The sequence below is a fragment of the Neolamprologus multifasciatus genome, chromosome 3 (assembly GCF_963576455.1).
Source record: "Neolamprologus multifasciatus chromosome 3, fNeoMul1.2, whole genome shotgun sequence".
NCBI lineage: Eukaryota > Metazoa > Chordata > Actinopteri > Cichliformes > Cichlidae > Neolamprologus > Neolamprologus multifasciatus.
Window position 1 is genome coordinate 38,311,644 of NC_140441.1, and position 71,233 is coordinate 38,382,876.

The 71,233-nt window shown below is 38.6% G+C and overlaps 5 protein-coding genes and 1 long non-coding RNA gene across 10 annotated transcripts; 5 read left to right on the forward strand and 1 right to left on the reverse strand.

Annotated features, from left to right (window-relative positions):
- Positions 1 to 209: 209 nt before the first annotated feature.
- Positions 210 to 6,944, forward strand: LOC146523058 (Fc receptor-like protein 2). Its single transcript, XM_085154677.1, has 9 exons — positions 210 to 348; positions 643 to 687; positions 1,297 to 1,560; positions 1,642 to 1,902; positions 2,154 to 2,273; positions 2,467 to 2,538; positions 2,796 to 2,861; positions 3,494 to 3,582; positions 4,989 to 6,944. Exons 1-8 carry the CDS (start codon positions 318 to 320, stop codon positions 3,580 to 3,582), a joined length of 948 nt encoding a protein of 315 aa, XP_085010803.1. The 5' UTR covers positions 210 to 317; the 3' UTR covers positions 4,989 to 6,944.
- Positions 6,945 to 18,899: 11,955 nt separating this feature from the next.
- On the forward strand, positions 18,900 to 22,623 carry LOC146523059 (uncharacterized). 2 transcript variants are annotated; one of them, XM_085154698.1, is made up of 6 exons: positions 18,900 to 19,207; positions 19,497 to 19,553; positions 19,744 to 19,809; positions 19,990 to 20,040; positions 21,109 to 21,191; positions 22,239 to 22,623. In XM_085154698.1, the coding sequence occupies exons 1-5, from the start codon at positions 19,108 to 19,110 to the stop codon at positions 21,189 to 21,191; spliced, it is 357 nt and encodes a 118-aa protein (XP_085010824.1). In that variant the 5' UTR covers positions 18,900 to 19,107; the 3' UTR covers positions 22,239 to 22,623. The 2 variants fall into 2 exon arrangements, with proteins under 2 accessions (XP_085010824.1, XP_085010825.1); XM_085154699.1 differs by lacking the exon at positions 22,239 to 22,623 and having other exon boundaries at positions 21,109 to 21,276.
- A 649-nt stretch (positions 22,624 to 23,272) lies between these two features.
- Positions 23,273 to 30,704, reverse strand: LOC146523060 (uncharacterized). Its single transcript, XR_014873272.1, has 3 exons — positions 30,431 to 30,704; positions 30,286 to 30,348; positions 23,273 to 30,161 (listed from the first exon to the last, which is right to left on the reverse strand). It is a non-coding gene; the product is annotated as an uncharacterized LOC146523060 (long non-coding RNA).
- Positions 30,705 to 44,820: 14,116 nt separating this feature from the next.
- LOC146523061 (L-amino-acid oxidase-like) lies at positions 44,821 to 53,364 on the forward strand. Of its 4 annotated transcripts, none has more exons than XM_085154650.1 (8): positions 45,591 to 45,705; positions 47,487 to 47,535; positions 47,794 to 48,014; positions 48,293 to 48,405; positions 48,531 to 48,735; positions 50,251 to 50,319; positions 50,422 to 50,558; positions 51,796 to 53,357. In XM_085154650.1, the coding sequence occupies exons 2-8, from the start codon at positions 47,511 to 47,513 to the stop codon at positions 52,580 to 52,582; spliced, it is 1,557 nt and encodes a 518-aa protein (XP_085010776.1). In that variant the 5' UTR covers positions 45,591 to 45,705; positions 47,487 to 47,510; the 3' UTR covers positions 52,583 to 53,357. The 4 variants fall into 4 exon arrangements, with proteins under 4 accessions (XP_085010777.1, XP_085010776.1, XP_085010775.1 ...); XM_085154649.1 differs by lacking the exon at positions 45,591 to 45,705 and adding an exon at positions 46,871 to 46,932; XM_085154651.1 differs by lacking the exons at positions 47,487 to 47,535; positions 47,794 to 48,014 and adding an exon at positions 44,821 to 45,202 and having other exon boundaries at positions 45,485 to 45,705; positions 51,796 to 53,364.
- Positions 53,365 to 58,721: 5,357 nt separating this feature from the next.
- On the forward strand, positions 58,722 to 61,749 carry LOC146523062 (low affinity immunoglobulin gamma Fc region receptor II-like). Its single transcript, XM_085154684.1, has 5 exons — positions 58,722 to 59,796; positions 60,018 to 60,062; positions 60,176 to 60,415; positions 60,497 to 60,742; positions 61,349 to 61,749. The coding sequence occupies exons 1-5, from the start codon at positions 59,694 to 59,696 to the stop codon at positions 61,507 to 61,509; spliced, it is 795 nt and encodes a 264-aa protein (XP_085010810.1). The 5' UTR covers positions 58,722 to 59,693; the 3' UTR covers positions 61,510 to 61,749.
- A 6,538-nt stretch (positions 61,750 to 68,287) lies between these two features.
- Positions 68,288 to 70,429, forward strand: LOC146523063 (cell adhesion molecule CEACAM20-like). The gene is made up of 4 exons (XM_085148117.1): positions 68,288 to 68,491; positions 68,924 to 69,050; positions 69,492 to 69,776; positions 69,858 to 70,429. The coding sequence occupies exons 1-4, from the start codon at positions 68,288 to 68,290 to the stop codon at positions 70,121 to 70,123; spliced, it is 882 nt and encodes a 293-aa protein (XP_085004243.1). The 3' UTR covers positions 70,124 to 70,429.
- Positions 70,430 to 71,233: the final 804 nt, after the last annotated feature.

The window sequence follows — 71,233 nt, forward strand, 5'->3', positions numbered from 1 at the left end:
TGTACAACTACACAGTGCAAAATATTCATTTAGTCAGTGCTTTTGTATTAGTGAGGAATTTCAATGACTTAAAGCTACATGAGCTTTTTTAGTGCTACCATGGAAATTTAGTTATAAGCTGTGACTGGCCAGGCCGTCACTGGTATAATGAAAGCATAAAAAACGTTAAATGGCTACAAATAGATTTGAAAGCATCAGCATGTGCTCTGTCTCACCTACCACAGCAACAGCTCTGCTTCTCTGATAACTATTTTCACATAGTTGTTTCGCAAAGGTCATACAGGAAGCATCTATTGGTTGGTCTGCGGCAAGACATCATGGAGGTCAGAGCTCTGTGCATCAGACTGTGTAAGTACTGTCTCAGTTTATACATTAAAATTAAACTATAAAGAGTTTGTTAAGGTTAACAATGTTGTTAAAAGGCTGTGATGATTTATAGCTTTCATGTAGCAGAAACCTTTGGTGACACCTTAGAAATAACAAGTACAAAGTAATGTTTCTATTCAACAACTTAACAAGGAATATTATAACTACTAACTATTAACTAACTAACTAACTAACTATTAACTCTAAGAGTTGGCAAGTCTAAAGATGTCTGAAGATGTGGGTACATCTTATAGTAACTATTTTTGGTCTTTTTAGTGATGACCGTGCTGATTCTACTGTGTGCACATGCTCAGAAAGTTGGTGAGTAATATCTGTTTGCTTATTTATCATTTTGTAATTGGAGGAAAAGATGGTTTATTCAAGCACCAAAAAGAACATTTTGGTCAATCACCACCTTTACTGGGTTTGGTCACAAAAGTTGTTATGCACATTTTACATTTACAACTTAAATCCATGTCTTTGGACTGTGGGAGGAAGCCGTGGAGAACCCATGCATATACAGGGAGAACATGCAAACTCAACAAAGAAAGACCCTGGCCTGGTGGAACTGAACTCTTAACCTTCTTGCTCTGAGGCAACAGTGGTAATCACCATGCCACCATGCTGCCACCTGCACTTAGTGGGGATAGGTTAATTGGAAAGTCAAAATTGCCCATAGGTGTGAATGCAGGAGTGAATGTGAGTGCAAATGGTTGTCTGTGTCTATGCGTTACCTCTGTGACAGACTGGCGATCTGTCCAGGGTGTACCCCGCCTGTCGCCTTAAGACTGCTGGGATAGGTTCCAGCGCCCCTCGCAACCCTGAAAAAGGAAAGTGGAAGCGAATGGATGGACGAAACTTAAATCCAGCACTTTGCTAATTCAGCAATAACATTGAATCTTTTTTTGTATTTTGTCATTTTTTTCTCAGATGCAGTTTTTCTTCGTATTGTTCCAAACAAATCCCAGTTTTTTGAATATGAGTCAGTTAGTTTTTACTGTGAGGAGCCTTCTCATGGAGATGTGTTATATAAGATGAAGAAGGAAGTATGCAACAAAACCAGTAAGAAAACAACAGTAATAACAACAGGATCAAAGTGGACCATTCATCCTCTTTATGCAAGTGACAGTGGAGAATACTGGTGTGGGACAGCAGGAGGGAAGAGAAGCAACATTATCAACATCACTGTCACTGGTATGCTTTAGTGAAGGCAGTATTTTGTCACAAACAGACACAAGTTCAACATTTTATAACTTGAAATCACCTGTCATTCAGCTGGTTCTGTGATCCTGGAGAGTCCTGCTGTTCCTGTGATGGAGGGAGAAGCCGTGACTCTGCGCTGCAGAAACAAGACGTCTTCATCCAATATCGCAGCTGATTTCTACAAAAATGGAGTTCACAACAGGAGCAGCTCCTCAGGAAGCGTGACCATCCAAGGAGTTTTAAAGTCTGATGAAGGACTTTACAAGTGCAAAATCTCAGGAGCTGGAGAATCACCAGAGAGCTGGCTGTCTGTCTCTCTGCCATGTTTCACAGGTGAGAAACAGTACTGTTTCAAAAATAATTATACATATGTGTGATGCAAATATTTGCAAAGCTTTTCAGTATGTTTTTTTTTCTTTGTGGGGTTAATCATCAGTTATTGAAGAAGGTTCTTTGGACCTTTTAGAGGACTTTGGTATAGGATTTGTAACATTTTAAACATGCAAGTGTGAAATTATTAATAGTGGAATTTATACTTAATCTTTCTTCAAACTCGCTAAATGTACATTCAACAACTTATCTAGACAGTCACAACGAGAGGAGCCACTGTGCTGCTACTACACCTTGGATCGTTGTCACTATTTTACTGAGCACTCTGATTGCAGTGGTGGGACTCTATCACTTCCGCAAAGATTTGTACAGAGGTAAAAAATATAATTAAAAAAAAAAAAAAAAAAAAAAAAAAAATATATATATATATATATATATATATATATATATATATATATATATATGCTTTATTCTTCAGTTGCTAATGTTTCTTCAGTTTCTTTAACTGCTCTATTCATCTGTTTTGATTATCGGTTATTGCAGTTATTTTTCCTTTTTTTATTGCAGCTTTGGTCTATTGGTCAACAATGGCATGTGGTTCAGGCTCAACAGAAGATCAAACAGGACAGAACACAAACAGTAAGAAATGCCTTTACTATCAGCAATAACATCCCATTAGATTAGGTTTCTCATAAGAAATCTGTTTTTTAATTTAATTTAATTTCATTTCATTTTCTGTTACTGTATTTTATTTAATTTAATTTTTTACCTTATTTAATAATTACTGTGTTATCTGGTGTGATCCTATTATTGACGATGAGAGGCAGACATGGGTCGTAATTACTGATGTTGCTGTGGTTATCTGCTCCCTCACTCCCACTGTTTGTCTCCATCAGATGAAGCTGAATTGTGTCCTAATCCAGTTTATCATTATTTGGGCCAGGGTGGCACTCAACCTCTAGGTAAGATTCATTGTGATATTATAGTATAAGTCTGCACATAATATTTAGTAAAATCTGGTTAAAAAGTACAACTGCTCTACCCTCTAGAATTTTCCATAACCCCACAGCTGTGTCATCAGTACCACTCATCTTTCAACTCTTCATTATCTTCACAGCTTCACATTTCCTCCTTACTAATGCTCTGCACTTCCTGATTCACTAAGTTCCCTCGATCTGCCCTCCCCGCTCTCTTATTTGCTGATCCCTTCTTTTGTATGCTCACCTACACTTATTCATTCTGCCATCAAGTCTAATCACACTTTGACATTTTCCCTAACAGAACATGTTTCAGCACAGACATTTTGATCATTTCACAAGACCATTCTTCTACCTAATACGAAATAAGAAATGAACATTTTATTGCTAGCATAATATCACATTGTTGCCAAAATATACAATACTATGACTAACTGTTATTTTGTACTCCTTTAATAATTATGTTGATATTAAATTGTTCTCCCTGTTTATTGCATCTATTATCACAATTTAAACAATGTTATTGTTGAGATGTGATGAAAAGTTTTGTAAATAAGTGATTGAATTAGATTCTATTTTGTTAACCAACATATTCAATTTCATCTCTCTTCACACAGAAACAGTGAAAACCACAGTAGCATACATGGCTTCACCAGGTATCTACCAAGCTGTGGCAGAGGATGCTTGCTATTCTACAATACCGTAGGTAAGACTGAGAACAGTGATGCCTTATGCTCTGCATTCACTTAACATGTGATGAATGGTTGAGACCAGAGATGGGCAGTAACGCGTTACTGTAATCCGATTACTTTTTTCAAGTAACGAGTAAAGTAAGGGATTGCTATTGCAAAAACGGTAATTAGATTACCGTTACTTTCCCGTAGGAACGCTGCGTTACTAAAACCGTGATTTGTTTTGCGAGAATGTCTCATGACAGTGATGTAAGCAAGTGCCACGTTCTTGACAACAGCTGTGTGCAGATCAACAATGGATAATATATCGAGATGGGAGAGAGTATGAGCGTGCAGTGTTTAAAGCGTGGAAGTACTGACCTTACTTTAAGTTTGATTCCATAAAAAGTGACAAAAACGTTAGTGTCCGTTGTGGTGGGAAGAAAACTTCCCACCACAACGAAACACCCCCCCCTAAACTTCCACGCAAGCACTGAGTGCGCAACGACGTAATGGGAAACTCACAGAGAAACTCGCGGATTCTTCCACTGACCGCTGCGGCACACCTGCACCAGGGTAAACCTCCGCCTACCCAGCTCCTGCTTTACAGGTGAAAATAGAGCAAAAGGACCGCGAGTCTTTGACTTTATTTATTTTCTGCTGTGTTTTACTTGCATCTATTTGAAAGAGTGAGTGTAAACACACACACAAAAAAAAAAAATTATGTGCTGGAATGTGCAGAAAATAGGTTTAAATATTAAACAAATTTCTTCAAGTCAGAGAATGTTGCATATAATTAAATGTTTGCTTTATGCATAAAGTTAAAAGATTAAAACTAATAAAACAAGTTTTAAAAAGAGACGTTCCCATTTGATTACATTTTGTATAATGGATTGTAGAAAAAGTAGAATTGGGCTGAAAGATCTATTGCTTTATCACCTATTCAGGTTGTAAATCATGTTTTTAAAAAGTAACTAAGTAACTAAGTAATTAATTACTTTTGAAAATAAGTAATCAGTAAAGTAACTGGATTACTTTTTTGGGGATGATTACTTTTTTCAAGTAACTTGACCAACACTGGTTGAGACTAATGAATTACTGATGAATCACTGGTTGCAACACCATTGGCAATCACGTTTTTTTGATCATGTTGCTCTTTAACCTGCTTCTCTGGTTCTTTTTAAGTGATTTCTTGATTCAGTAAGAGTGGCAATATTCATGTCTGGGTATGACTAGTGAAGCTGAACTCACTGTTCCAAAAAAAATAACATTTAATAACAAACTTGTCTTACAATAGATATCAATGTTTCTTGGCATTAGTTCATGTGACATGAGTCTTTTGTAACATAACTGTATCATAGACACTAAAAATTCAAATATAAAACAAACAAAATGTTAAATTTATCTCATCCACTCATTCTTTTCTGTTCCTTGATTTCAGTGTTGCTGTTGGGTTGGAGTCGATCCTAGGAAAGGTATACCTTGGGCAGGTTGCCAGTCTATCATGGGTCTGTAGCATGTCCTCAACTTGTGGAGGCATCATGGGATATTTGTGAACATACCCATGTAAACCACTGATCTCCACCAACTCTGCCTTGAACAACACCCCAGGCCAAACCAGGACCAGGGTTTTGATAAATTGGATAAGTCTACCACAGCCCACTGTGTATGCCCTTGGCACCTTACCAGAATGCTGTATTTCCCTCCTGGACTGAAATCATCTTCATCAGTGGAGGTGGGCAGCTTCCTGCAAGTTGGAAGGACCACCCTTAGCCAATAACGAGTAAAATCAGATGAAAAAGGGCTGATTCATTAACATCTAGTGACCAGAAGGTTGGTGGTTCAATCCCTGGCGGCTCCAGTCTGCATGCCAAAGATCCTTGGGCAAGATGTTAACACCAAGTTGCTCTCTGATGCATCCATCAGAGTGTGAATGCTAAAAAAGCACTTAAGCATAGAAGAAAGTGTTTTTGTTAATGGATGAATAACGCATGTTGAAATCTCACTTTAAATTGTCAATCATAACTTGAAATTAAAAGTTGCTGTTTATCAACTGATGGCATACGGTTTTTATGTTTTTTTATACTGTTCAGAATTTTTTTCTGTACTTTGTCTTAAACTTTACAGAGAGAGCAAGAGAGACAGATACATGAAAGAAAAGCTTTGAAAAACATGCTCAGGTATGAGTGAGACTGAAAACATGGAAGTAACTCAGAATTATCCGGTTTTGTTTATCCTCTATTATTTGTCAGTTCAAACCAATTGTTGATCACATTACACCTTTGCAGAAAATTTTATGATTAAGCCTAATAAAAGTTAATATAAATTAAATATCTAATGCACACGTGGTGTACTGATCTACTGATGTTCAAAAATGAGAATCAGAATGGGCAAGGAAAATAATTCAAGTGACGCTGCTCACTGACAATATGGCCGGATACAGCATTAAAGTGGAGTCAATGAATCTTAACTATATATATTCAGTACCTGTAAGTATTTGAGCTAAAGTGTAGAAAAGGGTGATCTTAATGCTTAGATTTATTTATTTCATCCAAAATAATCATACATTTTTAGCTTAGTTCAAAAAACGATTCCAACAAATCCACCCAGTGAAATTGTGACTTAGTCATAACAAACATTATCACCAGTGTTGGGGAGTAATGGAATACATGTACCGCCGTTACGTATTTAAAATACAAAATATGAGTAACTGTTTCCGTTACAGTTACCATTTAAAAAGGTGGTATTTAGAATACAGTTACTTTGTTGAAATAAATGGATTACACAGCGGTACTTCCCTGTTTCATACTGTCGCATCAGGACTGTTTGGGTTTTGTTTGACAGCTACGTTCTGTTGTTTCAGGTGGCAGCGTTACGGTTGCCATGGTTACAGGGTGACGCTCTCTCTGCGTGTTTCCTGGGTGAGAGAGGCCTTTTTGTTGTTGTGCTAAGCTAATAAGCAGAATGCTACAGGTATAGCTCTAAAGAATGTAGCATCATAGGCAGTGTAGTCCGTGCTGCAGGGAGAATGGACTGCCATACTCGTTATGTGTCTGTGAGCGAGGGAGGGAGAAAAGGAAAAGTACGAGCTGTCATCAAGCAGAAACGGGAGCTGGAAGCATGTAAATATAATAATAACCACTGCAGCCAAGAAGAGTGCCTGACGAGCCCAGTTGTAAGTAAGCTATTAAGACTCGACTGTACACCGTGTTCGTGTTTTCCTCCGAAACAATAAGTCCCGTTGGAGCAGCCTTTCAACGCCTCTCTTTGTTTCTCGCAAGCAGAGTTGACCCAGACAACAAAGTAAAGCTAGTTTTTGGCTACGAGCCCGACATGAACCCACCGTATTAGCCAGAGGTCCCTTTACTACGGTTTGGAGCCGCGAACCTTCAGTAACAGTAATAAACCACAGCAATAGTACATTCATGTAGTTGTAAAAAGCATTATAATGTATTAAGTAATCCAAAGTATTCAGAATACGTTACTCTCATTGAGTAATACAGGAATACAGAATACATTTTGGGGCATGTATTCTGTAATGGAATACATTTTAAAAGTAACCTTCCCAACACTGATTATCACTGATGTTACTGTAGTTACCTGTCTCTGTAGCTTTCCAACATAAGATAAATGTGAACTGTCCTCTAGACTCATAGCCATGCGTGACACTCAACTGTGATTAAAAAATATTTTAATAGTAACATTTATATTAAGCAACATTAAAAACTTTGCCAAGTACTTTTGCAACAAAGGTGAGTGTTTTATTAAGCAAAAATGTGGCATCCAACTGATTTAATCCGCCTGTTGTTACAGCAGAACCAGGAACCATCGCAGAGATCCCCTCAGCGGGTCCCTACCAACCCATAGTAGAAAATCATTAATTGAGTCACAACAGACGCTCCAAAAACTAATGTTTAAATTCAAAAACACGTTGGTGTGTGATATGCTGAAAAGCAAATAGTTTAGTTTCTTTTTGTTCGGCACTTCCTTTATACCTTACAGTGAGCAGCAGTTTATCCAGCTTGTACTTGAACAAGCTGTACAGTACATTTTCAGATCAGGTTTGGTGTGCATGTCTATAAATTGATATAGCTTGTATGCATTCAGTTAGCTACAGATGCAAGCCAGACCCATGTGGTTCTTAGTATATATGAAGTTTGAATACTAACAAAAGAACATGTCTGTTATTTAGATGTTGACCTTTATTGATGGAACTTGTTCCACCTGCTTTGTTTTTTTACAAGTGTATAATTGCTGTTACAAGAAAAGAGCTGCATTAGCTCTCAAAGGCAGTTACTGTGGTTAACCCCTAATCTTAAGGTGTTTTTAAACTGTTTTTTTTCCCGAAACAGAAACACCAAGTTTGTGGTCAGCAGTCAAATATACCTGTGAAGCACGACTCTGTGCAAGTCTGTAACTGAAATGTGGTTGATGTGAAAAAGTGGTGTGTTGTTTAAAGCTAAAATAAAATAAGAAGCCTTTCTATATTTGTTTGGTCAGACTGTATGAAAACAGAAGACAGAAGCTGAGTGGGTGTTAGTGATGTTATAATACAGAAGACAAGTGAGGTGGTGCACAAATGGTGGTTATTTTTTGTGCAGAATATAAAATCTGATTTGAAGCAGAGTGATTACATCTTTAGGATGAATGCTGACTTGTTTCCTACACAGACACACACACACACACACCACTGATCACATCACATGCTCATAGAGACACACACATCAGATGTTCTCTGTTGCAGAAACACATGACACATGTTCACATGTGAGTGTTTTATCTGTTGCATGATTAATGAGATGTTTGTGTGACCACAGAGTTAATAAAAGGCTGTAGGGGAGGCTGGCTTTTGGGAGTTGTCTGGGATCAGGTGAGGAGCTTGCAGCTCCAAGACCCTGGTCCAATCAGCTTGTTAAAAGGGATGGAGCTCTGTCTTGCTTTGTTCATGGGAATAAGTCTAAACCAGCGGGGCCTGAGAAACACAGACCTAACAGCCAGCATTCGGATGATTCTCTCCCACTACACTTTCATTCAGAATTTAGTCTATCAGAAGTAGCAACAACAGCATGAACACCACACAGAGCTCTGCAATGCTAAAGCTTTTTTTTTTTTTTCGATGGTTTGGTGGTGACGGGTAATCTGTTAAAGATCACAGATCAGTAGTTGAGAAAAAACCTTTGCTCTGCTCCCATCTAATGGTTATTGTTGGTATTGCTATGCAAGGTGACCAGAAAAGTCATAACGGCATCTACAGTCTTATTAAATCTGCATACAAAACTGTGAAACTGCGAGTGTGTGTCTGTGGGCGTGTGGCAAAGTTTTATCTATTGACACTGTAATTTTCCAGCTCAAACTGTCCTCTACAGCAAAGATAGGACTTGAGGAATGAAAGGAAAAAAAGAACATGTGTACTGTCCCCTTTTCAGATTTGGTAACAGGGCAGAGGTCATATCATACTGGATGCTCTGTGACTGTTTTTATTTTTAAATGAGTAATGCATGTTACTCATTTTACTAATTCATGAAAACACTATTTACACTACAAGTCAATAATTTGGACACACTTTCTCATTTAATGGCTTTTCTTTAATTTTAATACTTTCAACATTGTAGATACAAACCTAACATGTTAAGCTCGGTGTATGGAATTATGTAGCAAAGAAAAAAATTACACAACTCATAATATAGATTCCTCAAAGTAGTCACTGTTTGCTTTGTTGATTGCATTAAAAACCCTTGGCCTTCTCTCAGTGAGCTTCATGATTTATTTACCTGCTTCACCGGTGTGCCTTTTCAGGGATCTTGTGTGGAATTTCTCGCCTTCTTAACCCTTTAAAACCGGTCGGAGCGGGCACGCTCTGTTTTGCGTAACTATTTTTAAATCCCGGTAGCACTGCAACCACGTGAGCTAGCGCAATACTTTTTTTGCATATGAAACCGGAGGAGTTGTACTTACTTACTTATGCCATCAGCTTGTCCTCGGTCACAGTTTCCTTCCACATATAGCTTTGGAAATACTGCATAAAAAGCTCTTGCAGCAACAAAAACATAATATTCCAGAAACACGCCTTGCCGATCCAATCAGCTGTTCGTAACACTTCCTACTGGTCAGAGCGAGCTATCGCATGTCCGCCATGACCTGCCCGAAACCGGAAGTGACATAATTTTCGCAGAAATGTAGTTTTTTTTACTACCAGGGCCTTATGATGTTTTTAAAAGTTATGTTTGACTTTATGACTTTCTGTGTCGTTTCTGGGATGCTTAGGACTCATATTGCACTGCTGGAAATAGTTTATTTTGATGCATATGCTGCTTTTTTGCAAATTTGCATTATAATATTTATTTTCGTTTTTCCTGCAGTATATAAAAATTGGTGTATTTCAAAAATAAAACTATGAAGACACTCAAAATAAATTTCCTGTGGTGGGAAACTATTTTTTGCAACTTTTTTGTATTTACAGTTTTGAGGGATAAGCCTCTTAAATTTCTCTAACTAGAAATATATGTTAAAAAAACAAAAACGATTTTACATTTTTTTTGTAGTTTATTGTACTTTTTTGCAATTTATGTAATTACTATGCACTTAATGCAGATATATTATTAAAATTTGGGCTGTAATGGTTGTATTGATGTATAGCAACTTGAAATGCTCCCAAAAATGGCTCCACAGCATGTAAAAATATAATATAAGCTCTGGTGGACTTGGTTCTATGGTAGGTCTTAAAGGGTTAATGGGCTGGGACCACCATGTTGTGCAGAAGCCAGGTTGGCACACAGCTGACAGCCCTGTATTTGTATAGCGCTTTACTAGTCCCTAAGGACCCCAAAGCGCTTTACACAACCGGTCATCCACCCATTCACACACATATTCAAACACTGGTGATGGCAGCTACATTGTAACCACAGCTGCCCTGGGGCGCACTGACAGAGGCGAGGCTGCCGGACACTGGCGCCACTAGGTCCTCTGACCACCACCAGTAGGCAACGGGTGAAGTGTCTTGCCCAAGGACACAACGACCGAGACTGTCGGAGCCGGGGCTCGAACCGGCAACCTTGTATAGTGACAATACAATGCATTCTATTCTATTCTATACAGCATACCTCATTTACCGATGTACACCAGGACTTTTTTTTACTATCCAACATTCACAGACATTAATACTCAAATTATTAGTATTAATTAGTATCTTGTCAGAATATTTGGCATGCAGACTGGAACAGCCAGGGATCTCACTAACCCGAGCTACAACCACCAGTTATACCAGCTATGATACTCCTATTACCGAATTTCCCAGAGGAACCCACCCGATGGATTAACAAAGTTTTATCTTATCTTACCCTATCCTATTGAGGCTGTTGCAATGTCACAAACTAAAACAGTGGATGATGAATCCGTCCAAGTAATGAGAATCCAAATGTCAGCTGATAATTGTCCAGTTACGTATTGTCAGATAGTATATCAGGTACAATTTATTCAAGTATTTAAGAAAACCTCCTTTTTTATCTGCAGAAACTCTGCTAAAGCTACACTTTACTTTTAGTTTTTTAAAATTTAAATGTTCCTTTTAGGATGATTTTGGCAACCTAAGTTGGCTGTGGTCACCTGGCTGTTTTTTTTTTTGTGTGTGTTTGTTTTAGGACCATTTTCAAATGCCTGTTAATATAATCTGTGGTGTGTTTGTGGACACACGTGTGACCTGTGACTTTGTGTTTCCAAATATATTTAACTTGCAATATGTATTTAAGAAAATCTGCAATGCTGGTTGATGGAGAGTTGACTCAAAGGTGCTCAGTGTCAACCTCCTGTATATTGTCTTTAGGGTTAGGGTTATCATTTAGTGCGTTTGGCTGTTAACAAAAAGGATGGTGGTTTGAGCCCAACCAGGAATGATGTCATTACATTTCACTGCATGTTGTCCTTGCATGTATGTAAAATGAAAAGTCTTGAATCTTGAGACTGTTGCAAATGTATTTGGGGAGTTCCTTTCTCCAGGCTCAAAATACAGGGAGGAGAATATTTAAACCTTCTGTTATGTTCATTTCTCAGGTGCATTTCTTATGAAGTATAATAATAGCATCTAGGTTGTCTCTCTCCCATCTGACAGTGCTCATCTCTTTACAATTTTTCGGCAGTCCTTGCCAAAGTGGGTTAAAATGATCCAAAAAGCCATCTAAATCCATGCAAATAGATTTTATTCAGCTTGTTCCATTCTTCTCCCAAAATATGTAAAATGCCTTTTTAAATGAGTCTTTTTGAGAATGATTTTGTGTATTGAGTTGGACATGACCAGCTCAAAAGCTGACTTGATGTCACATGTGTCACTGTGAAAATATAAAATATTTTCATTTTATTACACTTGCACTTGAAGTTTCATAATAAAACAAAACAAAATGGGTCACTTTAACCTACAACAGTACAAGGAGGTTAAATCCAAAATGCAAATTATTTACTAACAACTGCCACATGCAATTTAGTAATAATTGCACTGATATTTAATGCAAGTAATTTGCTTCATATTAAAATGAACTGACTATACCTGTTTTGAAAACAGGACAAATTTTGTTAATAACCTGTAAAACCAAGCACACCAACCAGCACTTTTTGGGGATTGTGCTCACTTTCGTTTTAGCTTTTTTAGTCTGTGTCATTTCTGTTAAAAAAAAATAATAAATGTGACTTTAGGCTGTATTGCTGTCAGCAGGAGTCAAGAGTACCGTATTTTTCGGCCTATAAGGCACACTGAAAATATGTACATTTTCTCAAAAATTGACAGTGCACCTTATGTATGAATTTTGGTTCTGACCTCAGAATGATTTTATGTGGTAAACGGCGCTCAAATCTGTTAAAAAAAGGTTTTAGTATGACTTTGGTAAGCTACAAAGACGCTTGATGGATTGTCGGAGCATACGGCTACTGTAGTCAGGAGCCTCGCGGAGTAAAACTTCCTGTAAATGATGTTGATTGTGTGTGTATAAGGACCCCAAATGGCACCTGTTAAGAGACATGTTTATGAACTGGATTTCAAACTCAAGGCTATCAGTCACGCAGTTGAAGGAACAGAGCAGCTGCAAGAGAATTCAACATTAATGAATCAATGGTACAGAAGTGGAGGAAGCAAGAAGAATTATTTGAATAAAATTTGACTTATCTGACTATTTTGTTTTGCTTAATGTGCCTTATAATAATAATAATGGATTGGATTTATATAGCGCTTTTCAAGGCACCCAAAGCACTTTACAATGCCACTATTCATTCACACACTGGTGGAGGCAAGCTATGGTTGTAGCCACAGCTGCCCTGGGGCAGACTGACAGAAGCGAGGCTGCCATATCGCGCCATCGGCCCCTCTGGCCAACACCAGTAGGGTAAAGTGTCTTGCCCAAGGACACAACGACCAGGACAGAGAGCCCGGGGATCGAACCAGCGACCTTCCGGTTACAGATGCGCTTCCCAACCCCCTGAACCACGGTCGCCCCATAAACGGGTGTGCCTTATGGTCCGGAAAATAAGGCAAATACAGAGTTTTCTTTGCGCTTGTACATTTTACATTTTATTGTTTAAATCAGTGAAATAGACACTTAAATGTTAAAATATTTACTACTCTGATTACTACAGAATTCATGCTAAAATGTATATCTGTTTTTTTTTTTTAAAGGTACTATGAAGTGACTGGTGGGTCAGACCTTCTCACCAAAGCTTTAAAGGAAAGCCTTAATGCCACTATTCTTCTTAATTCTACAGTCAAGTGTATTAGCCATTCAGATGAAGTTACTGTATCATATCAACGAGGCCAGCAGTCTAACTTTACTGATCTTAAAGCTGACTTTGTCCAGGTAACAACAACAGCCAAAGCGGCTCTTTTCATAGATTTCGATCCCCCTCTCTCCATTAAAAAGATTGAAACTTCTTTTTATATAAAAGGTAGGGTACACTGTTTATTTACTTCTTTTTTTTTATTATTTTCCATTGGTGCTTGTTTGTAATTTTATTACAACTTAGTTAGTTAAACTTGGTGATCATTACTAAGATTAATTACTAAGAAATGAAATTTAACCTTTTTTGTCTCTATGACTTCAGTCACAGCCTCTTAGAATATTTTATTTTAGTTTTTTTCATGTATTACAAAGTCATAATTTACCTATTACTTATATATTAAGTATTACTTACATTTTTTACATTGAATTTCTCATGCTTGCATCTCATTGATCACTTTGTTCTGACTGACTATTATTTTTGGATTTTGTTGTTTTGTATAATGCAAATTTATCAGAGATTTTCTTTAACTTCTTTTTTTTACCTTTAATGGTTATTTTTTGTGTTGTAAAATAAAATGGGAAATAAAATGTAAGGTAGAAACATGGGTTGACCTTGCAGTTTTTGCCCCCTGGAGATATGTAAATTGTAAATAAATATTTAGAATGAATTTCACATGTAAATGTATAATTACATTCTTCTATATTGTTCTTCTATATTTCATATATATTGTATATTTTTGTACTCAAATATGTACTCAAAAGTCTTTAAATTAAAGTCTAAATTATCCTCTATCTGGTCTTAAGAGGCTGCATTTGTCATGGACCCAGCTCTGGAGGACTCGGGGTCCGTGAGAAGTGTGGACTATTATCATTGTTGTTGTTGTTGTTGTTGTTGTTGTTATTGTTATTAGTTGGTGTGTGCATGTGTCTGTAGCTGTTTTCTGTGGCCAAGTTACAGGCACCTTCAGACCTGGTGGGTGTGGCCCTGCTAGGGGACTGGCCACACCCGAAGCCTTGCCACACACCTGCTGCTGATCTGGGCTTGTCGGGGGAGCTATTTAGGAGAGCGATGGAGCTTCCTCTGGCGTGGGATCATTACGTGTGACTCCACGGTAGTCTTCTGGTTGAGCTTAGTTAGTGTGTGTATCCCCTCGGTTGTATGTGTCCTGACGGCTGCTTCTATTGTATCCCCAGGTGAGGTGTGGAGTGCCAGACAGCAGCCAGCACGAGGAGTGCTGAGACACGGGAGCGGAGAGCACAAAGACACGGACTTGTCAGGGAAGACACGACGCGGGAGTCAGGGGAGAGCACGGGCATTTATTGTTATTTTCCATTCACTGTAAATAAATGCACTACTGATATTCAGAGCTCTGCGCCTGAGTCCTCCTTCCTCCTTCCTCACTTCCCCGCGGTTGACCATTGTGAACTGTGACAGCATTACCCTAAACACTGTGACAATCATTTTTACAGAATAATTCTGGAACAAGAAATGTCTTGTTTTGATATGTACACATATCTACACAACTGTATGAGATTCATTTATACGATTCATTTATATTTGAAATAATGAAGACACTGAAGTTTCATTGGATAAGCGTATCGCTTTTAGTGCCAATAAAATATCAGGCATATGTACTCAGTGTAAACTGTCTTTAACTTTATTTTATAGCCAGAAAGAAGAAAAAACAAACAAACAAAACATAAAAAAGAAAAATAAACAAAATAAAACACAGTGTAATGTTTTATGACACAGATTAGGAAGCAGAGTAGGACTGTTGTGAAACGTGCTGCCATTACTATAAATCTATTCAATTTTAAACCAGAGGCATGTGGCAACTTTTATGGAAAGGTAAGCAGAGATTATTTGTGCATATAGTTGTTACGGATTCAAATATTGAGGATGGATACAGGAGGAAAACCAAAAATAACCACACTGGTCCGGCCGGGTCAAGTCAAACGATGATTTAATGAACACACGCGTGGGAGATGGACAACATACAGCAGACAGCATCAAATCTCGTCTCAGACACCACACAACCATTGTTTTATGAAAATCAGGGTATTAGAACGCCCCCTCATGCGTACAGGTGGTACAATACAGTCAATATTGACAACTTTTGACACAGCAAAGGAACATTCTCTTCTTCTCGAGGACAGACACTGGCTCCCACTCATCTCCTTAGAGCCAACTGTCCCTTATGGAGACACAACACTACAGCTGTAAGGTTTTGCAAATTATCAAGTTGACCTGTGTATAATACGCTGAATCAGGCATGCAATCTTAAATGAATGTTGGTTTAATTAACTACCACTACTTAAAAACATAATGAAAAGATAACTAGATAAAAAATCACAAAGAATCACATGATATCAGTGTTATGTAAGCGCGTGCAACCTCCTGGGCCCAAAGTCATCCCACACCATGGATCAGCCAGTCATAACGCCGACTGCAGTTTTTGACCTTTATTAACTCGGGCACAACTCTATAATGAGCAATAAACTGCAATGTATAGAAGATGATCATGTTTACACCTGCAATGAGAGATCATATGATTATTCTGACACCTGTAAGTAGAAGATTAACACCAGGTTATAGCAATCACTGTAATACAAATGTTAATATACTGTCAATAGCTTCAATCAATGTTTAATGCAATGCTTGTTAAATGATTCTGATATAATAATGATGCTAATGCTAAAATAAAAAAGTAAAACACCCCCTTTTCACCCGACATAGTGAATACACTTTAGAGGGAGGGGGCGCTCTAAAGACTTTTTCTTTTGACTTCTGTGCAGCTATGCTGTCATGCCTAGAGGCCTTGAGCAGATCTGAAGTGAGACTGGTATGTAGGTAATACAGCTGATGTTTTGCTTTTAAAAGAAAAAAAATATAATGGAATTGGCTGTTTGTGGGCAATTTGATCAGAGACAGTAACCAAGACCCAAGTTAAGATGTTTGCTGACTGAGGACAAATGCGTTGCATGCAGAGCTGTAATCAGAGAAAAGGATTCTCATATATGTTTGTTTATGATCAAACGTGCTATATCAGGGATATGCTGATATTATCTTTTGTGGATTTATTTCTGCAATCACACAGGTCCTGGGTATAAAAATAGGCATATTTTTCAAATAGCTTCATGCCACATATATAAATGCTGTTTTATTCAGAACTGGAAATTCTTAGTTGTTATGGGTTTTTAGAAACAGTGATATCAACACACCTCCATTGTTGTATTACAAAACAGGCTTGTGTCTTATCCTGGTAACCTCAGCGTTATCCCTGGGTTTTCTTTACTTCAAAGGTTGTCCACTTCTTACCAGGGGTATATCCTTATGCTAACTTATCCTGCAATCCTAAGCTACTCTGGAGCAGGTTGTGTTTGCCATTAGCGATCAACAGATATCCAATTACCACCTACTGACCAATCATTTCTCTGGAAAACATCATAGCTCTGTGCATGGATAGTACGAGGGACTGAATTTTATAATAACATCTGAAGACTTTGTTTGTTACCAATGAGCATCAATAATAACTATGTAGATTCCTGAATCTTATTGTTTTATAAAAAATTATTACATCTCAGAACAGAATAGCCTATGTTTGTATGTTCTTTTTATATATTTTTTTTACTCTCGGAGCAGTCTTTATGATACACTTCTTATTTTGGTACGTCTGTTAACTTACAGTGGACAGCTGGCTTTTATGGCAGATTTTCTTCCCATTTTCAAATAGGCAAAACATATTCATAAGCAACTCTTCCCCAGTCTTACTGACTTTTAAAGTGCACGTACATTTATATAGTATATTTAAGACTGAACTAAAGTAAACTAAACTGAACTTAACCTTTGCTCTTACAGAACACACACTCACACAACTGCTTTGTCTGCAGCGGCTGTGTTACTTTTGTTTTTTATTATGTGTTTAACCTCTTCAGCTTTTTGTAACATTGTGGTTTTATCTTCCTTTGTAAATTCACCAACAGTGCTGCTGGGACAGTTTTTCATGTGAACCTGTCTGGTTATTAGCTTGCCAAGTTAACCTTGCTTTATGTCACTGCTTCTCATTAATGCAGATGTTAGGGTAAGTAAATCTAATTATTATTATATTATTATTATTATTATTATTATTATTACTTCAAATTTGGTGATGGCATTTCTACTACTCAAATCTTAAGTGGCTTATTAGTTTTGGTACAAATGAATGTATGTTAGCATGCTAATACATAAAGGTATAAAGTAAACATCATTAAAAAATAAATGAATATTAAATGATTAAAAGTATTGAACGCAGCATTATTCTGTCTTTGTTGCCTCTTTCATAGTGAAGTGAAACACTGCTGGTAACGTGAAGGCAACAACTTCTTTGAAAGTTATTTTTAAAGGTTTAGCATTGCTTTACGTGCAGAAAGAAGCCACACAGGAAAACGCCCCTGCTCATTGCTTTTACATTTGTCACGTGCCGACACAGTCAGCAGCACGGCATCATGGAAGTCAGAGCTATGTGCATCAAATTGTGTGAGTATTACGTCTATTTCCACATAAAAACTAAACTACAGTAGTTATGAGATGCTATGATACCTTTGCCAGCAGCTGTGGGAACCAACAAGAGTTTTTTGTAATCTCCAACTATTTTTTTTTGTCTCTTCAGTGACCCTGCTGTGTACACATTACCAGGAAGTTGGTGTGTATCATGCATTTGCTTGTTGATATGAACGATGTTTACTATTTTCTGCTTGGGGGAGCAGACAATGTATAAAAAGTATGGAAAGAATATGTTCTGTGGTGTTTCTAGTGAACCTGCTCATTTGCTACATGTAATCAGTCTGAGTCATGAGTCACTTCTTCAGTTAATTTGCTTTCATTTACTCAAATGTTATTTTTTTTTATTGTTTAACCACAGCAGTTTTAGTACAAGTCTAAACTGTACCTTTCTTTTTTTCTTTTTCTCAGTTGCAGTTTCTCTTCGTATCGCTCCAAACAGATTGCAGTTCTTTGAATATGAATCAGTGATATTTTACTGTGAGGATGCTGTTTATTGGGAAGTTGTGCATAATTCCAAAGGGAAAATAAACTCATGTAGTCAAACCAACCAGGGAAAAGCAGGATCATTGTGCATAATAAAAAGTGTGTATCCAGATGACAGTGGAGAGCGCTGGTGTGAGACTAAAGGAGCAAACAGAAGCGACAGCATCAACATTACTGTTACTGGTAAGTTTGCACCGGGACAACATTTTTTTTCAAAATTAGTTTAAATAAATTTCACAGCAACTAAATCTTAGTTTCTTGTCATTCAGCTGGTTCTGTGATCCTGGAGAGTCCTGCTGTTCCTGTGATGGAGGGTGAAGCTGTGACTCTTCGCTGCAGAAACAAAACTGCTTCCTTCAACTTCACCTCTAATTTTTATAAAGATGGAGCTCATGTTCACAGCAGCTCCACAGGAGACATGACCATCCAAAAAGTTTCAAAGACAGATGAAGGACTTTACACGTGCAACATCTCAGGAGGTGGACAGTCACCAGAGAGCTGGCTCAGTGTCACAGGTAAGACCCTGAAGGGGTCATATCTTTTTTTCTTTCTTTTTTAATGGCAGTACTATTACAACTTCATCACTTTGTAATTCTGAGCTAAGTCATGTGCCAGGAGGAACCGTGTATGGTATCTTTTGTGTTACATTTTAATATAAGGTTGGTGCAGACGTGTGATGTAATTGAAATGTAGACACATTTTCAATCATTGATTTTTAAGCAAAGCCGTTGAATCTATTCGTGTTTTCAGAAAGAATTCATTCAGAAAGTCACAACGAGATGACATGTGCCACATCTTGGATCATTGCCACTATTTCATTGAGTGCTCTGTTGTTGGTGGTGGGACTGCATCACTTTGGTAAATGTCGCCAGGGCGGAGGTAAAAAAACAACAAAAAAAACCTTTCACATAATTTTGTGTTCATGTTTTTTGGTTTGCTACAAGTAATACAGTTCTGTTCATTCAGAAGTATATTATTTTAAGCACTAGAAAGACGGAATCACTGCAGTGTAACAATTGTTACATAGAAAATGTGCTAATTTAAAGTTTATTCAAAAAAAGAAAAAAGAAAATATCACTTTCTCTTTCTCCTAGCCATGTACTGATGAATTTGGGGGCGCGGGGGGATTGTTTGTTTTTTTTGTTTGTTTTTCCCTCTTCTACTGCAGTGTCACTCTGTCAGTCAACAAAGGTAGATGATTCTCACTCATTCGAGGATCAAACAGGTAAGAAAACAAACACCGTTTCAATATTATTGTAATAGTAATAGTAACACACTGGTTTAATATCTAGAATAAAACAGAAATTTCCTATTAGACGTTTGTATTAAGGAATTAAAGTGACTTGAGCTAAATTAAAATGGGGCAACCTAAATGATTTAGAAATAGTCGTTGCATGTTCTTTTTTTTCCCCCAGTTTCAACAGAAGCCAGTACAGTGAATGCAGTGAAAGAAACATATGCTGTTGTAAGAAAAAACAAAGGTAATTTATGCTGTATCTTTTTGTTTGTTTTCTTTTCTCTGCTTGTGTTTTCTCTCTTAATATTTATTTTCTTGTGTGGTAATGTCTGGATCTAATTTATTTATTAATTCATTATGGACAATATCTATTTTTATGGCTATATAATGATACATTTTTGTTTACTTTCTTCTTCTGTTTCAGCATCGCTCTGTCAGTCAGCAAAGGAAGATAGTTTGATCAAGGATCAAACAGGTCAGAACACACAATGTTTTTAGTATTATTGTATAAAGAAATAAAAACTTACTCAGTGAAACCAATTCAGGGATTACAGCAACCTATTAAATGTAGAGTCACCTGAACAACAGAAGTACTGAACTCCCAGTGTACCCAGCTTCTCCTGAAATGCTGTAAAATCCCGCTTTCAGCAGGATTTTACAGCATCCTTTCCCACCAACTAATCCAACTCACCACCAGGTGGTGATCAGTTGTTTCTCATTACCCACGTTTCCAGACAATACAGACCCAAATCTGATCATATGACTGAAAAATTGATCATGAGTCTCGACCCGGATCTGCAAATTATAAAATCCCTTATGCTAGAGCATGGTGTTTTTTTTTATGGGCAAACTGTGATTTGCACAGAAGTTCATGAACAAAACACCACTCTGGTTCAGAGTGAGTCACAGTCATGCCTCTCCAGATCTCACTGCCCACACAAGATCTGATGTCTCTCAGTAGGACAATAGAATTGCCAGGTGGAGAATCAACTTCAAGAAGGCATGGTACTCTGCACCTACACATTGAGTGACAGTTGAAACAACAAGAAACCCTGTGATAATCAGTAAGGCAGAAGGATAAAAAGAATACTCTGCTCTCCACACTGCCTTTCACTGAAGACAACTACATAGTGGAACAGAGGAACAGAGGAACAGAGCCAAGCACATCTTTCAGGAGACTGGTTACAAACCCCAAACTGTGCATTGACACACTAGTTCAGGCTCTTTCACCACCAGAGAGTTGAAATTCCATGGCCCCTTAGCCAGGGACCACCAGGGGCACTGCCCTTTACCGCCTCCCAACATAAATTACACCCAATCCCTAAGACATCTCCTACAGGTGGTGTGCCATTTGGGCTAATGAATTTTCTTCTCATCAAAGTGGAACTGCCAGGCAAATAGAAAGCAGAAACGCCATTAGAGATTCACCTTTTTTGTTAGCAGAGGGCCCTGTTAGCAGCACCTTGCATATAGCGAAATAAATGTTTTATGAAATAAACATTTTGGCTAACAACTGATTTAATTCCATCTGTTGCTGAAGCAGAACCGGGACCCATCACAAGGATGCCCTCAGCATGTATCAACCAACCTGTATCAGCAGATCCCTTCTATTCTATGATATCATAGGTAAGATTGGCAATAATAGTTGCTGATTTGTCACATTCAGATAATGCGCAATGGTCAGTAAATACTAATAAACATAGATAACGAATATATCTATCTATATATATCTAAAAAAAAAAAAAAAACACCCAGCACGCCCCTGCGGGCGGTTTATCCTTCAAGCTCGGGTCCTCTACCAGAGGCCTGGGAGCTTGAGGGTCCTGCGCAGTATCTTAGCTGTTCCCAGGACTGCACTCTTCTGGACAGAGATCTCCGATGTTATTCCCGGGATCTGCTGGAGCAACTCGCCTAGCTTGGGAGTCACCGCACCTAGTGCTCCGATTACCACGGGGACCACCGATACCTTCACCCTCCACATCTTCTCGAGCTCTTCTCTGAGCCCTTGGTATTTCTCCAGCTTCTCGTGTTCCTTCTTCCTGATATTGCTGTCATTCGGAACCGCTACATCGATCACTACGGCCGTCTTCTTCTGTTTGTCTACTACCACTATGTCCGGTTGGTTAGCCACCACCATTTTGTCCGTCTGTATCTGGAAGTCCCACAGGATCTTAGCTCTCTCTATATATATAGATAGATATATATCTATCTATATCTATCTATCTATATATATATATATATACACACACACACACACACACACACACACAGTGGAACCCCGACTTATGAAATGAATTAGTTCCCGAGGGTCTTTCCTAAGTTTTCGTAATGGGCAGAAATATTGCCGTTAAGTACCTTCGTAACTTGAATTTTTTGATAAATGGGAAATTCGTAAGTCGGGATTCCACTGTATATCTTTGTGAGGTTTCATCCTTTCAGAAGTCATGTGTAAGATGAACCTATCATAATACAAATGCAGAATTAATGCTTGACCCACCAGAGACAATAAGAACGCTAATGTTTCAGGTCAAATATATTCATTCTGTTTTTAACCCTAAAGTTAAACATTGGTGTGTAATTTGCACCAAAGCAATTTATTTCCATCATTAAAAAGTAAAGAAAGAAAATAAATGTATAAAATATTCTTTTTTGTAATTTATGTGTGTCCTACAGGTTGCTGAGAGAGCTGAAAAAAAGACATAATTTCAACTAACAGAGAGTGAAAACAACCCAGAATTATACTGTATTGTTTTTTGTAACTGAAGAAGTTGTACACTGAGTTTGGTTTGCATGTCTATAAACTGTTATAGCTTGTGTGCATTCAGTTAAATAGACCCATGTGGTTCAAAGTACGTAGAACGTTCAGTTACCAAGACAGACACTGTTCTGCTTTTCTCTACGTTTACATCTAATTAAAGCTAATTTGTGGCTTCTGCTTTGTCTTTTCACATATGTATGAACACTGTTACAAGAAAAGACTGGTTGCTGCTCACAGGCACTCACTGTGGTGAACTGCTAATCTGAGTGTTGCGTTGCCTTTTTTGAAACAGCTGCGTGGTCAAGAGTAAAATATGATTTTGTAGTTTGATATAAAGCATATCTTTAATTAAAGTGTGGTTTAGTACACAGAATAAGTTGTAGCTTGTTTTGTCTTCCAGAACTGAGATAACCTCAGCTGTTCAATAAAGCCAAAGGTGAGACTATCTGCATGGCCAGTGTTAGACTGTGTCTGAAAACAAAATTTAGAAGCTGAAAGAGAGTTAATGAAAGAATGAAAAGCCAAGAAAGGAATTTGATTTTGATGGTGGAAGGTGGTGATCAGTTCCTCTGGGCCTGATCTTAAGTAATTACAGTAAACATTTGACAATCTGTTACTGTTAATTTACTTTTAGTTACTCTTAATTATTATATCACAATTTTCCACCCCCACATCATGATTGATTTTCACATGAAAAAAAGGAAATAGCTCACAAAAGACCAGAGTGGGTCATAATGAAAAAGCTTATATTTGACATATTGATGCTGTAGACAAGGGGAATTAACAGAACACAAAGTGACATTACAGAGATGCATTTCTTTAAAGTAGCAGCAGAAAATGAGAATATGTAAGTGAATTTAAAGGGTATCCAAAATGTGCCTGAGTAAATTTGCAGACGCAAGGCATATATTTATACCAGCAAGGCATATTTATACCTAAATTTGTCATCATAAGCGTCTCACCAAGCGTCAGACTTGCGCACAGCAAGGCATTGCACCATGCAAACGCAGAATACACTATAGACAGAGTATTTTTAAAGACTTTCTCCATACCTGCTGGGGCAAGAATATCAACTAATGACAATTTATTTATACCTAAATTTGTCATCATTGCATTCATTGATAATGAAGCTTACACATGCAGCCTCACCTGTAATCCATTTAATTTTGAAAACTGTGATATAGAATTAATTTCTTTATATGCTGATGGTCAGGCTTATCCTGCTAAACCGTTCCAGCCAAATTTCCAGAGAAAACGGTATACCAGAGAATTTTACCAGCTGATACAAACCACTGGAAGACATTTAAAGGACAGACCACTTGCCATGACTTGCGACGACTTTGGTAACGGGTAAACTTTATTCTGTTTCAATCTGGAAGCTGACGAAGGACATTCAGGTAATGTATCGTTAATTAAAACTGGGAACGTGAGGCTTGAAACCCATTTCAGAAACCCACTACCCCGCACAATGAACATCTTGTGCTATTCCGTATTTGATTCAGTCATTGAAATATCTAACATGAGACAGGTGCTCTTGGATTACTATTGAGACAACAAAGACTGTCATGAACACTATAGAACTAACATCTGTGATCAGCAGGATTATCAATAAAAACACATTTTCTAGGGGTGTTAGCCTGCGATCAGCTACCCATTGCACAGCTTCAAAGACTCCCGGCTATGGCTATTGTAAACACTCACCCTTCTACAATGGCCGGGGAACACTGGCTTGCTGTTTATATTTCGAGAGACAGACGTGGCTATTTTTTGATAGTTCTGGAAACTCACTAGACAGTTTTCCACCAGCGATAAAGATGTTTCTTCTAAAAAACTGTTCCACTATTTTATATTCAGGAAAACAAGTGCAGAATGACTTCTCCATCACATGCGGTCAACATTGTGTATTTTTTTTTTTTTTTTATTTATTTCATATACAAAATGGTGTATCTTATTCACATATGCTTAACATGTATTCTACTAATTTAACTTGTGGTGTGTCGCTTTGTCAACAACATAAAACCTGTGGAAGTATGCAGCGATTATGTGTGTGTGCAACAAGGATACTGATATGTACTAGTGGCTATAATAAAAGACAATATGAGAGCATGATTTAATCGAGTCAATGGTATTTATCAAAAATTGTTGCATATATTATACAGTCACATCATACAGGCTTCAAGAGTAATAAAGAAATCAAACATTATACATTAATGATAATAGAAAAACATATTTAACAGTAATAAAAGCAAAACAATCTAGCCGCAGCAGTTAGTGAAAAAAAAATTACAGTAGGAAAACACCAGTCAATATTTTGGCAGAAAAAACAAACAAACAACATTACAGCTGTGATAAGAAATAGCCTGAATTCAAAAATCCAACCACTCAACAGGACCACCATTTAATTTATTTTTTTTTTATTCTTTATTTTTTTTCTTTAAATGTACTATCACGCAGTGGGACGCCCGGTGTGTTCTTCTGACCAGGGTCAGTCAGTGTGTGATCTGTTTTATACAAGGCAATGGTCTTACGTATGCCGATAATGGTATGTTTAAATCTGAAACAGCCTTTAAAAACTCTGTCCAGCCTATAGGTCTGTGTGTGGTTGTGACAGCTTTAATCAGGTCGTAAATGTGCGAACCCAGGATGGTGTGTTTATCAACAATTATTTTGCCTTTGTCATTGTAAGAAATCAAGTCTGGCGAACGGTTCAGAGCTGATAGAAGAGTTCTGCATTCCTCCTACTCCTTTTAGGTATGTGTGTCAAAACATTTTCTGCAATAAAATCCTTCACCCCAACATCACCATAAGCAGGAGGGACTTGCACTTCTGTGGTAAACTGTTCTGGTAGGGATAAAGACAATACACTCTTTTCACGGACCCCTTGTCTCACAAGTGTTAGGTATCTTTGGAGAATATCGCCATATTTTTTAGCTTTCTCATACACATCTATGTCTGATTCTTGTAACTTAGGTAGTTAGTGTTCAAGGAAATAGTTCTACTGGATTTTCCTTGAATAAACAAATTCTGAACCAGATATATACAACTCAAATTCCTATGATGCACATACTAGTGGCTGCCAGCATGAGTATATATACACAATGTTATCAATGTTGTGTGAAATAATCCTGGAAGCATTTTCAATGACATTTTTGACAAAAAAAAAAAAAAAAAGTCTTGCCGCAGTTACTGGGACCGCTGACCACCATGCTTGTTGTAGACGACTTTAAACTTCTTCACAACAGTTTCATTCTTCAAATGAAGCTTCTTTTTATCACGTTTGATATTATCAGACACAGCCACTAGGTGTGCATCTGATGTCTGATTGGCTACAAACTTGTGGACTAAACCTTTCAAGGATTTGTGGGTGACAACTTTGGAGTTTGGTGCGTTCAGTATTACGCCTTTACATTTGACCTGTGTTTTGCCCAGCGATGTGTGATACGCGTAGCATTTTGGCCCACCGGAAACAAATTCTATTATGTGATCCTCCACACCTCCCCCTCCGGAGTCTAATTCGCTGGTGAGATCCCCCAGAAAAGGGCCTAGAAGAGGCATTCGGTCACCAGGGCGTGCTGTGAAAATGATGCTGTCTGTATCACAATACAGCACACGCTGCTGCAAGTTGTCTAACAAATCATACAGCACGAGTCTGGCGTGTGCAGTCTTCATGGCCCCCACAAGGACATTAACGTCCTTCACGCGGGATGCTCTACCATCAGCATGGTGCCACTGCACCATGGCGACGTCGTCAGAAATGAAACAAAAGTGCCACACGTCGTACTGGTCACTGAACATTAGCTGGCTAAACCTGGACGGGTCTGTGATGAGCTCAGATGATGCCATATTTGACCTCATACTGAAACGACCCCATAGTGAGTTTAGCAACAGCTTGTTACAGTTTCGAACAGCTTTATTTACACATATCTTGGATGGATCTAGCATTATTCCCTCCTTCTCATAATACTCGTCTATGTACTTCTGCTGTTCGTCAGGTGTTTTCACATGTTCTGGATTACACAGGAGGCCTCCTGTGTAAGTTTTAGAAAAGCTTTCACATAATCTTTAAACAATGTGTCAGTCTTGTTGGGGAAGTGCCACACCTCATCAATAGAAACAATCCGGTATCCTTTCTCAACAGCTTTTTCAAGCTCAAATGAGACCCATGTGCCTTTCAACACCCGCTCACTGTCACTGTGCCCGCATGCTGTGTGCTGGTTCTGGTCTTCAGCACACATGCTGCAGAGCGGAAACATCAGTTTAGAGTGGCACCTGTAGGGAAGGACAGGGTGAAAAAGACCTCTTGGTGGCAGTACTGTGCATTTAACAAAACCAAAATAATTTTCTAGCCTGTCAAAGTTGCTGTAAATGATTTGAGGGTGTCCTATAGGATAATCTTTTTTAGATTGCACTGTGGGATAGAGACTGGTGAAGTCGTAGTAAAATATTTTTTCATCACATGCAACCTTGTGGTACAGTTTTAGAGCATATGTGCAACCGCCAAAAAGGACGTCTCGGGGATTCAGACGTTCCGGCTTTCTGTATGTGTGCATGAAAGCCGCAACCGCAGGGTCTGTCTGCTTCAAGGCAGCCCATTCACATTCCCCACATCACGACAATGCTCAAACTGTTGTGATCTCAGTGCATCCACTTTGTCACAAAACATACGATGCAGCAGTCCATAGGATGCTTTGCTGACAGGATTAACTTCACTCTCGGGGTAGCATTTAACACAGCCGTGGTGAAAACATCCTGCAAATTCATAAGCCGTGTTACTTGTGGGGTCAAAGCAGTCCACAAAATACGGCCCAACCCTCTGTTCGCCTCCTCTGAGAGCATGTTTTATCACTGTGTTGGTAGTGTGGGACAACCATTCAATAGAGACGTTTGAAAACGTCTTATTCTGCTCAACGTATGCACCATCATACATGAGAGCGGGCGTGTCTCTAGGCAGAAACAGTGTTTTATACACACCCATACTGAATGCAGCCAGGGTGGTATACGTGAATGGATCAACTTGTGTACAACCCAGTAGAGTGTCACGGTATATGGTGCATGCTTTACGCAGGACATCAACATCGTTAACACAGTAACGCCTGAGTTCAGCCTGAAAATCAAAGGGGTTCTGTGAGGCGGTCTGGTACCATTCCATGAAAGTTGCCTTACCACTTTCAGACATGCGCTCATAGCCATAGAAGGATGGGGCTGGGTACGGACCAACATAATACTCATTATCCCTCCGGTTGAATCTGTGTGGGAAATGGCCCTTCTGCAGGTCATGAAAACGTAAAGAGAGTGTATTTTGGCAAGACCCATGGGCAAAAAGCTGAACGAATCAATCCACTGCTGGTCATAGTCCCTGTCATGCATCAGAATCACACGACTCCCTCTCATTGTGACGGTGTTATGCCCTGCTTGACAAAGTACTCCAGAATGTATGTATGTAGTTATCAAAGCCAGATGCATTATGTGCTATGAATGTGTACCCACAAAACCTCGGGCATCTGTAATGCTGCACAAATGCCTCCACACATTTTAATGTATTATATGTGAACTTCTTACCCTTCAGATCAGACGCACACACAAAGTTGGCCTCTTGTCTGCGTTGTGATACAGTGTCTCAAAATCATATAAAATATATTTATCACAAGGGTTCTGTTTTTCAACAGGCTGTATGAAACACTGATGCTCAGAGTTCCCAGCTAATTTTAGGCTCGTGGCAGTGCTCACATTTAGGCTGGACACATCTGTGTGGTGATTTCTTTGATTCTTTATATGTGACACCACAACTCATGCAATGCTTCATATTGTCACCTGGGGCCATGCTGTGTTTTATTTCTGGTAATTTGTGTTGTTGGTAACAGTGTTGTGATTTGCAGATGTGGTTACAGTCACTGCATTTCACGGTGGCATCGCTGTGGTGGTGACAGAGTGTGAAACATATGTTGCATCTATATTTACAGCTGTGATAGAGCGGTGCTTCCTGAAATTACACCCATAGGATGCCCCGAGAAAACCTGATGGCTTTTCAATCAGGTGATGATGTTCATTGTGCAGGTACATCATTACAGTGTTGGGTTTGGCTCATCATGTGTGAAAAAACTATGCAGACGTTTACGGCCTGCTGCGTGATAATAGATTACCATCTTAATGTTTAGGTGTTTCTCAAATTTGCCGACATCAGAGAATGACACTGGCTGTAGTGCATAGACCTACTTGAGCATTTAACTCTTTAGCAGTAGCAAGTTTTTCATGCTCAGGGGATGTTGGGTTTAACGAATGTGCTATGCAAAGGGAGAAGCACAAATTGTTGTGTGTGTTGTTTGGTGTGTACAAATGTTTACCCTTCTTTGAGAGAATCTCATCATAAGGGATGTTTGCCAGTTTTAAGCGAGCACCACCGCTACAGTTTTGCACAACCGTGACAAACTAATTCATAATCACCGATAGATTCGTCATTACTTTGCATAACTTGAGCTATTTGGTCGAGCAACAGGTCAGGGTCAGCTTGAACATCAGAGGCCAACGAGGGTTCACGCAGGACCACATTTAGAACACAGCCCTGCTGAGATCCAGCCACAGCTCTATCACATTGGCTAAGCAGCTGCTAAGTCTTTCTGGCACTTGTTCTGGATCATCAAGACTTATGTCCCTAAAATCAAGGCGCTCACGCAATTCTCGGGCGTTATCTCTCTAATGCTAAGTTGACTGTGACTGCCAGACCCAAACTGAACAATGGGCTCAACTACTGCAGCACCTGTATGTGAATGGTTAACACTTAAGGAATTTCCATTGTTTGAGGGGTTGTGTGGTGATGCGTCAGCAGCAGCAGCACCCAGATACGTATGTACGCTAGGTGCACACCCCCGATCAGGTGTGACAGAAGCCTCAGTAATAAGACAATCAGCGGTAGCCTGAGTAACAACAGTCCCTGCAGCAGCGGCAGCAGCAGCCGTGGCAACAGGCAAATCCGGATGTGAATCGGTTGCATGATCAGCAGCATCAATATAAACAGCATCAGGTTCAGAATGAGTTGGGCAAGGACGTGCGTTCGACACAAGACTGTCTGCTACAGCGAAACTACTAATTCTTGCCTGCAAAATTTCACATTTGTTTATTATTTGCACAGCCCACTGGTTAAAAGCCTCAAAGTCAAACCATTTAGCTCGAGTGGAGGTACCATCATTGTGTTTGAATAATTTACGGGGTGGGTCCATGGTGTGGATTTTAAAAGTCAGCAATTTAAAAATCTGCTACTAATGAGATCTAATAAACCCCAGGTATTGTGTATTGCCTGGGTGATACCAGTTAGAGCACCTGCTATTTCTTGCAAGTCCCCCTGTGCTGCTTCTTGTTGTTGGTTGAGTTTAGCTGCTATTTCTTGCAGGTCCCTCTGTACTACTTGTTGATTTTGGCGAGCATCGATCAAAGATAGTATATCGTTTTTTGAAGCAGAATGACTCTGTTCAGAAGTAGAGGTGCTTGCAGCATTTAAGTATGAGTCATATGCCTGTGATATTTGAGAGTCTGTTATGCAGCCTTCTTCAAAACCTATGTCTGAATCACTGTTGTTTCTGAGACATTCTGGCGTATTGGGTATGTCAACTATATTGAAATCTGATAGACTGTACTCAAAAACATCGCTGAAATCACAAGGCAGACACTCACTCGGGGGTATGTACGGGCCGGTGATGAAGAATGGCTCTGAGTCTCCTCTGTTGCACAAAGCTTGTGGTTTTTCTTGTTGTTGTTGTTGTTCTGGGAGTTGAATATCACGTAAATATTCCAAAAGCATCAAGGGGTCTTCATGTTCCACCTCATGGGAAGGGGTTGTGTGATTGCTGTGGAGATAGACGTGTGTTAAAAACATTATGAATATATATGCATATACAAACACACACACAGTGTATCATTTCAAAAACAGGATATGCTTGGGTCTTTTGATTTATTTATGACTATACCCACACTTTGGTCTGTGTTATTCCGGATGGTCCCAGTTCTCGACACGCACTGTATTCTGTCTCAGGCCTGGTGTATTAGAACATTTGTAATTATTTAAACCTTTTTCCTTTAAATTGGTTGACATGTATACTGAGACTTGTATACATACCCAACGTAAGGTTTGGTCTTATCGCCCCCGCTTCTGTAGGTTTTTCTGGACAGCTTATTGACCCTGTGCCCGGGGGAAAAGCACAGTTAATACACGGTTTAAACAAAACATACTTATATTTAGAATGTGTGTAACACTGTATATACCTTGTGTTTTTTTAGAGGTGTAGTTTGACCTATACAGGCCTGTGATCCTGTAGAAAAGACAGAAATGTACATTTTAAATGTTACTATATGAAAAACAGGTAAGATTGTTTCTAAAACAATGAGACATAGTAGAAATAAACCGTTTTGTGTGAGCGGGTGACTATTAAAAAAAAACAAACAAAAAAAACCCGCAAACCTTGTGTATGTGAAACGTATGCTGTCCCATTGTGACGAGCTCCTAAAAATCAGGCTTTTGTTTTAGAAAAGAAAACAGATTGAATAGCCTATGATATGCTATGATATAAATTTAAAAATACAATAATAGTATTGTTTTACTTACCATATATGAAGTCCATGTTAAAAAAAAAACAAAAAAAACAAAAAAAAACACTCTTAGCTTTGCTGACAGTCCTGCTGAACGAAGTGTTGTGCTCGCGAGGGCTGTTTTGTAGTAGTGAGGAAAAATACAGTGTCTGATTAGGGTGTTTTTAACATAGGTGCGGCTGGTTTCAGTTGACCTCTGAGATGCAGAGATAAAAGAGTAGGATGTAAAGAAAAAAGGTGGAAAAACCTTTGGATGTTCAGTTGGACATGGTTTCAGTTGACCTCTGACATGGAGAGATAAAGGAACTGTTTGTAATGCGCCTTGAGGCGACTTTTGTTGTGATTTGGCGCTATATAAATAAAATTGAATTGAATTGAATTGAATTAATGAAAAAAGGTGTAAAGGAGGTACAGTTGGGATGTGTGTGCTGGGATGCTCTTGATAAGGAAGCCTCTTTTATTGTTTTATGACTTGTTTTGCTGACTGTTGGGGTGTGACAAAGTGGAGGAGCAGTTGTAATGCTCTCCATTTGTCCCATATGTGTTTACCTTTTTTTTTGCACATTGTACACATTATTCTGTTTCTATGTATTTGCTATGATTTGCTATTTGTCAAGTAACATTGCTTCACTCACTATCCCGGGTTTGTTTGTGTAAGCGTTCTGTTGCCGGCAAATCAAACATTCTGCAAATTAAGGCAAATACTCAGTTACATGTTTCTTTATATTTTATTATGTTACAGATTAAGTCATTTGTTCATACTTACTTTGTTTGTCTCTTCAGTCCTCATGAGGGTCAGGTGTGGGAAAACACCCGCCTGGCATTTCCTCAATTTTAAAGTCCTGATGATGTCACATATGACATCATCAGGTGAAACCAAGTGGAGGGTTTTTTTTTTCCATAGAGATGCTTCCTTTTGTTGGTGTTAAGGTTTAAAGGAATTTGTTGAATGTTTTTCCTTTCGTTAATACTGCCATTTAGTTGTGTAAATGTGCATATTAGAAGTGTGTAGAGGTTTTGTGTTTTTAGATCATCTGTGTAGAGTTTTAGATCCCTCAGTTTGAGTGAGTGGTACTGGCTGGGCAATTGGAGGGAAATTGATGGCCCTATTTAAAGCCAGTCTCTACCAGATTCAAGAGAGAGGAGAGGTGAGCTTCACATGGGGCCCTACCTGTAACCCCCTATGTGTAATTGAGTCTTACTGTTAGAGTGTGGCTACTAGATAATTATAGGGGGTTGATATGGTGTTAGTGTGGCTAGGTGTTAATATGTGGTTTTAGAAGTATCACAAGAAAAGTTTATTTCTAAAGGAATACATGTTGTTTGTGGTACTCTGTTTAAAAACTATTAGCCTCTGTGTCTTTCGGAGCGCTAAGGAAAGTGAAATGCTCCTAAACTAGTTAAATTAAATCATCTATGTCTAAATAACAGAGTACTGAGACCTATACAATCCTTAAAAACAGTTTAATTAAAACACATAATGGTTTCATTAAATAAAACACAATTAAACACTTATGATCTCACATGACCCCTGAACTCACATGCACGTGCAAAGCCAGTACACGCGTACTCACATGGACACGCAGGGTGGTGGGGAGGGGCTGAGGGTTGTGGGGGGCAAAAACAGTGCAGGTATATTACTACTCACCTCACTACTTGTGGGCCTTAACAGCAGTAGAGCTTGCTGCAGCTAGCGACGGGGTGGGCCTGTGGGCGTTCGAAAGTGCATCTTAGTTTGTTTTTTTCTTTGTTGTTGTGACCATTTTCCTTTTTTGTCTTATTGATAAAGCATTGTTGCGGTCTCTTTGTGTTAAGATTATTTCAAATAAAACCTTAATATGGGCTAAACACCTCTGTTTGGTTTCCTCTTCATTTTTTCCTGTTTGTTATTGCTCCCCACACCTTCCCTTAGACCTCATTTGTGGGGACGTAACACCAATAAACGCCAAACAATATTTTCTAGTCATTAAAATTGTTTAATTATGTGACCTAAATCATGATAAATCCATAAAAGTGTCATCCACATGTGTACAGTGACAAACTGCATGTAACATGTTTCTTGTTTTTTTTTTCTCAACTGAAAAAAGAAAAAAAAACAATGTTTCATGATGCACTCTAGAGTGGGGCTGAAATTAAGACATGATTCAATTACTGCAAAGTTAGGGGGGCAAAATAGTGCACCCTCTGTTACATTCCTCAGAGATTTTGGTCCATTTTGACGTGAAAAGCATCTCACTGTTCCCCAACCATCCAACTGTAGCTGCAGAAATCAATAATCATCAAACGAAATTATGACCTTTCTTTTTCCAGTCAAGGCTGGGATGGTTTGGACATATTCAGAGGAAGGGTAGTGGATATATTGCATGGAGCTGCCCGGGGAAAAAAGGATGATCAAAGGGAAGATTTGTGGATGTAGTACATATGCCCACAAAGAGTTGTGAAAGGCTCCTTGTTGCTTTTATTATCTTTAGTTTAAAACATGTATGAGTAACTCACATCGTGGCACATTATTATATGTGAGGGGGCAAACTCCTCAAGATGGGTGGTGACCATGGTGGCCATTTAGAAGTCGGCCATCTTGGATACAACTTTTGTTTTTTTCAATAGGAAGAGGGCCATGTGACACATCAAACTTATTGGTAATGTCACAAGAAAAACAATGGTGTGCTTGGTTTCAACGTAACTTTATTCTATCCCTTCACTTCCACTGTCCCTCCCCATCAGAAGATGATGGTTTATTGCCCTCTAGACCTGTTCACTACATCTACGCCATAAGGGACACTCAACCACAAGGTGAGACTGATTCTAATTCAAAGCCATTTTAATCAGTGGACTGAGATATTAAAAACATCACTCAGTAATTTGTCTTAGTCAGGGATGTCAAACTCATTTTGCATTGAGGGCCACATACAGCTCACTTTGATTTTAAGTGGGCCAGATGAGTGAAACTTTCTGGTAAATTAAAGATGTTTAATCCCTGAGATATCTTAATATAATATAAAGAAGTCCAATTTTAACAGCACATCTCAATTTACATAATAAATATGTAAAATTACATAAAAAATTCTGGTAGATCACTGTCCAGACTGTACCTTATTTACAAAACATAGTTTTTGTGGCTTTAAAAAAAAAAGGGGGGGGGGGGGGGGTAAATTGTCAATTTAATACTTAACTCTTTTGGTGTGGAATGAATGGCTGTGGGTGAGGTCTTTATCAGAAAGAAAAGCTATAAAATTCTTTAAAAAAATATTAAAAGTCCAAAAATGTATTCCTTCCTTCATATTTTCCAAAGCTGTTCAGTGACACTGGATTCTTTTGCTGGGCCAATTCTGGCCTGCTGGCTATTTGTTTGAGACTACTGGTCTGAGTGATATAACTGTTTATTCAAGTTATTTAAGTAACTGAATTAAAAGCTTGGGTTAATGACATATCTAATTTCACCTGTTAAAGAATCAGATGCAGGAACCAAAACAAAGATGCCTTCAGCAGGAATCTACCAGCCTATAGCAGAGGATCCCTTCTATTCTACGATACAGTTGGTAAGACTGTGGGCTGTGATGCCTGATGTGCAGCATTCAGACAATAAGCAATGTGTGTGTAGTGTTGGACCCAATAAACATATGCTGGAGCAACTATTTTGACAGCAGAACCTTTATTTGAAGTTGTGGTTTTTTCACAGACACTCCCGCTCTCTTTGTGCTGTCACGTCCGCTCCCACTCCGACTGTCACTGCCAATATAAAAAGACACACAATCAATATCAGATCCCAGCACACCTGTTCATCCCGCCCCTGCGCCGCCCCCGGGAGCTCACTGTGTCACCCCTCCTCTGCAGCTGGCCAGAGACCACACCCACGCCACAGTGTGATTAAGATTGATGAATTTGGGTTTGATAATATAGATGCTCCCATGTTATTACATGCCAGTGGATTATCTATAGTTTATCATCTCATGAGCTATACTCACTCCCAAGCTTTTGTGTTAGATAATGCTGACATAAAATGCTGATATAACGTGTAGTATTAAACCCTGATTTTACTACATACACACACACACAATATCTTGCATCAAAAAGGCCACCTGAAGCTCAATGTGTAATATGCAGTAAAACACACTGTTTCCTTATTTAAAAATATTGTTCATTTAGAATAATGTTTTTTTATACTGTGTAATGTCTTACAGGTGGCAGACATGTTGCAGGTTGCACTGATAAGTGCTAGTTTATATTTTGTTGCAGTTTGTGTATTTAATCATCTGCTTTGAGTTGCACTTGCTTTGCCTTTTTACACATATATGAATGTTGCTACAAGAAAAAAAGCTCCTGCAGCTTTAAAATGGACTCAGCGTGGTCAACCGGTACTCTGTTACTTGTTTTCCAAAACAGATGAACCATATTTGTGGTCAGCAGTGAAATAAACCTGCAAAGTTGTAAACTGAGCATGTCTCTGACCGAAATGTGGTCCAAAAGCTAAAGTCAGAAGCTGAGTGAGCTCTGGTGACATTATGATAGTAAAAAACAGGATATTATTTAGTTGCTCTGATGTGGTGCTCAGCTCCTCTGTGCTTGGCTTCAGTGAGGCACAGTTAGTTGTATTTTGAGAGACTACATAAAGGCAATAAATGCTCATTTCAGCATAATTTCCACCTCTAATTCCCAGTGTTTCAGAACATTTGACAAAGTCATCCTTGTCTTTTCGGTGGGTTTAATTAAGAACCCATTTTTTTCCCCCATTTTATGCTATAAACATTATGCGTATTTGTAACAACATCAAATCAGGGTTAAAGAGACAAAGCAAAATCTTTTCTCTCTTTAACTCACTATATGTGAGATAGAGGCATCTGACTCTCCTATTACATAGCAGCATCTTGAAGTGATCTTACATCTAGTTAAACGATTTAACTACCAGATATGTTATTTAAATATAGACGTGGTATACACAGAAAGGTCAGACAGGTCAGTTTATTTAATATTGATTTCTAGTATCAGCTGATGTTTGCTGGAGCCACAGCTGTAAAAGCTGCTGGTCAAGAGTTTTTATCTGATGTAAAATGTATAGAAAATCCTACATATACCAACAAGACAGTGTAGATCACTGTCACATCAGTGTTTGTTTTCATTCAAAGGCTTTATGGCTTCTCCTATAATACCTGGTGGGCTGGTATCTAATCTAAATGGCCGGGCCAATTTTTTGTCCCAGTTCAGCCCTGGGCACGACACGCAGTGAATTAATCTGAGAAGGTGCATTAAAAAAAAATGGCCGAGCCAGCAGTGCACATCGCAAATTAGTTCGCAAAGACACATTAGTTGTGTCGCTTCTTAATGACGGTATCTTAGCTAACAACCCCAACTACCACATTCAACTTGTAATTGGCTAAAAATAACTTAGCCTACATGTTAGAGGGACGTTGCTTGCTGGCCGTTTTTTCAAGCGATGTTGAAATTTCCACATTCCGACACTTCAAATGCTTCAGGAGCTGTGAGCTCAGCACAGCATCTGATCAAACCAGAAAGCTTTAATGAGCAGCTGGATTTGTCTCGCATTAACTGGCTGGACATCGAAATGCAGCTGATTGAACTAAAAAGCTTGACTCTGTGGGGGTCAGAGTTTACAGAACTACGAACGCAGCTGCGCGTGTTCATGGAGCTTTCATTTTCACCTGCTGGACATCACTACCTGACAAGGTTAACTGTCTTCAGAACATTGCAGAGGCCTTATTGACAGTATTTGGCTCTACATATCTGTGTGAGCAGATTTTCTCTCATATGAGTCCTCAGGTAGCCGTCTGAATGCTGGACACTCAGAGACCTGTGTCTCTGAGTGGGAGATCAGAGATCACATTAACAGGTTGTTATGTTGTTATGTGCTGGATGCCACGTGTTAGATTCTGGCCATCATTTGACCCCATTTGACGTTATTATAAAAAGCCATTTTTTGCTGCTCCCTTGGGTAGCGTTTGTTGTGTCCACACATACTATTGCATTTGTTCTGTAGATGCATTTACCAGAAGCGCTAGAGGGCGCTAGTGAGTATGTTGTTCTGCTTGTGGTTTTTTGGAAGAAGAAAAAGAAAAATAAAGAAAGGAGTTATCTCCGGTAATCCTCTGTTCCTACCTGCATGTGTGTGTAATGCCTGCTGAACTAACACCACACAACAAGTGGCGACGAGAGTAGTGGTGATTCAGTTATGGCTCTGCTCTCTTTGCAACCCCCGGCTGTGTTCCTGGATTGTCCGGGCGAACCGAAAATTCCATTTGCTGCGTGGAAAAAGTTGTTCGATAACTACTTGCTGGTGATCGGGGGTAATGACTTTGCTACGGAGAGGAAGAGGGCCCTGCTCATTCACTGCTTGGGAACGGAGGGACAACGAATCTACAGCGCCTTACCACTCGCTACGGATGATTATGAGGGATCCGTAAAGGCTTTGGAAACGTACTTTCATCCTAAAGTCAATGTTGTCGCCGAGAGATACCGTTTCAGGCAACGAGCCCAAGCTGTCGGTGAGTCTACGGATCACTACGTTGCCGCACTGCGTGAGCTCGTGAAACAATGTAAGTTCGGGGCTATGGAGAATGAAATGTTGCGGGATCAACTTGTAGAGAAGACAAATAATGCTCGTATACGTGAAAGACTGCTAATGGAGGAGGATTTGACGCTCGATCGAGCTTTGGAAATTGCTAGGCGTACAGAGGCTGCAATAGCTGACGCAAAGGCCATTGCTGTTGGTGAAACAAAGCCTGTTGCCGCTGTTCAAGTACAAAAGAAGATGCGCAAGCCAAAATACAAAGCAGCTAAAAAAACGGATACAGCTCCGACATGCTACCGTTGTGGTTCAGCTGATCACAAAGCCAATGATAAATCCTGCCCCGCCAAAGACTGCAAATGTAATACGTGTGGAAAAATCGGACATTTTTCGAGAGTGTGTAAATCTTCTCATAAGCCTGTTAATGAAGTGACTGTGCCTGAAATGTGTGTTTTAACTGTTGACAATTGTGTCAGTGGTGATCCGGCTAAACTGATGTGCACTGTTACTGTCACTGTACCAAATACTGCACAGGCATGTACTGTTAAGCTACTAGTAGACACAGGGTCTGGTGTTTCCATACTGCCTGAACATGTTTACAGCACAAATTTTGGCTCAGTTAAGTTAAGTAATCCAGCTGTTCAGCTTATTACATATTCAAAAGAGAAACTGGATGTATTAGGGTGTCTTAGAGCTGACATTACTTACAATGGCAAGAGTGCCTCCACAGATCTCTACATTGTGAGAACAGGAACACCCATACTGGGAATGGACTTAGTGACTGCCCTCCAGCTACACATAAAAGGGGGACAATTAGTTCTTGACAGTCCCAAGGTCTGTGCTACACTTCAGCAAACCTCTGCTCTGCCCACTCAATGTAAACAGGAATGTGAGTCTCCAGTTGCATTCGGATGTGCAAAGGACTTTGTACATAAAGTGAAGGTGCGACCTGAGGTGAAGCCAATACAGCAGAAACTTCGGCGCTTACCCCTGTCAGTCCGTGATGCTGTTTCCGCAGAACTCAAGAACCTTGAGGAACATGGCATCATAGAGAAAATCGATGCATCTGAATGGGTCTCCCCGATTGTAGTCACTAGAAGGAAGACTGGTGGCATACGCATGTGCGTTGATTTGAGAGAGCCTAACAAAGCGGTGGTTGTTGACAGTCATCCCTTGCCACTGATAGAGGACATACTGTCTGAGCTGCGTGGGGCTGTCATGTTCTCCACCCTGGATCTTAAAACTACATGAAGAGAGTAGAGGGCTCACTGCTTTCATTACACATGAAGGACTGTACCAGTACAGCAGAGTTCCCTACGGGTTGAGTTCAGCACCTGCAGTGTTCCAAAAGATGATGACAGAAATCCTACGTGGCCAGAAAGGTGTCCAATGCTATCTTGATGATGTCATCATATACGGAACTTCAGAAGCCGAACATGAGGCCAACCTGCGTGCTGTGTTACACAGAATTAACAATGCAGGACTGAAACTCAATGTTGACAAATGTCAACTCCGTCAAACTACTCTGAGCTTTTTGGGTCAAAAGATCGGTCCAGAAGGTCTGCTGCCAGATGACTCTCATGTCACTGCTATCCTGCATGCGCCGCCCCCTACTGATCCTGCAACCCTGCGCTCATTTCTTGGCTTGAGTGCATGGTACAGCAAGTTTGTGCCAAATTACGCGACTGTTGTTGAACCTATGAGAGCTCTTCTGCGTAAGGATTGTTCATTCCACTGGAACGAAGCAGCTCAAGCAGCGTTTGACCAAGTCAAGCGGTTAATCGTGCACAGCCCTGCCCTGGTGATGTTCGACCCCAGTAAGCCAACCATAGTCTCGACAGATGCCTCAGACTACGGTGTAGGTGCTGTTTTGACTCAACTTGACAGTAATGATGCAGAACAGACTGTTGCATTTGCATCTCGAAGCTTGTCTGATGCAGAGAGGAAATACTCAATCGTTGAGAAGGAAGCCCTAGCTTGTGTCTGGGCTGCTGAAAAATGGCGCACATGGCTCTGGGGCAGAAAATTCCTCCTACGAACAGATCACCAAGCACTTACAACACTGCTGACTACTAAGGGCAATAACAGAGCTGGTCTACGCATAGCCAGATGGTCAGCTCGCCTGTTGGAGTTTGACTATGAAGTGGAATATAGAACTGGGTCATTGAACCATGTTGCTGATTGTCTTTCTAGGCTCCCACTTTCCGAGACAGACATGGCATGTGCAGAGGATGTGGAGTCAGTTGCATCCATCCTCACTGATCTTAGTGCTGTGTCTGAGGATGCTTTCCAGTCAGAGTGCAAAGCCTGTCCAGTGTTCACAAAGCTCCGTGTGCAGATACAGAAAGGCTGGCCTGCAAGGAAGACGTCACTGGAACCTGACTTACAGCCGTACTTCCCAATCCGCCATGAACTCGCGGTCTTGAATGAGTGCATCGTCAGAGGTACACATCGATTGCTAGTGCCTGAGTCGTTGCAGAAAAAACTCACTGATATAGCTCATGAAACTCACCAAGGCATTGTACGTACCAAACAACGCCTGAGGGAATTGTACTGGTGGCCCAAAATGGATTGTCACATAGAGACACTGATAAAGAACTGTGCAACGTGCAGACAGAATGATAAGTCCACTGTCACCCATGATGCTCCACTCCAACCCATTCCTTTACCAGCTGCTGCTTGGGAAAAGGTGTCTGTGGACATCATAGGCCCTTTTGAAATAGCCCCTTCTGACTGTAGATTTGCCATCACATTGGTAGATTACTTTAGTAAGTGGCCTGAAGTAGCTTTTGCTTCCCGAGCTGATGCAGCTACTATCATTCAGTTCCTTTCTGTAGTTTTCTCTCGTGAAGGGAATCCAAAGACATTGATAAGTGACAATGGCTCTCAATTTCTCTCTGCTGAGTTTGCTGACTTCCTTAAAAGCAGGGGAATCCAACACCTGAGATCTTCAGTGTATTACCCAAGAGCTAATGGGGAAGTTGAGAGATTCAATAGGTGCGTTAAAGACTGCCTACAGACTGCCTCGATTCAAGGACAACCCTGGAAATCATTCCTGAGAACTTACCTGATGGACTAGAGAGCAACCCCTCATTCAACAACTGGAGTTTCCCCTTCAGAACTGCTCCATGGACGACGAATGAGAACAAAGTTACAGGTAATGGATATGCCTGTTCCTCAGACAGAGAGGCGTACCATGTGCGAAAGAGTTAAGAATAAGCAAATGAAAATGAAAGAATACACTGATGCTCGCAGACACGCCAAACCATCCAACTTTCAGCCTGGTGACAAGGTACGGGTTAGGAAGCCGTGGAAGGTAAAGAAAGGCGAGTTAAAGTTTTCCAAACCAAGGACTGTCATGACAAGGAAAGGACCAAACACTTATTTGCTGGATGATGGACGGACCTGGAACGCCTCACACTTATCGGCTCTGTCAGAGCTGAACACAGGTACTGATTCTGACACAACAATGGACTGTCATAAACCAGGAACTGATCTAGCATCTAACTCTGAGCCTGATAGTAGGCTTAGGCCCACCAGGATGAGGAACCCACCTTGCTGGACCCAAGACTTTGTCATGGGAAAGTGAATGTTACTGAGTAATGTGAAATATGTTAAACATGTATTAGGTGACATACATCAGAATGATGAAGTCAGGTTCACATAAGAAATCCTTGTTCAAAGGGGGAGATGTTGTGTCCACACATACTATTGCATTTGTTCTGTAGATGCATTTACCAGAAGCGCTAGAGGGCGCTAGTGAGTATGTTGTTCTGCTTGTGGTTTTTTGGAAGAAGAAAAATAAAAATAAAGAAAGGAGTTATCTCCGGTAATCCTCTGTTCCTACCTGCGTGTGTGTGTAATGCCTGCTGAACTAACACCACACAACAGCGTTGCATGTTTGATTTACACTTAACACCAGAGGCCCTTCCTCTGGAACTGAACCAGTTGGAATTGAACCAGCAGTCTTTTATTTGCCAAACAAAATGATTAATAGCTTCATCGCTGGAAGCACAGAAATGTTTTATAATAATCCATGAAATATTTTCAATCAGTAACCCACATATAAAACAGATATATGACTGACATTCATGATGATTTTGTTTTTCCACCTAAACATTGCTGCTGCATAAACACATTCAAAATTTGGTAAACAACTGATTTAATCCTCGTATGGATTTCGGGTCAAATTGACCTGTTTCTGTTAAAAAACAAAAAATAAAACAGTACAAGTTTAAATTTTTCTGTGACAAAAATTTCCAAATTAAAAATAATAACTGAGCACATATGCTGCTACACCCAACGCGTTTACATTTACACTCTAACCTCCATCACCTGCAAACCAATTGCTTGTCTTTCCATATTTTCTAGCTCTATATACCTCACACCTGCACATCAAGGGGGTAGGACAGAAGAGATAAATACTTCTGCATCAGAGTAGTCTTTCATGCTTAATATAATCAAAGGATTTAGCTGTCAAAAGGACTTTAGACCTCATGTTTGAAGAGAGACAGGGACACAGCAAGAAAGAGAAGATGAAGAGAAGAAGTCTCACACTATGAGGACAATTTAGAAATCAGTCAATCAATAGAGGGCACGGGTGGTGCTAAATATGTCTGAAGACCTCAATGGCCACAATAGTTTTTACACATCATACAACCTGGGTCAGTACCTTCTCAAGACAAAGCTGACAATGGTTGAACACATATTAATGTTAATGAAGACATGTCTCAATCCATTTTTTCCAAGATAATGTTCAGGGTTGTGGATTTGTGAATTATAACCTTATGGCAAAAACAACTTTGTTTGGGTAGAGACTGATTGGAATCGTTAAACATATATGTTTTCTCTACTGTCTGATACTGAGATAATGACAACATATGTTGATGGTCTATAAAGTAAAATTTAATTTTACACTTCTTTTTAAAACTCCAAATATGTCCTGGATCAATGTACCCAAAGGGATACGAGAAAGTCCCAAACATGAAGACTATACAAGGATTTAATCGATCTATTTTCATTTGAAAATATCCAAAAGAAGATTATTTTGCATTCAAAATTCATTACTAGTCCCAAAGTGACTTAAAATACTTAAAAATGAAAATATTTTAAAATTTGTAGGTATTCTACAAAATCTTTGTGCATAGATGCTGTTCAGATGCAATGTAGATCCAGCGTGGCTCAAATCAAGGAAAATGGTGGCTTTAAACAATTTTGAAACTGTGAAATTGAACTTGTCATGTGTGCTTGTATTTCTATGGGATGGTGGTGAAAGCGGTTGAGGTGAAATGCTTGTCTTGGCACCTGCTTGTCTATGAATGATCATGAAGGAGATCTCTAGTAGAAAAACAGCAAAGGAGTGGTCATACACTATGTGTCACTAGGGATGGGTATTGATACGATTTTCATGATTCCGATTCCATTTTCGATTCTGTTTAACGATTCGATTCTTTATTGATTCTTTATCGATTCTTTTTTTTAAAAAGGAGAACACTAAGGTCGATTAGCTTAGTTCTCAACAAGAACCGGTTTTCGATACCCATCCCTATCCTTCACACTGACAAAACAAGAAGGGATGACCTCTCACCTTTATCATTATCACACTGAGACTATATCAGTTCCACTCCCAGTGACACATCCACACAGTCATTACCTGACCTAAATAACTTTATGATTGGTTTCTTTATTGTAACATGATTTAAGAGCCATTTATTATTAAAATATGTAACATGTTACACTATATATATACAGTGAGGCAAAAAAGTATTTAGTCAGCCACCGATTGTGCAAGTTCCCCCACTTAAAATGATGACAGAGGTCAGTAATTTGCACCAGAGGTACACTTCAACTGTGAGAGACAGAATGTGAAAAAAAAATCCATGAATTCACATGGTAGGATTTGTAAAGAATTTATTCGTAAATCAGGGTGGAAAATAAGTATTTGGTCAATAACAAAAATACAACTCAATACTTTGTAACATAACCTTTGTTGGCAATAACAGAGGTCAAACGTTTACTATAGGTCTTTACCAGGTTTGCACACACAGTAGCTGGTATTTTGGCCCATTCCTCCATGCAGATCTTCTCAAGAGCAGTGATGTTTTGGGGCTGTCGCCGAGCAACACGGACTTTCAACTCCCGCCACAGATTTTCTATGGGGTTGAGGTCTGGAGACTGGCTAGGCCACTCCAGGACTTTCAAATGCTTCTTACGGAGCCACTCCTTTGTTGCCCGGGCGGTGTGTTTTGGATCATTGTCATGTTGGAAGACCCAGCCTCGTTTCATCTTCAAAGTTCTCACTGATGGAAGGAGGTTTTGGCTCAAAATCTCACGATACTTGGCCCCATTCATTCTGTCCTTAACACGGATCAGTCGTCCTGTCCCCTTGGCAGAAAAACAGCCCCATAGCATGATGTTTCCACCCCCATGCTTCACAGTAGGTATGGTGTTCTTGGGATGCAACTCAGTATTCTTCTTCCTCCAAACACGACGAGTTGAGTTTATACCAAAAAGTTCTACTTTGGTTTCATCTGACCACATGACATTCTCCCAATCCTCTGCTGTATCATCCATGTGCTCTCTGGCAAACTTCAGACGGGCCTGGACATGCACTGGCTTCAGCAGCGGAACACGTCTGGCACTGCGGGATTTGATTCCCTGCCGTTGTAGTGTGTTACTGATGGTGACCTTTGTTACTTTGGTCCCAGCTCTCTGCAGGTCATTCACCAGGTCCCCCCGTGTGGTTCTGGGATCTTTGCTCACCGTTCTCATGATCATTTTGACCCCACGGGATGAGATCTTGCGTGGAGCCCCAGATCGAGGGAGATTATCAGTGGTCTTGTATGTCTTCCATTTTCTGATGATTGCTCCCACAGTTGATTTTTTCACACCAAGCTGCTTGCCTATTGTAGATTCACTCTTCCCAGTCTGGTGCAGGTCTACAATTCTTTTCCTGGTGTCCTTCGAAAGCTCTTTGGTCTTGGCCATGGCGGAGTTTGGAGTCTGACTGGTTGAGGCTGTGGACAGGTGTCTTTTATACAGATGATGAGGTCAAACAGGTGCCATTCATACAGGTAACGAGTGGGGGACAGAAAAGCTTCTTACAGAAGACGTTACAGGTCTGTGAGAGCCAGGGATTTTCCTTGTTTGAGGTGACCAAATACTTATTTTCCACCCTGATTTACGAATAAATTCTTTACAAATCCTACCATGTGAATTCATGGATTTTTTTTTCACATTCTGTCTCTCACAGTTGAAGTGTACCTCTGGTGCAAATTACTAACCTCTGTCATCATTTTAAGTGGGGGAACTTGCACAATCGGTAGCTGACTAAATACTTTTTTGCCCCACTGTATATATATATATATATATATATATATATATATATATATATATATATATATATGGCAGACAACAGTTAGTTAATTAAATAGTTTTGCAATGTTTAGCATTATAAATTAGAAAGTAGGGCGTTAAAGCCAGTTTTCCTAAGTAAAGCACAAAATATTAATTATTAATTATGTTTAATTATATCTCTCACTACTGTCCCAAATAACAAAGACTGAGGACATTTCTATCCCAGTGTTAGGATTTCTTAACCAGAACAGAGTAAGTTTATATGCTGTGCTATGTCACAAAAGGATGAGACAGCTAAAACTACAAACAGTTGCATTTTGTTCATTTATTTATTTTCATATGTGTTGAAGTGTACATTCCTTCTCATGTCACCTCAGAAGAAAAGCAGACAAACGTGAACAATGGATCCACTTGTAGTGAAATTATGTGAGTATGTGACATTTTGCACTGTTACTGAAGTAGTGTCAGCTTCCAGATGTAAACTGTTTAAAAACTAGTTGAAAAGAAACCAAAATGCTAATTTCATACTGATATGTTACAAATCCTACAAAATACTTTTTTATGAAAATCTGTTTTTGAAATTCAAAGTAGCTTCTTTAAATTCTCTCTACGTATTTACTTAGTTTTAAGCATAAAAATTGGTGATTTAAATTTATTGGAAGGCTTTGTTACATGCTGATGTACAACATGTCCTTTTTTTGTCTGCAGTTGCTGTCAGTGCTTTGTGGCTCACTCTGTGTCAAAGTCACACTACCAACAGGCTGAAGGATGTTCTAGCTGATTGTTTGAATGACACTGACTACAAGCAGCTTCGTCAGATAGCCACGAACGGTCTTCCAAAAACAAACACATCTCGTCATGTTGTCATTGTTGGAGCTGGCATGGCTGGATTGACAGCTGCCAGGCTACTTAAAAACACAGGCCATAAGGTCTGACATGAGATGTTTTTATTCTGGTTATTTAAAAATTTTGTTCTATTATCTGTGACAGACGAACCTTTGTTTTTCTTCAAGCCTGAATATATAATTACTAGAGGTACTGCAAGTCCTATTAGTAGTCCTGGTGTCTCTCATCATGGTCACCTAAATGCACAGTAATGGCAGGTTTTGTAATAAGGCAGATTGCGCTAACATAATATGAACTGTTAGTTGATTATTTACCTGCCGTATTAACGGGAGAGGACGTGCAAACGTTACCGCTGCTGCTGGGTTGAGATTCACGAGTCCGGAGCGGAATTAAAAACACGACATTCCTTTAAGGTCATCGCGTGTTTTGTGAGCAAATGCTTTTGCATATTCGTAGTGTTTCCTCCCTTAAATAAAATATCTACTTTTCAAGTATTACAAGTTGCCCTGTTGTCATCCGTTTTTGTAAAGTATAACCAAACTTTTGAGCGTTTGAGCCGCCATGTTTCCTGCCAGGTAAATGACACTCCGCAACGTGTTGACGTCATTCGGGGCGACTGGAATCTATAAGGGAATCATTTGCAAAAATGGCAAACAATTCCAAGGAATTGAAACAGTGGGAACCGGTTGTCAACAAGAACCGGTTTTCGATACCCATCCTTATCCTTCACACTGACAAAACAAGAAGGGATGACCTCTCACCTTTATCATTATCACACTGAGACTATATCAGTTCCACTCCCAGTGACACATCCACACAGTCATCACCTGACCTAAATAACTTTATGATTGGTTTCTTTATTGTAACATGATTTAAGAGCCATTTATTATTAAAATATGTAACATGTTACACGAGAACTGCCGCTGTTACTGTTTCTGCTGTGTTTAGTTTATCTGCAAAAGTTTCAACAGCTGGATGAAATTAACGGGAGAGGACGTGCAAACGTTACCGCTGCTGCTGGGTTGAGATTCACGAGTCCGGAGCGGAATTAAAAACACAACATTCATTTAAGGTCATCGTGTGTTTTGTGAGCAAATGCTTTTGCATATTCGTAGTGTTTCCTCCCTTAAATGAAATATCTACTTTGCAAGTATGTGACTATGTGTCACATAGTGACACATAGTCAGAAGAAAACTCTAAGAAAATTCAGAGGAACAAAACATAAACACCTTTCCAGATAATACCTAGTCTCTCGCTATATAAGGCCATTCATGATAGTTTCTGTCTCATTTCTGACAGAGCTTCACATGGTAAGAATTACTACTTGATTTAAATCGAAGAAATATAGCCAAGATCTACAGAAAGTAGTTTAAAAAAAGCATGAATGCATGTAGTAATATGATTATTATAACTGATTCTTTTAAAAGCCAGTTGTAAATGAAAACTTCCAAGCTTTTTTTTTGAGTGATGTAAAACTAATATATATATATATATATATATATATATATATATATATATATATATATATATATATATATATATGGCAGACAACAGTTAGTTAATTAAATAGTTTTGCAATGTTTAGCATTATAAATTAGAAAGTAGGGCGTTAAAGCCAGTTTTCCTAAGTAAAGCACATAATTATTAATTATGTTTAATTATATCTCTCACTACTGTCCCAAATAACAAAGACTGAGGACATTTCTATCCCAGTGTTAGGATTTCTTAACCAGAACAGAGTAAGTTTATATGCTGTGCTATGTCACAAAAGGATGAGACAGCTAAAACTACAAACAGTTGCATTTTGTTCATTTATTTATTTTCATATGTGTTGAAGTGTACATTCCTTCTCATGTCACCTCAGAAGAAAAGCAGACAAACGTGAACAATGGATCCACTTGTAGTGAAATTATGTGAGTATGTGACATTTTGCACTGTTACTGAAGTAGTGTCAGCTTCCAGATGTAAACTGTTTAAAAACTAGTTGAAAAGAAACCAAAATGCTAATTTCATACTGATATGTTACAAATCCTACAAAATACTTTTTTATGAAAATCTGTTTTTGAAATTCAAAGTAGCTTCTTAGTTTTAAGCATAAAAATTGGTGATTTAAATTTATTGGAAGGCTTTGTTACATGCTGATGTACAACATGTCCTTTTTTTGTCTGCAGTTGCTGTCAGTGCTTTGTGGCTCACTCTGTGTCAAAGTCACACTACCAACAGGCTGAAGGATGTTCTAGCTGATTGTTTGAATGACACTGACTACAAGCAGCTTCATCAGATAGCCACGAACGGTCTTCCAAAAACAAACACATCTCGTCATGTTGTCATTGTTGGAGCTGGCATGGCTGGATTGACAGCTGCCAGGCTACTTAAAAACGCAGGACATAAGGTCTGACATGAGATGTTTTTATTCTGGTTATTTAAAAATTTTGTTCTATTATCTGTGACAGACGAACCTTTGTTTTTCTTCAAGCCTTAATATGTAATTACTAGAGGTACTGCAAGTCCTGTTAGTAGTCCTGGTGTAGTGAAAAGAGTTGGAGATTTTGCATTTTTAATTATAACACTTTCCTTTTCAACGAGATTAGTGTGTGTAGATAAACAAAGCAAGCAATATTTCATACATATTAAATAATATATACTTGTGTTTGGTAATATTTAAATAAGGTCACCATAGTAGAGGCTAGTGGACGAATTGGTGGACGTGTGGAGACCTACAGGAATGACAAAGAGGGCTGGTATGCTGAACTTGGTGCTATGAGGATCCCTGATTTTCATCAGTGAGTAAAATCAGTTATTTAAAAGGTGGCCATTTTTAATACCACAGTGGTGATAGAGGCTGCTTCTGCTCCTAGTTTATCTGTCGAACCTTGAGGAAACTCACAATCTGATTGGTTTTCAACAGTATTGTCCTTCAGTTTGCGAAGGATCTGGGAGTTGAGCTGAATAAATTCATCATGGATGACAACAATACTTTCTATCTGGTGAATGGAATACAGCCACAAAGGACATGCAAAGTGAAGGAAAAGCCTGAGATCCTGAAATACAATCTATCACCAAGTGAGATGCATAAATCAGCTGACGCTCTCCTACAGCAAGCATTAGAAAAGGTATGTGGAGGGGTTTGTTTTTCCAGTTGGCGTTAAATGTTTCAACATAAACACCAAAACTGAATTGATTTTGTTTGGTCTAAATCCAAGGGTGTAGATTTGGTTTTGGCATTGATGGGGATGGATGATTCAACCATCGAATCCTGCCCCGTTTCTTATTTTTTCCTTTTTGTTTTTACTTCTTGATAATATACTTGCCTACATATGCTATTCTACCTGCTTTTAAACCGTTTAAAATTACAATTCATAGTTTTATATATGAATTATATAATGTTAAATTACTATTAAACAAATGACTGACTAAGTATTTTAGGCTTTAGTTTACTTCAGCCATATTCCATATAAGTCAGGGAGTGTTGGCATGTATGTCCTAGCATAGCCTGTAACGTTATTGTGACGGACACATTATATGAGTGAACTTGACTTTAAGTGACTTACAGGTTTCTTTGAAAATCAATCTTCCTTTTTGCTGCCATCCTCCCCCTCGCAGCGCAGGTTTGCCGCTGCTGAAACTAAACAGAGCTCCCTGAAAGGCACAGCCAATCACATTGGCCATATTTGTCACATGAGGTAGGACTCCAGTAGAGAACGTAATTTAACTCTTTCTGCACCGCTCGCTGAATGAGACGCTGACAGATCGTTTTTTTCTTACTATCGGGTTTGTTTTTCTTTACTCGAAGGGATCAAATTATTGGTGGGGACACGTACCCTCCGTCCATGCCAAATCTACGCCCTTGTCTAAATCTAACAGACCCATTTTCAAGCTGAACAGTTGTGTGTATATGGGTTTTTATACAAACACTTATTTGAAATATTTCCATTTTAAAAAAGCTGTTAAACCAGAATTCTGTAAAAATATATAGTCAAAAAAAAAAAAAAAAAAAAATATATATATATATATATATATATATATATATATATATATATATATATATATACATAGTCATGTGAACAAAGAAGTGCATCACATGGAAACTTTTTAGTATTCCGGAACATTTGTTCTTATTTCATACAGTGCCAAGAATGAAGATTGACTTGAACACAACACGTTTAAAAACAGTTTAATTTGGTCAAACAGACACATCTGCCCAGGCCTAATTACTCCGTGCTCTCTGCCTGTTTCTTCACGGTAGTTTTGTTTTTATGTCATTTTTTGAAACCAATGATTTTTCTATTATGCCTCCCACGAATGTTAAATTAATCTCCTTCTGAATTCTGATGAGCGCACTTCGTTAACTGCTCATTGTACATGTATTTGCAGTCACTGCTAAGTTCAGGGACGGGGTTTGGCCCACAGTTCTTGTCAATAAAATAAAATAAAAATAAATAATAAATCCTAGATTAGTTGACGGTAAACACTTGGATTCTAAAAGGTTAACACAACTCTAACATCAGGTTAGACTGCTCTAAGGTAGTTCATTCAGGTATTACATCTGCTCGCCATATAAGAGACTGTGTTGATATGCAGCTAAATATTTATACATGACATTGTCTCAATGATTTTTACTTCTCTAGGTGAAAAACGAAGTCGCACAAAATGGTTGTAGAGCTGCACTGGAAAAATTTGACCGCTATTCTGTGAAGGTAAATTTAAATTAAATAATTAATTAATTAAAAGAGCTAAACTTTATTTTTTCTCTATGACCCACTTTGATTTCATAACCAGAAACTTTGTTTTCCTAATAGGATTACCTGAAAGAAGAAGGTGGTCTGAGTTCTGAAGCCATTAGGATGATTGGAGACCTACTTAACGAGCAGGGCCTTATGTACACTGCACTCACTGAAATGATCTATGACCAAACTGATGTTAATGACAACGTCGAGTAAGACCTTCTAACTAAACTAAATATAACTTCTTTCATAGAAGAGTTCATAAACATAAGTGAAATATATCAGTAAATCAAATCATGAAATGTTCCGTTATTGAACTGAAATTCTTATTTCCTTATTTAAATTAAGAATAAACTTTTTATCAGTGCTTCAACTGTTCATTTATAATTTTAGATGAGCTGCAGGTTTTAATTATTTGAAGTAGAGGATATAACAATTCATTGCTTTAACCAGGAGTGAGGGAGGCCTCAAGGGCTGGGGTACTGTAGGTTTTAGATGTGTCCTTGATCCAACACAGCTGATTTAAATGAATGAACAAATCATTTGATTCAGGTGTTTGACCCAGGGTGAGCCAGCCCTTGAGGCCCGGTGTTGCCCAACCCTGCTTTAACCTGATAGCACGTTTTCCTGATGTGATGTGTCATCATTTCTGTCTGAAAAAAATGAAAATTTGACTTTAGGCTGTATTGCTGTCAGCAGGAGTCAGCAGTACCATATTTTTTGGTCTATAAGGCACACTGAAAATATTTACATTCAAAAATCGACAGTGCACCTTATAATCTGGTGCACCTTATGTATGAATTCTGGTTGTGCTAACTGACCTCGAACCGATTTTATGTGGTACACGGCACTCAAATCTGTCAGAAAAGGTTTTAGTATGACTTTGATATGCTACGGAAAAAAAGAAAACTACAAAGCCGCACCACTTGATGGATTGTCGGAGCATTACGGCTCCCGTAGTCAGGAGCCTTGCAGAGTAATACTTATTGTGCTTCAAAAACATAATATTATTATATTATATTATGTGTGTACAAAATGGCACCTGTTAAGAGACATGCTTGTGAAGCAGATTTTAAACTCATGGATATCAGTCACGCAGTAGAACCTGAGAATAGAGCAGCAGTTAGGAAATTCAACATTAATGAATCAATGATACAGAAGTAGAGGAAGCAATAAGAATAAGTTGAGTAAAGTTTGACTTATCTGACTGCTTTGTTTTACTTAATGCATTTTATAATCCGGTTCACCCTATGGTCTGGTACATACAGAGTTTTCTTTGCACTTGTACATGTTACATTTTATTATTTAATTCTATGAAACTGAAAACATTTGAGACCTCAATTTATTGTTAAATTAAGCTAAAATGTAAAATATATTTACTAGACATTGATTACTAACAAATTCATGTGAAAAATATATATCTCTGTTTTTCTTTATTTTATTTTAAAGGTACTATGAAGTGACTGGTGGGTCAGACCTTCTCACCAAAGCTTTAAAGAAAAGCCTTGATGTCCCAATTCTTCTTAATTCTACAGTCAAGCGTATTAGCCATTCAGATGAAGTTACTGTGTCATATCAACGAGGCCAACAGTCTAATTTTACTGATCTTAAAGCTGACTTTGTCCTGGTAACAACAACAGCCAAAGCGGCTCTTTTCATAGATTTCGATCCTCCTCTCTCCATTAAAAAGATGGACGCCCTGAGGTCTGTCCATTACGACAGCTCCACTAAAATCCTGCTCACCTTCAAAAACAGGTTCTGGGAGGATGACGGCATCCGGGGGGGGAAGAGCATCACAGATGGGCCAACTCGTTTCATTTACTACCCCAGCCACAGTTTCCCAAAAAATAGGACCATTGGTGTCCTCTTGGCTTCCTACACCTGGTCTGATAACTCACTACTATTCCTAGGTCCAAACGATGAAGACCTTAAAGAGCTGGCTTTGAGAGATTTGGAAAAGATTCATGGCAAGAAGGTCAGGGATCTCTGCACAGGGGTCATAGTGAAGAAGTGGAGCTTGGATCCTTATAGTTTGGGTGCATTTGCTTTGTTTACACCCTACCAACACTTAGAATATGCTGAAGAGCTCTTTAAAAGTGAGGGCAAGGTGCACTTTGCTGGTGAGCACACAGCCTTCCCTCATGCTTGGATCGAGACATCAATGAAATCTGCAATCAGGGCGTCTACCAACATTAACAACGCTGCAAACAAAGAGTCAGTCAGAAGTGCAACATGAGATGAACTCTAATGGAACAAGATGATTTGAACCAAATAATCAGTCGGCTCCCACAAAGATGTGTATGATTAGCTGGTGATGCTGAATTGACTATATTTCTTAAACCTCTTTTTATATAAAAGAACATTGCAGGTACACTATTTACTTTTTTTCTCCACTGGTGCTTGCTTGTAATTTTATTACAACTTCTGTATAGTTAATAAACAGTAGCTTTACTGGTACTGCTTGTAAACATTATTTTAATTATTTGCATTATTAGACATCTGGTTTAATGAGTTGAGTTTAATTGGGTGATAATTACTAAGAAATGAACTTTACTGAGCATTAACCTTTTTTGTCTCTACGACTTCAGTCACAGCCTCTTAGAATGTTGTTTTGTTTTTTTTAGTTTCTTCATGTATTATAAAGTCATATTTTACCTATTACTTATATATTATGTATTACTGCATATTTTTTACATTGAACTTCTTATGCTTGCATCTCATTGATTAAATTTATCAGCGATTTTCTTTAACTTCTTTTTTTTCTGTTTAAAGTTTGAAATTAAAACCTTTTACTTTACTCAGTTTGTGTGGGGTGGGCTTGTTTATGTTACTCCTACCCTGACGCCTAGCAGAGGGGGTCGTAACACGCTTTACCAACGCTTTTGTCTATATATTAAAGATGGCCATTCATCACCTTCACTTTCTACAACTCTTGTTCATAAAAACTACCGGTAATTAGTTCACCGTCATAGCCTTTGATCTTATACACAGGGGAATGCGATGTCGTCTACGCTAATTATTTCATCTGTGAAAATTTGTTTGTAGTGTTTATCAAATTTTTTTCAATCAATCCATTCAATTTTTAAAAAAACAGTAAACACACACAAAATCTATATCAAAATTTGACTTGAATTTGACTGAAAACTTGACACCCCCAGCGGGGCATGCAGCCTCCAGCTCCTCTCAGGGCTGGAAGCCAAAACATGGAGTGGACCCAAAAACAGATTCAAGCCAAAAAACAGAACTTTGAAGCGAAGAAGTGTGTTATTTACAACAAAGTGAAGGTACAAGATAGAAAAATAGAAACTGTGAAATACAATGACCTTGAACTAATAACAAACTGAGACAGGCCATGACCTATGAACTAAGAAGATGGCGTGTAGCACTATGTACAAGGGCGTAGGGGCTTTCAACTAGGCTTCCCCGGGACATGAGTGGTGGACCATGGGATTTGGCGAGGGAGTACAGTGGTACAAGAGATGGTGGCGAAGAGGTGTTGAAACAAAGCGAAAACAGATTAAGGTTGGTTCTAGACTGAGTTAATCTAAACTGTGGGGTCTGAACAGTCTTACTTGGTTGCAAGTGGAGTCATGCGAGAGGGGATGAGACCTGGGTGAGTACAGTGGAATAATGATCCATGATTCCAAAGCAGAGCAGGCAGGGAGGAAGGCAGGTGAGACCGGAGAACACTGAAATGCTGTGTCCCAATTCAGGGTCTGCACGCTTCAAGTACGCATTTCAAGTGTGATTACGTCACCGCCACGCGACGACGGCTGTCCCAATTCGAAGTATACTTCAAATTCATACTCCAAATGCACCGTCGATTACCCCAAATATCAAGCGTGGTCCGGTGCACGCTTTGTGGTCCCATATATCCCACAATTCATAGCGCGGTGGTGGGTGTGGATAATTTTGCCGCAAAATACGGCAGAAGGGAGCGGCCGAAGAGTGAACTGTCAAAAGTAAGTACTGAATATGACGTCACTTAATTATGCGCGAATGTTTAATAACAAAGAACATTAAAACATTGCTGTTGGGCACATGTGGCAAACTTGTGTGAAATTAGTGATGTTTGTACTTACAGCGTTAACTTGGTTAATGCCTATATATCTATATATATATCTATATATATATATATATATATCTATCCATATATATATATATATATATATATATATATATATATATATATATATATATATAGATATATAGATATTTAGATATCATAATAATCTGACAATAACTATAATATTGGCCATGTTATATTTACATTACCACAGTGAGATGATTTTAGTCTCATGAACAACATTAGCTAATTGTTATTTACTAACTACTCTTAAATGAAACAGAAATGAATCCCAACAATCATGTTTTACAGTCCTGTGGTCTCAGCCTCAGATACTCAACTAATCAAAGTGATGTCATGACAAAAATGATTGACCAACAAAACATTTTTCTCCTTCATTTCTGTCAAACAAAGCTGTATGTAACGTTTCTCGCGGTTAGTATCATGGTTGCTAGGCAACCTGAACAGCGCAATGAAGGGCTAGACCGTCCCATTTCACAAGCCTCTCACTTCCGCACTTCTCGTACTTATAGTACGGGCCGTACATGTAGTACGGGCGGGCCGACAGAAACCGGACAGACACACAGAGACATGAATGGGAAACAGATGAAAAAACATGGTGACAAGACAGACTTTACAGTGAGGTACAACTAACTAACACAAGAGATTCTGGGGAGGACACACAGAGGCAAGACCAAGACAAACAGGACACGAAAGAGAACAGACCAAATAAACAAGTAACTAAGAACTAGAAATACACATGATTAAACTACAAGTAGAAGGAAACTAAACAATAACAAATAAATAATAAGAAACATATCACCACAATAATAAACAAAGTCCAAAACCACTGGGTCATTAGGAGCATTAGAGTTCCAAACAAAGAACAAGAAGTTTAGGGGCCTGGCCACGTAGCCAGTGGCCTACACAGAGCAGCTCGGGTCGGCTGTGCGGCCAGCAGCGCAGAGCCCTCTCGTTGGGTTCTGGGACTGGCTAAACACCAGCTGTCCCCACCCGAGAAATGGGTATGGGTGGAGAGATGGGCTTGCTTCTTGCTAGCCTCAGCATAGGTGTCATTGCTAACGGACAGTCTCACGCACAGACAGAGTTCTAGCAAGTAGAAAGGTGACAGTTTATTTAGCCTTCCTCTCGTGTTAGGGTCGGCACCGACCCATTTTAAATTTCAAATGCATAAAACAAATCACAAACATTTGTTTATTGTATCAAGGCTTTTTGACTTTGTCAGGAACCTCTATTTCTACAAAATAAAACAAAAAAAAATATTTTCACTAAATTATAAAATGCCCTAGTTGAAATTATGACCTTTGTGTTGTTAGGGTCGGTTTCGACCCAGGTATAATATTATGAGTATAAAGCAATAATTAAAGCCAAAACTGAAATCATAAGTGCACTGTCAGCTAAAACATTGACAGCAAGCTCCTCTCCTAATCATATGAGCTTTAGGGGATTCTTAATTTGCGTGTTTTTTGCAGTATACCTGCACAAAAACAAAACAAAATAAAGACGGGACATGTCAAGACATGTGAGGTGAATTCACTCATTTGAGTGGCCATTTGACTTCCAGAGTGCACATTTACAATTTGCAGCATACAAAAATGAGAAGAAGATTCACATTGAGCCAAGTTCTGCATCATATTTTTGGTGAAAATGAAGGAGAGGACACAGAGCAGCATAGAGATTTAGATGGGCAGGTTTCTAGGAGGAAGACAGTGTGGACTATCATCCAGAAGACACAGACACATCTGATCATTTTCTGGGCAACGATGTCACTTCACACATTTGATATCATTTTGATTCAGGAGTCCTCAGATTTGACAACAGAGAGACCAGACCGAGGTCTGACAAGCTTGCTCCCATCAGGGATGTCTGGGAGAGATGGGTGCAGCTTCTTCCCCTGATGTTCATCCCAGGGCCAGAGGTAACAGTGGATGAACGTCTTGTCCACTTTTCGAGGAAAATGCCCCTACCGGCAATACATACCCAGTAAGCCAGGGAAATACGGCAGAAAAATCTGGGAAGCCTGTGATGCAAAAACCAACTATGGCTGGAATGTACAGATTTTCACAGTCAAAGCTGTGAGTGGCACCCCTGAGAAGAAACAATGAAAATGTGTGGTCCTCGATATGACCACTGGACTGCAGGATCACAATATCAGCTGTAATATTTTATTTTATTTTTTACCAGATATGACCTCGGTCATAAGAACTTCACAAAGGAAACTTCACAAATGTGTAGCTGTATCATTGGGAAGTGATAAAAAACCCACAATTACCCACGACTATAACCAAAAGAAAGGAGGAGTGGACTTTTTCTTTTTTTCAGTTTATATTAAAGGTCTACTGCTAAAAAACTACAATTTTTTTTGTCTTTTCTTGATGTAAATATCTATGGGTCGAAATTGACCCGTAACACCATAGATGTCATTTTAGTAATTAATCTTAAAATGAAAAAAATCAATAAAACAGATTTATTTAAGAGATGTGTCCTATACCCCTCAGTAATAGTCAGGTAACACAAAAACCTTTTATTTATTAATATGATTCTCTTTAGGTTAATTTTACAATTTTTTTAATCGAAATCGAGGGGTATAGTGACAAAAAAAAAAGACCCACAGGCCCACACCAAAAGTATTAAAACCAACATTTTCATGGATAAGGAAGCCTAACAAGATAACCAAGAGATGAGAAACAAATTGGATGATCACTTATTGTTTTTAGTGTATTTTATAACTGATTTAATTCACGGGTCAAAACTGACCCCTCAACATAAGAGATGATAACAGAAAGCTAACACAAGAGGAGGGTTAGAAAAGGGGTGAACCACAGTGCTATATATATATATATATATATATATATATATATATATATATATATATATATATATTTAAACAGTGAGTTGGGCAGGAGTCCAAGGGGAAGAGGAAAGGGAATCCACACACCTTCCTCTTCAGCACCATCACCACCACTTCTCTTCTGCACACACTCACTCCTCTTCAGCCACTCTCATCCAGATCTCCACTCATGTTGCCGTACACAGGAATCACAAGGGAGGGTCCGTCACAAGGTCCAGTGAAATCTATATATAGAGAGCACAGGTTAGTTCAACAGGTGAGTAAACAAAGAGCGATTTCTAAGAAAGAGGTGAGAGAACAAACACAGGAAGTTCAACGTTCCCACAACTAACTGCTCCGTGCCAGAGAATTAAATAGTTACAGAGCACCCTGGACTGATCATTAACCCTTTAAGACCTACCATAGAACCAAGTCTGCCAGAGCTTATATTATATTTTTACATGTTGTAGTGCCATTTATGGGAGCATTTCAAGTTGCTATACACCAATACAACCTAAATTGTAATAATATGTCTGCATTAAGTTCATAGTAATTACATAAATTGCAAAAAAGTGCAATAAACTACAACAAAATTTAAAATCGTTTTTGTTTTTTTAACATATATTTCTAGTTAGAGAAATTTAAGAGGCTTATCCCTCAAAACTGTAAATACAAAAAAGTTGCACAAAATAGTTTCCCACCACAGGAAATTTATTTTGAGTGTCTTCATAGTTTTATTTTTGAAATACCCCAATTTTAATAGACTGCAGGAAAAACTAAATAAATAAAAATAAATAAATAAATATTATAATGCAAATTTGCAAAATAACAGCATATGCATCAAAATAAACTATCTCCAGCAGTGCAATATGAGTCCTAAGCATCCCAGAAACGACACAGAAAGTCATAAAGTCAAACATAACTTTTAAAAACACCAGTACAGGCTCGCAAGGCCCTGATGGTAAAAAACTAAATTTCCGCAAAATGGCGTCACTTCCGGTTTCGGCCAGGTCATGGTGGACATGCGATAGTTCGCGCTGATGGACGTAGGAAGTGTTACAAACAGCTGATCGGATCGGCAAAGCCTGTTTCTGGAGAGCTATATTCAAAGCTATATGTGGAAGGAAACTGTGACCTAGGACAAGCTGATGGCATAAGATGTAAGTACAACTCCTCCGGTTTCATATGCAAAAAAAAATTATTGCGCTAGCTTACGTGGTTGCAGTGCTACCGGGATTTAAAAATAGTTACGCAAAACAGAGCGTGCCCGCTCCGACCGGCTTTAAAGGGTTAAGTAGGTTGAATAACTGAAACTCCACTTTCTCTCAATGTAACGTTTATTTAAGTGCACATTTAATTCCAGCAATACGTTCATAGAAGATAAAGAAGTTCAATTTCAAAAGCACATATCAGTTTTTCTACATGTTAAGTTTTGGGCAGAACTTTGTGCCATCAGAAACTGAATTTGAATAAGTTAAATTCTAATTTGCATTTGTCAGATTGAATCTGAATTGTAACTTAATAATGATTTTTAAAAATGTATTGGTTTGAAAATAATCGTCACTAAATTGAAATTGAATTTTATATTTTGAAAATGAATTCATTTACTTTCAAACTGTATTTCATCTTTTTAAAAATTTGCTTTCCAGTAATTTCAATTTCACTTCTCACCATTCAGTTTCAGTTCTAAAATTCAATTTCAGTTCTTAAATTCATTATTTGGGGATTTACATCTGGGTACTTCGAGAAAGCCACAGAGTAATCCAGCGCAGATTAATAGAACTACATTTTACCAGTGGACCCAATGTGTTATTGAGGGGAATCATCACAAACAGCATCTTGAGCTGGAAGTGGATTAAGACTTCAGAAGAATGTCCAGTGACCAGCGGATAAACTCTCGGGTTGGTAATAAATGTATTACATGTATCAGAACAAGCGTCATGTTAACAAATGATAGCCGTACAGTAACTTTTATGCTTATTGGGCTGCTTCAGGAGTCATTCATGCATATAATAGACACGCTGTGTGGAAATTATCATTGCAAATAAATTGTCCAGTCTGCTTCCTACTCTTAAATATTTGTATTTGTACCTCTGTTTGATGTACTCATATGTCCATAAACAATCAGGTATTCACACTGATAAGTGCAAGCAGCTTCACCACAAGTGTATGTTCATGATTTTAACAACAAGAAAAATGTCGTGTACTGGAATAAACCCGTTAGCTGTGCATTTTTTGTTTAAACAATGATACCACTCTGGATTTTATACTAATACATACTTGTTCACATGTTACTGTATCGTAGTAAAGTGAATGTGAGAAACATTAAATTATTACAAGTTGTATTAAAGGCAGCTTTCGTCTCTGATTTCACTCCAGTGAACTGAAACTGCAGTGTTACTAGACCAGCATTTTTGCTTCTTCTTTTAAATGCCAAGTGTTGCATCAGCAGCACGAACAAGCAAAACAGAAACTGAATGTTGTAACAATCTGGACGACATCATGGATTTTAGAGCTCTCTGCGTCAAACTCAGTGAGTACTTTCTCCACTTCCACATTAAAACTAAACTTTAATAAAGCTAAAAGTTGATAATGGTTTTAGAAAACTATGTGGTTTGAAAAGTTTCATCTAGAGGAAAATGCCAAATAACAAGTAGCTTTGTCAGCAGTTTTACATTTAAGTATTATTATGTATGGCGGTTATTCTTTTTTGTTATTTCTTTTTTAATGTGTTGCCCGTTTTTGTCTTTTCAGTGATGAGTGTGATCATCCTGCTTTGTGCACATGATCAGAAAAGTGGTAAGTACCAGAAAAGTAAACTGACACGAACATTTATCAGTTTGTGTTTCGAACTTAAATTTGTGATTTGTGATATTCAAAAATAAAGTAAATCTCTCCTTTTCTTCATCTAGATGCAGTTTCTCTTCATATCCTTCCAAACAGATTACAGTTCTTTGAATATGAGACAGTGACCTTTTACTGTGAGGGAGTTGTTTATTGTGAATTTGTGCATAAAGTCAAAGGGAAAATAAAAACATGTCCCAAAGGATCATCCTGCACCATCACAAATGTTTATCTAGATGACAGTGGGGAGTACTGGTATGAGAATGAAGAAGGGATCAGAAGCAACAGTGTCAACATCTCTATCACTGGTATGTTTGCAGTGAGACAATATTTTGTAATTCATTTTAATCAAATTTTATTTAAAAAAATATAAAACTCCTGTTATTCAGCTGGTTCTGTGATCCTGGAGAGTCCTGCTGTTCCTGTGATGGAGGGAGAAGATGTGACCCTGAGCTGCAGAAATAAGTTAACTCCCTCAGACTTCATGGCGGATTTCTATAAATATGGAGTCCACGTCAGGAACAACTCAACAGGAAGCATGACCATCCACAAAGTTTCAAAATCTGATGAAGGACTTTATAAATGCAGCATCGTAGGAGCTGGAGAATCACCAGAGAGCTGGCTCAGTGTCACAGGTGAGACAGTGAAGAGGTTGTGTTTTTCTCCATTTTAATGCCGGTAGTAGTACAACTGTATCACTTATCATTATACTAGAATTTATGGTGATTTTGTCTGACAGAAGAGAAAACAAAGAAGTGGGTTTGTGACTGACACATGAATCAGCTGATGACCGCTAACTGCTCACTTCAGTCTCCTGCTTTGTGTGATTAAACAGACTCTTTTATTATAAAATAATTCAGTAAATTTTTTATCATTTACACAATTTTCTCTTCAGCTCAGACATCATAAACCACTGTGAAAAAAATCATAATTATGTCATGGATAATAAACAACAAATGGGATAAGAACTTTTGGACTACATATGGAGGAAAAATGTGCAGATATAATTTACATATAATTTTATACCATATTTCTTTAATTGTTCATTTGCTGGGCTTTTTAACAGTTTGGTAGTCTATGGGGGTAAATTCACAACTTAAATGGACAATAGTGGAACTGCATTTCTGCCAGTTTTTCAGCCCTTGAATTTGCCAGTGTTACATGTAGATATTAAGTAAATAACCAAGGTGAACACTGAAATAATTAATGAATTGTTTTTATCTGCTCAATCAATCACACAGAGACCAAGACAGACCCCTCGTCACAGCCTGGCTGTCATATTTACCTCGTCTTACGGACTGTGTTCACCATCATAATGGTGGCTCTGCTGTTGCTGCTTGTGGGACTTCTTTGCTCTGGGAAAATCAGAGCCACAACACCTAATTTAAAGTCAATCTCATGAAATTGCAACTGTTATGATACATGACACAGAGCAGGCAATGGTTATTATGAGTAACACAGATAGACAATAGAAAGCTGTCCTCCATTCTTCATTGATTGATATATTAAACAATCCAAATATACCATGTATTGTTTTGTAATTGAAATAGATGTGTCCATTTGCATTATTTGCATGTCTATTAATTGTTATAAACATGCGCGTATTCAGTTAGATAAACTTGACAAACCCACATAGTGTTGTATTCAAATGCTAACAAAAGCAATTGTCTGTTATTTAAAATGTTAACTTAAATAAACTTGATCTATGTGCTTTGACTTTTTGTAAGTGTATGAATGCTGTTACAAGCTGTTACCTTTTAATCCAGTTATATAGAAATATTTTCTTTTACTTGTTCTCTGTTAAACTCTATTAAATTATATATTTCTCACTTGCGCAACCCACACAAAACAATCTTAAGTCAACCTCTTAAGTTTAATTCAATTTGGTTTTCTTTATATTGTGCCAAATCACAGTAACAGTTGCCTCAAGGTGATTTATTTGAAGCCTGTCTTCAGATTCATTATTATGTCCTAAATGTTCTTATGCAGTATACTGGTTAACCTAAGCATATTTATAATTAATATACCTGGTTATATTCTGATCAGTATTAAGCAATTGAGTATACTTAATCAGTACTACAACCACATATACATCATGATTCTATCAACAGTCACAACATTTAATGCTATTTCTCTGATTCAGGATCACGTGTATGTGTTCTCGACACAATTCTTATCTTATAAAAAAAACTACATGTAAAACTCTGCGCTCAAGTTCCCTGGCTGTGTGTGAGTTTGAACTTACAAGTACAAATTTTGACCCAATTTTCCCTTTCTTTCAGCTGATTGGTCAATGTCATGTCAATCACAAATGTAACAATCCAATCAGAGAACAGATGGATTTGGCTGTCGGAGAGGTGGCTTACTGAGCTTCTGGTCCTAATTCACACAAATTCTCATCTATGGACGCACAAACATAACATTTTTGGATATACGCATTTGATGTACAAGTACAACATATCTATGACCACAATTTGAGCCCATAGACAGAGGATAGCCCGTCTTTTTTTTTTTTTGTCGCGTTTGGATCTTTAGCCATCGGAATTGTTGTCTTAAGGCCAAGAAAGATGCCAAGCGGATTTATTTTACCAAGTGGATCATCATAGCGTTGCCATATTGGTCCATTTGATTGACTTTTATTATAATTATGTATTTATTTTATTTTCGGCTGCTACAAACGGGACAGACATGACTGGGGGATAGGACAGGGAGAAAGAATGAAAGAAAGAGAGGGAGAGAAAGAAAAATAGAGGGGAGAAGAGACGGTGAGAAAAGGGGGAAGAAAGAAAGAAAAACAAACAAAACACCTGGATCACCTGTATGGAGAAAAAAAAACAGAAGAGAAAGGAAACAAAAAAAACAACACCATAATAAATACAGCACCATCACAATAAACTAGCTAACAGTAGATAACAGTAGATACTAAATATTAAACGCTATTTTGCAGCACGCAAGATAGACAGCGCACAATGTGCTTTGAGGCAGCAGCCAAGAAAGGTGTAGTCCGCATCTGTGAACACCCATGTGCATACCTGTGTGGATCAGTATGCTTGTATTCCAAAGATTTCTCCATGTAACGATTTGCTAGGGAGTGTGGGGAGCCATAGCCCCGTCCCCCAGGGCATGAAGCAGGTATGGAGGAGATCCAGGCCCCAGACATCCAGAGGCCCCAGAGTGCGAGGACCCAAGGAGGACCACCAAAGGGGGGCAACCGTGCAACCCTCCCCCAGGGTATGAAGCAGGTATGGAGGAGAGCCCATCTTTAAACACCCTGACTAAAGTGTGGTCGTGTACCCAGACAGAAGAAGTGGTGTCTTTTTTCATGCTGCAGCAATATCTATTAGAAAGCCAAAATACAATGCAGCCAAAAAATATCATGTGCTTACATTTGTTTGGCAAAACTTTATGAAAGTAGAAGTCATAAGCTGAGTCAGAGTTTTTCCCACTTCCACTTAACATATAACCCTGATAAACACATGCAAAGTAGCCACATACTGCTACATGTCTGTCAACACTTTTTGTGGCTGGTTTGTGGACATAAGTGACCTGTGACTTACTTTGCACTGAAATGTGTGTCTCCACTATCACATATTATTTTCATTTACTATGTTAGAGAATAAAAACAATTTTCTATTTTAGAAAAACATGGCCACAGACAAATATGCAAGTCTCTTCACTATTGTTTCCAGCTTCAGTTCAAAAGTGGTGTGTTTACTGGGATCAACAAAAACTTCATCACAAAATGTGGATGGACTTTTTAAATATGGAAAACAGATGAATGATGAACTCATCAGTGTTATAAAGCAAGCACAAGAAGGTGCAGGTTAAATGACAACAGCTAGTATTGTAGGTGGGTGAAGGAGCCATGATTACATCCCTCTCTGGTCTGTGGATGGAAAAAAAATAAGATGTAATCTGCACAATGAGGAGGTTAAGTTACAGAAAGCTAGAAACACCATTTTATACCATACTGTATTTCTTTAGTTGTTCACAAGTTGTAATTTTAACAGTTTGGACTTGCAGGACATGCATGAGGAAATGCAGTTTCTGGGAATTTTCACCCCTTGATTTTTATTTAATTTCTGCTATCCCAGTCAGTTGGAGACTCAACGCAGAGTGAGACATGTTCAGAGCCCACCTGTTATATTTACCTCATGTTCAATCTTTTGTAAATGTAACTTTCATGATATAGGAAACTGCAGCAAACGATGATTAGTAGCACAAACAGATTATTTCTATAAGTAGAAGCATTTGGTTTAATTAAATGTAGTTTTCTTTATATAGCGTCAAATCCTAATAACAGTTGCCTCAAGGTGATTTATAATTTTTTATTCAAAATAAAATAGGATATATTTGAATTGACAAAAATTAGTTGTCTTGTTGGTATTTCCTGCATCTTTGTTTGTGTACGTGTTAAATATTCAAGTTTGTGTTTAATATACATGTGAACATAAAACGAACTATTATCAAAATAAAACAGGAGGTTTAGGATAAACGTTGAAAAAGGTACAGGGTGGGCCATTTATATGGATACACCGTGATAACATGGAAATGGTTGGTGATATTAAAGTCCTGTTTGTGGCACATTAGTATATGTGAGGGGGCAAACTCCTCAAGATGGGTGGTGACCATGGTGGCCATTTATAAGTCAGCCATCTTGGATACCATCCATCCATTCGCTTCCGCTTATCCTTTTCAGGGTCGCGGGGGGCGCTGGAGCCTATCCCAGCTGTCATAGGGTGAAAGGCAGGGTACACCCTGGACAGGTCGCCATTCTGTTGCAGGGCCAACACACAGAGACAGACAACCATACGCACTCACTTTCACTCACACCTAGTGGCAATTTGGATTATCCAATTAACCTATCCCCACAAGTTGCATGTCTTTGGACGGTGGGAGGAAGCCGGAGTAACCAGAGGGAACCCACGCAAACACGAGGAGAACATGCAAACTCCACACAGTAAGACCCCGGCCTGATGCTGGAATTGAACTCAGGACCTTATTGCTGTGCGGCAACAGTGCTAACCACCATGCCACCGTGCCATCTTGGATGCAACTTTTGTTTTTTCAATAGGAAGAGGGCCATGTGACACATCAAACTTATTGGTAATGTCACAAGAAAAACAATGGTGTGCTTGGTTTCAACGTAACTTTATTCTTCTACTTCTAAATGGCCACCATGGTCACCACCCATCTTGAGGAGGGTGGTGACATATACTAATGTGCCACAAACAGGACTTTAATATCACCAACCATTCCCATGTTATCACGGTGTATCCATATAAATGGCCCACCCTGTACATTTTTCAACGTTTATCCTCAACCTCCTGTTTTATTTTGATAATAGTTCTTTTTATGTTCACATGTATATTAAACACAAAGAATACAAACTGTTTCTCTTTTAGAGATCTACTCTAGCTCAAGGTTGTGAGTTACAATAGTTACATATGGGATGCTTGACAAAATTTGATTTCCCTTGCCTTTATGTCTTTACCACCGGCACACACTCAACTCTGGAGTTCTGACATCCAATGTAACTGTAACGCAGGAGGTGCAAGGGAAAATTATGTTTACTCAATCTCCATTAATGATTTTATTTAATCTGAAACATACATAAACACACACTCCCACATGCTCATACACTGCAATACAGCAATGATCTAAGAAAAAATTGTGATCAGACACAATTCACTCTAATGATACCTCCTGTCTTTTCTCTCTTGCGCTAAGTGATCACACAGACCATGTTTGCTGCAAATTAGTTCAATACTGTGTCATTTACACTAATTTAAATGTTTCCTCTTCTATCAAGCAACTGAACAAGTGGTAAATAAGTGACTTTAATAATGCCCATTAAATACCAAACAATATTTCCTAATCATTACTATTTTAAACATTGACAGAAATCACAATACTATATATATATAATATTTTAATGGTTTTAAAGATGGTATCAGGCACATGTACACACTGTCAAACTTGTAACCTTTTTGTGCCCGAAAATAAATCTTGCAATATTTCATGACGACCAGCAGATGGCAGAGTTGGGTTAAAATGAACAAATTTTAGCCCAACTGCCATCAATAAAAATAACTCACTGGAAAACTAAAAACAAAAGTACGGACTGTACTTAAGTAGAACTACAGATACTGTTTCATCTTCTTTACTCAAGTGAAGGTGAAAAAGTAGAGGCTCTAAAAAGTACGCAAAGCAAGAAAGTAAAAGTAGCCCCATAAAAAAACATTTCCATGAGCTATTTTTATGCAGAACTACCTGCACATTGTGCTAATGTAATGTGCTGGAGCCACTATAGGGCAAAACGCACGGTACATCCTTGACAGCTGTACAAACAGATACTTACAAATAGCTCTGACAGCACTGAGCAGCTCCTTCAGTGGCTGCGGCATCCACGATGTGGGATGGAGAAATTTCGCAGGTCTTTCCTCCCCACTGCTGTCAGACTCAAACAACAAAGACTTCAACTGATCAAACACACACATCCACACATGTGCAATCGCAATAACACTAAGTGCAATACTCTTTTCTGGCATCGTTGTATTATACTCAATTGTATATAGCATTTGTATTCTATTTTATTGATTATATATAGTATTTTATTTTATTCTATTCTATTGTGTATGGTATCTTACTGATATCTTATTCCAGTGTTTTTCTGTAATTTTTCTAGGCAACTTTGCACTGTCCACAGCTGTAACAAAACAAATTCCCCACACGTGGGACTAATAAAAGTTATCTTATCTTATCTTATTCTCTGTTGCCTGTATTGTAGAGAGTTGGGATGATAAAATAAATTTAATGTTGGCCATATTATATTTAGATTATATTACCAAAATGTGTCTCTATTCTCATGAAGGACGTTAGTTCACTTTTGTTTACTAGCTCATCTTAAAATTACTGTTGGGTAAGCATGACCCATGGTCTCTCCACCTCAGACACATCACAAACCAATAAAAGAAAATCTCACTAAAAGTAAAAAATAAGATGCAATTAAGATTTCTGCCTTCATTTTCTTTTTTGTTTTCTTTTTTTTTCCCAGTCCTGTCCAGCTGTGTAGCAATCAGAATTGATGTCTGAAGGCCAAAGAAATGCCCAAAAGATTTATTTCACAAGTGGATCATTTTGGCTGTTGCTTTACTTGTCCACTATCCATATTTTATTAGAACTGAATTGTTTTGTTTGTTTTTTTGAGTTATTAAAATCACACAAGATGAGGAGAAGGAAAAGAAGAAAGAAAAAAGAATCAGGAAGAACGTTAACAGAAGCTTGACCTCCAGCTGAAAAAGGAAACATGTGAAAAAAGCAACACAGCAGGAAATCCACAGAAACAACCAACATATGTATAAGTAACCGTAAATAAGAAATATTAAATGTTATTGAGCAGAATACAGTATTATTAATACATGACATGTTTAGAGTCAGCAGCCGACCAAGATCAAGCCCAAGAATGTGTCTGTGCATGCCTGTTTGTATACCTGTGTGAACATGTAAGTGTTCTAATAGTATCTAATAGTAGGTGTGGGGAGCCACAGTCTTGCCCTCCAGGACATGAAGCAGGCATGGAGGGGACTCAGGCCCCAGAAATCCAGAGGCCTCCCAGACCAGGAGGATAACAGCAGGGGCAAAGCCCTCAACACGGTAAAATAGAGAGGTGGGCACCGACACTACAGGTGAGGCTGAATAAGCAGACCGTCTGGACTCTGTTCAGGGTGCCCACCCCCAAGGCCCTATATGTATGTGCAAGTAGTGTAAGTAATGTGGAGCATCTGCACCTCAACGGCCTACACGTGTGGTGGTCTGATGGAGTGGGAGGAGGAAAGCATTTAGGTATGGGTGGGAAAGGACGGGGGGGGGCGCAAAGTACCCCCTCCCTAGAGCAAGCTCCAGCATTAACCCCCATTGGCTCCTCCGTTTCCCTGAAATCCACCAAGGCCCCTCCAGACTGGGGTCCACAGCAGCAGCACTACCAAACCCCACAGAGCTCAGGGCAGACTGACCAACCACTTCAACATTCAGTCAACTCCCAGACTACATAAGACAACAGACACCAAGATTGAGTTCATCCTGCACCCTTGCTAGATCCCCCCCCCCCCCCACACACACACACACACAGACACACACACTTGCAGAGTGGACTCAAGAGCAGAGATGACATGCAGAAGATGGTAACAGCCTCCCTGCCAGTTAAAGCTTCACCCAGTTCCACTTATGCACCAAAGGCCCCTGTGCCAGGGCACACCAACCAGACACAAACCGTCAAGAACCTCAAGTCCCCAAGCCCAACCCAGACCCACCCAGGAGCAGCGCAGCTACCAGGTCGCAGCTACAACTATGTCTGCTGCTGCATGCAGCTGGAGGATGGAATTGTACAACCCTTGGTGGTCTTTGTAAACTGACTTTAGTAGGTTTACATTTCTTTAGTCTATTTCACTGTATTCATTACCTCCCGACAACCTTCTGGGAGAAGGGAGAGGGCCGTCGTCTTAGAAGGAGATCACCTTAAGGTCCCAAACAGGTGGAATCCTTTTATCCTAATGGATAGGAGGATCTGTGAATGAGGACCTGAACTAGAGGATTGTTTTTGCCCATTAAGCAATAACAGGAACAGCACTGTCACAATGAAAACCATGTGTTAACGTGCTGATGCATGAAACTAAGAAGGCAGACATGATAGATATGCAATGACTGCAAGTTGTATTAAAAGCAGCAGTTTGTTTTCTCCCCTTTTACAGTGATCTGAAACTGCGGGTAACTTTAATGTAGCATAGCTTATTCAAATACTATTTTTAAATGTTTAGCATCGCTTCAGCTGCAGAAAGAAGCCACACAGGAAACTCCCCCTGCTCACTGACTTAGCATTTGTCAGGTGTGCACATAGTCAGCAGCAAGACAGCATGGAGGTCAGAGCTCTGTGCATCAAACTGTGTAAGTACTTTATTCTTTTTCTACATTAGAGCTAAATTATAAATAGTTTAGTAAATTTAATAATGAGGTTTAGATGTAATACTTTTCTTTTTTTTTAACTTTCAGAAAATCTTTTCTAATTTAGTTGTGCCATCCTGAGATGTTATTATTGCACTGTAGGCCTCAATAATTTGTATAATCTAGCTCTTTTTTGTCTCTTCAGTTATGACTCTTGTGGTCCTTTGTGCACATGGTCAGAAAGTTGGCAAGTATCAAAAAATTGCTTGTTGATATGGATGTTGTTTAGTATTTTGTGTTTTGTGGACCAAATATATGAAAAGTAGTAAAAAAGTATTTTTTTGTCATCATGTATATAAAGAGTTATGGTGCACATTTTCAGTTCATTTTCCTTTTTTCCAGAAATGTAGTTTTCTCTATATTTAGGTAAAGCTCATCAGTGAGTCCTTTCGTTTGTTCTTTTCTCAGATGCAGTGTCCTTTCGAATCAGTCCAAACAGACTGCAGTTCTTTGAATACGAATCAGTAACATTTTACTGTGATGGGGTCCTTTATTGTCAAGTTGTTCATAAATTCAAAGGGAAAATAGAATCATGTAACAAAACTAACATGAAAACACCAACAGGATCATACTGCACCATTTCAAATGTTTATCGAGAGGACGGTGGAGAGTACTGGTGTGAGACTGAAGGAGGGAACAGAAGCAACAAAATCAACATAACTGTCACTGGTATGTTTACAACAAGGTAGCAATATTTTGTGATTTTAAATTATTTTATTGTCACATGAATCACAGACTTATCTTATACAGTTGGCTCTGTGATCCTGGAGAGTCCTGCCATTCCTGTAATAGAGGAAGGAAATGTGACTCTGTGCTGCAGAAACAAGATGGCTTCTTCCAACTTCAAAACTGATTTCTATAAATATGGACATCCCATCCATAATAGCTCCACAGGAAACGTAACAATCCACAGAGTTTCCAAGTCTGATGAAGGACTTTACAAGTGTGGCATTTTGGGAGTTGGAGAATCATCAGAGAGCTGGCTCAGTGTCAGAGGTGATTTGAAGCCTTTATAACCTTCCTGTTGTGTTGTCTGATTGTCCGTCCCTCATGTTTTTAGAAGCTTTTAATGCCAGATATGTAACGTTTTAAACATCATCTCAGTATAAGGAAGCTTGAATTAACATTTTATCTTCTGCTTCATTTTTTAGCTTTTAATCTTTCAGCAACTAATCCAGACATTTACAATGATACAAGACCTTTCACCTGTGATGCCACACCTTGGATCATTTCCACTACTGTATTCGGTGCTCTGTTGTTGTTGGTGGGACTGTACCACTTTGGCAAATGTTGCTGGGAGAGAGGTAAAAAAAATAACCCAATTGCTGCTACCGAAATATTTTACATGGATTACGTTTATTATGCGGTTAAGTTTATTTGGTGCATAATGTTTGAAAAAATGTTCATTTTTTTCTCGCTGACTATGTTGATACAGTTTATTTTATTATTCTTTTTTTTTCCCTTCAGCAAATTTCTTCTGTCCATCAACAACAGTCAATGGTTCAGGCTCAGCCGACGATCAAACAGGTCAGAACACAAACACTGTGGCAGTGTTGTTATTATACCATGAAACTGAAGGAAACTGGAAGATATATAATTTGAAATAGAAATGCTCTTATTGATTATTTGGATATTGTACTGAAGTTATACTGAGTTTATTTTTTAATTTATTTATTTTTTGATAGGCTAAGGCTATAGACTATTTATTAAGCTAAGTAAGAGTCTGTGCCTGTTTTCATATATTTTGCTAACTTTTGTTATTTTACAGCTTCCACAGTGGCCACTATTGTGAATCCAGTCAGAGAAATGTATGCTGTTATAAGAAAAAAAAACAGGAAGAACAAAGGTATTTTATAAAACATTTCAGAACATCAACATCATAAAGTGATGTCTCTAAATTGACAAGCAGACAATCATAATTAGTTTTCTTGTTGCTATTACCTGCATTTTTGTTTGTATATCTAATCATTTATAAATTTGGAGATTTTAGTGATAATTTTCAACATGTATGATATTTTTATTTGCTTTGTTGAGTGTTATATAAAGAACAACCATGTTTTCTCCCCTTTATGCAAAATATTGAGTAGGAGCCAGAGAATTATACCATAGCTTAGCACACAGGTTGT

Bases quoted from the DNA above. Each gene is read 5' to 3' on its own strand.
- LOC146523058 (XM_085154677.1), top strand. From the start codon at position 318: ATGGAGGTCAGAGCTCTGTGCATCAGACTGT. The intron at 349-642 runs GTAAGTACTGTC...TGGTCTTTTTAG, and splicing joins AGCTCTGTGCATCAGACTGT to TGATGACCGTGCTGATTCTA. The intron at 2,274-2,466 runs GTAAAAAATATA...TTTTTATTGCAG, and splicing joins CCGCAAAGATTTGTACAGAG to CTTTGGTCTATTGGTCAACA.
- LOC146523059 (XM_085154698.1), top strand. From the start codon at position 19,108: ATGACATGTGCCACATCTTGGATCATTGCCACTATTTCATTGAGTGCT. The intron at 19,208-19,496 runs GTAAAAAAACAA...CTTCTACTGCAG, and splicing joins TAAATGTCGCCAGGGCGGAG to TGTCACTCTGTCAGTCAACA. The intron at 19,810-19,989 runs GTAATTTATGCT...CTTCTGTTTCAG, and splicing joins TGTTGTAAGAAAAAACAAAG to CATCGCTCTGTCAGTCAGCA.
- LOC146523061 (XM_085154651.1), top strand. From the start codon at position 45,178: ATGGATCCACTTGTAGTGAAATTAT. The intron at 48,736-50,250 runs GTATGTGGAGGG...TTACTTCTCTAG, and splicing joins TACAGCAAGCATTAGAAAAG to GTGAAAAACGAAGTCGCACA. The intron at 50,559-51,795 runs GTAAGACCTTCT...TTTATTTTAAAG, and splicing joins GATGTTAATGACAACGTCGA to GTACTATGAAGTGACTGGTG.
- LOC146523062 (XM_085154684.1), top strand. From the start codon at position 59,694: ATGCCAAGTGTTGCATCAGCAGCACGAACAAGCAAAACAGAAACTGAA. The intron at 59,797-60,017 runs GTGAGTACTTTC...TTGTCTTTTCAG, and splicing joins AGCTCTCTGCGTCAAACTCA to TGATGAGTGTGATCATCCTG. The intron at 60,743-61,348 runs GTGAGACAGTGA...TCAATCACACAG, and splicing joins GAGCTGGCTCAGTGTCACAG to AGACCAAGACAGACCCCTCG.
- LOC146523063 (XM_085148117.1), top strand. From the start codon at position 68,288: ATGGTAACAGCCTCCCTGCCAGTTAAAGCTTCACCCAGTTCCACTTAT. The intron at 68,492-68,923 runs GTACAACCCTTG...TTAAATGTTTAG, and splicing joins TGCAGCTGGAGGATGGAATT to CATCGCTTCAGCTGCAGAAA. The intron at 69,051-69,491 runs GTAAGTACTTTA...CTCATCAGTGAG, and splicing joins AGCTCTGTGCATCAAACTGT to TCCTTTCGTTTGTTCTTTTC.